Genomic DNA, 71541 nt, shown 5'->3' on the forward strand with positions numbered 1-71541 from the left:
CCTCTGGCCATGATGGTCTCTGACCGGCTCCAATCCAACACTGAACCTGGGAAAGGGCAGGGTCTTGGTTCTGGTCGTGTTGCAGCTGTTGGGGATCCATGGCCTCCAGACTCTCAGTATCCCCTGCGGTGGACTGGGCCTGAAGACTGCTACAATGCCCACCCGGAACAGAGTCATTCTCAGGGCCACCCTGTGGTGACGTGATCACTGAAGTCATGCCCTCCCAGTCCTCCAAGCGTTGGCAGTACCTGCACTGTTTTTCCTCACAAGGGCGTCGGGAGAGAGCATCTGCATTGGTGTGGAGACGTCCCGCCCGGTGATGAACCTTAAAGTGGTAATCTTGCAACGGGCTAGCTGTCCCTCCGGTTCTTTAAAGCTGAACAGCCAAGTGAGGGACGCATGTTCTGTGCGGAGGAGGAACTTCTTCCCATAGAGGTAGGGTCTGAAATGGCGGAGACCCAGGATGATGGCCAGCAGCTCTCGACGGGTGACACAATAGTTCCTCTCCGGTCTGCTGAGGGAATGGCTGTAGTAGGAGATGACCCGCTCCCCCTCAGGGCCTTCCTGCGACAGTACAGCCCCCACCCCTGTGTTGCTGGCATCGGTGTCCACGACAAAAGGGAGCTGGAGGTCTGGGTAGGCTAGCACCGGTGCCTGAACCAGTGCAGATCGGAGCCAATCAAATGCCACGGCACTGTCCTCAGTCCAGTGGAACTCCCGGCCCTTCTGTGTGAGCCAGTGGAGGGGGCTTGCAATGGTAACAAAGTCCTTGACGAAACGCCAGTAGTATGATGCCAGGCCAAGGAAGCTCCGCAACTCAGCAGTGTTGCTCGGAATGGGCCAGTCTTTCACAGCGGCCACCTTCGCAGGGTCAGTGGAAACCCCTGCTCCACTCACAACGTGACCCAAGAAGGTCGTCTCCTTTCGGAAGAGGTGGCACTTTTTGGGGTGGAGGCGAAGGCCAGCCTGGCGGATAGTATGGAAAACAGCAGTCAGGTTAGCCAAGGCTTTCTCGAAGTCTGTCGCATGGACAAGGAGGTCATCCAGGTAGACCACACAGCGGTCACGGGGAATGTCAGCCAGAACCCTCTCCATTAGGCACTCGAATGTGGCTGGGGCATTGCAGAGGCCGAAGGGCATCACCTTAAACTGCCACAGTCCCTGGCCAATGGAGAAAGCAGTCTTTGGGCGGGCCTCTGGCGTCAGCTCCACCTGCCAGTAGCCACTGCTCAAATCGAGGGAACTGAACCAGCAGGACCCAGCAATGGCATCGAGGGCATCGTCTATCTGGGGCAATGGGTAGGAGTCCTTGCGTGTGATGCTGTTGAGTAGACGATAGTCGACACAAAACCGCCAGGTACCATCCTTTTTCCGAACCAGTACAGCCGGGGCTGCCCAGGGGCTGTTTGTGGGTTCGATGATGCCAGCCTCTGCCATTTCCCTGATCTTTTGCTCTGCTGCGGCACGCTTGGCAAGGGGAAGGCAACGAGGGCGGAGGCGGATGGGCCGTGCAACCCCAGTGTCAATGTCGAGTTGTACCAGGCTGATTTGCATGCAGTCCTCATCCTTGGCCGCAAAGATGTCGGCAAACAAGTCAAGTATCTCTCGCAGCTGCCGTCGCTGATCAGCTCGGAGACCCTCGCAGCTCCTCTGGTATAGGTCTTTGACAGCTTGCTTGGTCTCTGTAGACAGTTGCGGTACTGCTGGTGAAGGGGAGGCCCCTTCCCCCACCAGCGGCGACAGGTCCTCAGGCTTTCTGACGCTGGCTGAAAAAGTGGAGGCAGGCAGCGGGACTTCCTTTGTGGTGTGGAGCTTCACAGCCTCCGTGCCCAGGTAATGGATTGCTCGGGACACGTCCACTGTGACCTCCCATTTGGCTAGCAGGTCCAGACCAATGATGCATTGGTCCTGGATGCTGGCTAGCCAGAACTGGTGGTCCAGAGTGCAGTTACCAACAGTCACCGGGAGGGATCTTTCCCCCTTAACTTTGGCACGCTCCCCCGTGACTGTGGTGATGTGGAGCTGAGTAGGCTGCCAACCCTGTGGTCTTGGGCCATCGGTACCAGGGAGGACTCCAGCCTGTACCAAGGAAAGCGTGGATCCAGTGTCTATCAGGGCTCTACAGGTGGTGCCGGCAAGGTCACAGTCCAGATACAGTCCCCGTGTCTGGCCGAGCCGGCCAACCCGCAAGTGTGATTTGGAGGACAGAGTGGTGGCAGGGGGCAGTTCCTCCGTTGTGCCACCCCGCCTTAGTTTAACGGCAGCTGTGGTTGGGGTGCCAGGCTTTGTGGGCTTGGTGCTGGATAGTAGCGTGCGATGTGGCCTGGTTATCCGCACCGATGGCAGTTACCCCTGAATTGGCCTCCTGCTCGTCTATTCCCTCGCCAAGATCGCCAGGGGGGTGTGTTGGTGGTTTGGCGGGGCTCCTCCTCCTGGTCGCTCCTTTCGTAGTCCGTTTGGCGCACTTGATGACTTATGCCAGGGCTGCATGCACCTGGGCTGAGCACATGCTCCACTCTTTCGGCCTCAGTTAGAGCTGCCGCCAGGGTTTCTTGTGCATGCAGACGGATGTGCTCTTGTAGTTGTTTTGACTGGAGACCCCAGACAAATGCCTGGAGAGCAAGCTCTTCTTGTGCTGCAGCATCAAAAGCAGGGTACCTTCTACGTGCATAAAGATGTAGGTCGGCAGCATAGGCACCCAGACTCTCCTCTTGTCTCCGTGGGCGGCTAGCAAGTTTATCTCGGGCATCATCTGCATGTGTACGGAGGCCAAACCTGCTCTGCATTGCTCTGGCAACAGCAGGCCAACTTAAACACTCTTCTGGCTGAAGATCTGTGAGGATCTGCAGGGCCCTGCCTGCCAAGGTGAGGGCGACTTGGACAGCTGTCTCCTCTGTTGACCGTCCGTTTAGCTGAGCTGCCAGCTGTACCTGGATAAGGTAGGTCTCTGGAGGTGCCTCCCCATTATAGCGTGGCAGCTTCATGCTCCCCCGGACAGGAGCCCCTGATGGCAGCGGCGGCTGCACTTGGTCCTGGAGACAGTTGGCCTTGTCCCCCTCAGCTGCCAGCAATGAGGGTGTGCTGCTCCCAGGCATCACCATGAGTGGAGGCTGGCTGGCTGCTCGTTCTCTTGGAGACTGCAGCATGCCTTGGCGGCTCCGACAGCTTCCCAGTGGGCGGGGGTGTGAGGCTCCATCTGGTGAGCCCCACAGATCTTTCCCTAGCTGGCTTGCTGCTGCCCGGGGCTCTTCCCGCTTCTTCGATCATGCTCCATTCACCGCTTCCAGGCGAGTGATAAGCTCCTCAATCTTTCTTAGCTCATTTTCCTCTTTCAGAATAGTGGCCATGCTCTTGGAATCCCACTTCTGACACCAATGTGGCATGCAGAGGAATCTTTACAAAGAAGCTCACAGAGAGCGACTGAGCTTGTTGTATAGGATAAAGGTCTAATCATCTCTTAGTTTACTCAGATTGCACAGAGTGTATATTTGTTAATAATTTGAATCATTTTGGATAAGGATAAGTGTAAGATAATGGGGAATTTCAGTTTTTACTTTATAATTTGTTTAGCGTAAGATTTACAGTTAAATTGTATTTTTTCTTGCCTTATTTAATTTTTACGTACTGTTCCTTTAACACACGGTAACTGTGCACGGGGGGAGCGTTCGCGACGGGCAGTGTGCAGCAACGGGGGCTTTAACTAGCTGTGGAGAAAACCAGTTTCTTACCGTGTTTGCAGTGTACAGGAACATTCAAATGGATCACTGTATTTCAAAACTGTGGAAATAAATGTTTGCCTGTTTGTTTTTCGACTACAAGCGGACTTTGTGGATTATGTTCAACTGCACTAAGACACGTGTACAGCTAGACTACCAGCTAGTGCTTCCGCGGTAATACTTGTTATTCAACCCCAAGCTAGTAGGGGGAGCTCTAAAAACTTGCTGGTGCTACAATGTGCCTCAATGTTCAACAACAGCACAACAGAAGTCACTCATGGTACAGCACTCTCTCTACAAAACAACAACTGTCAGTGATTCTGCACCACAGCGTAAACACAACATTCAAGATAACAGTTAAAAGTAACGTCACCATAAACAATAAAACAAGAACATCTAAACAGCAGCACATGTCCCAAGGCATGATGGGAGAGAACTAGCTGTTCCCCCAACACGCCACAGAAGAAATAAGTGATGAGAATGCTGTTATTTGCATTTACCAGCTCACCTATGTCAGACCTTTTGATAAACAAAATTCTAATGAAAGTGAGAACATGTATACTGTTACATCTTTCAGAAAATGTTTTGAAATTGTGGTGCACAGTTCAGAATAAATGTTTTTCAAAAACCATTGCGTCTTTTTAGTAAATGTTTATTTCCAAAAGAAATGTCTAGAAGTTCAGAACAGTAAAATTCCCGCTTTTTAGAATTAATTAGAAGATAACTCTTACGTAGTTAAACTAAAATACTCTTTGAGAGTTAATATATAAACTCTTAACACCTAGTTAGCATTAGTAAGTGTTAAATTATCAACTCCAGACAGATTTAGTGTTTAACACTAAATCAGAGTTAACGTACCAACTCTCCAAAAAGAGTTAAATTAACACTCTCTGGTGTGGACCCATATAGACACTTTAATAGTGTTGAAATCAAATCTGACAGTGTTAATTTGGACATGCTGGATTTGCTGTGTCGGGCTGCACCTAAGCAAGAAAAATAAATTATGCAAAGCCCCTAAACAGAGCCCAGCAGTTATAATACAGAAATGGTAGCAAACAGAATGGTTTCTCTTTAAAATGAGTAAGCATGCCAGCAATCTAAACTTCTGAAAGAAAATAAGAAACTCTTGCATAGTGCTTTATAAGACGGCTTCAGAGGTTTTGCATTGGAGTAAAATTATAACAAACTCTATGCTATCAGAAACTATGGATGTTTAAAAAAAACTAACTCACATGCAGAGCTATATGTTTTTCTTCTAAACAAATAGAAAGAAGGTTAAATAAAGTCCTGTTTGATTTTCTTAAAGACGTTGGTTTAAGGGCTTTGGACTAGGATTAGGATCATTGCTGATGATAAATTAGATCTCAGAAAGTTATTTTTCTTCTCTCCTGTGTCACTTTAAAAATCTTTTTTTGTTCATTGAATTAATGTCAAGGTAAACTTATCCCCTGTGATCCCCACTCCTGCACCTCCCACCCCCTTGACACCACTGACTGTTTCTTTAGGCCAGCTCTCTGAATGCCTTCAGGGAGTGTTTTTGTCTCTTTTATTGCTGCTGGAGGTAATGATGAGAATGTCAGAAGTGAAGCTGAAGCGAAGTAGGTGGTTTGGGAACTAGACCCTTGAAATTACACCTGGAGTTGAAAGGAAGCTGATAGCAGCCTGCAGATGACCAGGCAGAGATGCTGACACAGAGTCAAGGAAACTGGGCTCTGATGTTGTTGTTGTGTCTCACTAAAAGGGCCAGACACTGGTGCCTCCACGTGGCTCACCCTGTCAGAAAGCCGTGCTTAGCCTTGGGGATTGATAATGATGGCTGCTGAGCTCCATTCTTATCTGCTCACAATTATTATTTAGCGGCTGACATTTAAGGGGAATGAAGTATTTTTGCCAAACTCCAGCAGTGTCCTTGTTGTTGTCACACTCTTGTTTTGGTTTCTCTGACTTTTTGGTATCTTCTTCTTGTGCACTCTGCACAGCCTATGTGAATTTATCAGACAACTCCAAGGGCGATAGATGATGGAGGGATAACTGTAAATCCTTTCTTCAGACTTAGCTCATTTCTGAAAAAATTTGATCTGCTGCATTTGCAGCTTGGCTTAAGACTGTCCTATCGATTGAAGCCCAAAGTCTTCTGTTTAGGCCAGACATCCAGGTCCCTGTGTTTAGATTGGATCAATGAGCAGAAAATTATTCAATCCAATAACTATTCTTTTTAAATGGGAATGCATACACATTAATGCATTAAAGAATTGTATCTTTTAAAATAGGTAGATGGTTCAATCTCTGGCTGCTCCAGTCTCCAGTTTGCATCCCTGAGAGTGTGAATGTGTGTGAATGCTGAACAGAAAACACTCAGGTATAGAAAAAAGTGCTCATATGAACGGGTGAATGACACATGCTTTGAGTGCTTAAGTGGAAAAGCGTCTCTTTCTCTCCCCTTTGGCTTTCTTTCCTCTTGTCTTTGTGCAGATAATCGTCACTCGTCTATCTAAAAATAGATGTAGTGACAGAGGTCTGTCAGCTAAACTTCATGGTAAATCTGTATTTCTGAGCCAGATCACAATCAGGAAATTACGTGGGTTACAATTGCTCCAGGACAGTAACAGTGACAGACTAAACTATTTAAACAATACACTATCCCCACTCAAAACCATCTATTTAAATCTGCATATTCACTGTGAACCTATTGTTTGTTTATTCTATTTTGTGCTTTTGTTTTTATTGTTCTTCATTTTGTCATTGTTCTATTATGTGTTCTATTCTATTGTAAAGTGTCCTTGGGTGTCTTGAAAGGCGTTTTCAAATAAAATGTATTATTATTATAAATATGTTACAGATTTTACAAATGTATGAAATAGCTCTAATGTATACAAATATGATATATACAAATCACTCAATTATCATTATGGTAACGTATGATATAAATTATGATAGAGGGTAAATAGAAAACAATCTCCTGGATCTCTTTCAGTTCTTTTGTAAGGCACAAATGAAAAAGTTAAAAACTCTATTTAAACCACTGAAAGTTGAAGGCACACGTCAACCAGTATGAAATATGTAAAATATTTACTTCTCATTTTCCTGGAACGGGGAACAAAGGTGTGTGCTGTCTGTGGTGTGGCTGAAGATGGGTGGGGCCTCTGCATCGGCAGCTATTTAACAGACGCTGACTCTGAGGAGCATCATAGTCAGTTATGGGTCAACCTGGGATTCTGAGTTGGACATGGGCGTTGTGCGCCTTTGTCAGCTGGGCGCATGTGGGCCAAGCAGGACCTGGACCGTAAGTTTGCCTCTATGATCGATTCTTTTTTTATGTCCTGTGAAATTTGTAACTGGTGCACATGAATTCTGATTTGAGATTTTTTCTTTTTCACATCCATAGAGGTAACTGCTGTATGTGTGTATCTCTGTGTCTGCAGGCAATATCTAGTGGCAGTTCCTGCAGTTCTTGAGTCTGGAGCTGAGACCAAATTCTGTGTCAGCGTTCTGGAGCTCACTGAGCCCGTGGTTGTGAATGTCACCCTGAAATCAACAGCGAAGAGCGCAACCCTAATGTCACTGCACACGTGCATTCAAGATGTTCATACCTGCATTGCTTTTTCGGTGAGCTTCCCAAAAGAAGCATTTTTATATATATATATATATATAGCCCGTTTGTTTTTGAAAGAATTTTTCTCTCTTTTGATCATCCACATGACTTTAATAGAAAAGCTGGAGAGCGAAATGTGTGAGGTCCAAGTTCGTTTCGAAACATGTGCCCACTTAGCAACTGGCTAAAACATATAGCCAAACAAATATCCTGTGCTTCCAGGTTCCTGTTGTGACAAATGAAGAGGTGATGGATTTTCAGGTGAAGGTTGAAGGAAGCGGGTTTCAGTCAGAAGAAGTCAGAAAAGTCCTGATCAGAGCCTACAAACCGCAGACATTCATCCAAACAGATAAACCCATCTATCTCCCCGGACAACAAGGTAAAAATGAGCAATCATGCTATCTGTCCCAACAATGCAGCATAAGCATGATATGGAAGTATAAGTAATGTATCCCCAAACATCAACAGTTTTAAACTCAGAGAAGCCATTAGAAGTTATATAATATAATTAATAATGAATATAATGAGCTTTAGGGTTTGTGACACTGCTAGAGATCATTTTTCACGCAGTCTCTTTGGATGTGTCTTGAAGTGCATTTCAGAGTTGTCACACTGGACTCCAAGCTGAGACCTGCTAGTACACTGGTGAGTGTTTAAACTTTGTTAGGTCCTATTTACGGACAGCTTATGCATTTGAATGAATGCAATGAAAATGAGTTACTTCCATGAATTTTGGATTACTTATCCAGTGAAGTCGTAAGAGGCGGTTTCTACCTCCCAGCTGTCATTATGTAGCTTACATAAATCTTCATCTGAATTCATCTGAAGCCGCTATCATTTTAAAGTGTGGAGCACTCACAAAAAAGCCTAATAACTGTAACACTGCAAGATGACATGAAACCATTGTGCTCTTTGAACCTTTTTCCCTTCCTTTGTTGCAGTATGACATCATCGAACTGGAGGTAAGAACACAGTAGTGCATTTAAAAATAAATAAACAATATGAACACACAAGTCATAGTACTATGTTTATTTTATTCATGTTTTTATTATTATTGTTGTTTTGAACAAATCATGGCATTAATTTAAAGAGTTTAATGTGTGAATACATATAATATACACGCAGTGTTGGGAAGGTTACTTTTAAAATGTATTCCATTACAGATTACAGAATACATGCCCTAAAATGTATTCTGTAACGTATTCCGTTACGTTACTCGATGACAGTAACGTATTCTGAATACTTTGGATTACTTAATATATTATCATGCTTTTTACAACAACGTGAATGTACTATTGCTGTGTGATTTATTACTATTACTGAAGGTCCGCGACTCCGAACTGTAGTAAAGGGACCTCTGACTAATACGGCGGGGTCCCTGTCGGCTCGTAGCCGAAAAATAGCTTTACTTTGTTGTGTGGGTCAACTTTTCTTGCGAGAGACAGAGAGAGGCGTTGAAAGGCTGCTTAATGTTTCGGAGGAAAACACGAACACAGCGTACAGTCGAGTCTTAATAGCTTACTTACAACTGGGCTCGTCAGGCACTCTTCTTGGCTGAAGTGGTTATTATTATATTTACATGCTTCCAGCTCCCGTTTTTCCTCGACGACAACTCATACCTTTCCACTCGCCTTTTTCTCCCTCCTCGTGCTCACAGACACATAACGTGTATGGCAGTCCATTCTCCCAGCAGCACGGACTACACTGCCCATGATGCTACATTCTTTAGAGCTATGCTTGTAGCATTCTGCCTGTTAGCTTAGCACAACAACAACAACGAAAAGGCGCTCTCTCACCCAGGAAACACACAGTCGCAGAGAGAGAGAGAGAGCGTCGCCCTGTAACCATGGCAACCGTAACGCTGCCGCCTGGAACAACAGAACGTAGCTGTCAAACAAAACCCAAACAGTCCTGACCCGCGACAATATGAAACAGGAAAGTACCGCCGTGTAATCCATTTATTTCAACAAAGTAACTGTATTCTAAATACCACCTTTTTAAACGGTAACTGTAACGGAATACAGTTACTCATATTTTGTATTTTAAATACGTAACGGCTCTACATGTATTCCGTTACTCCCCAACACTGTATATACGTATGATTAACACCTTTCAAAGTCAAACTGAGAGAAGTAATAATTCTTTGACCCACGTATTTGGTTATTAATTATATTCTTAATTATATTCTTTCATTTTGCATGTAACAGGATCCAAGCGGGAACAGGATCGGGCAGTGGCTCAAGACAAATTCAGATAACAAAATACTGCAGCTTTCATACTTCTTGAGTTCTGAGGCTCGTGAGGGAATATACAAAATCACTGTGACCATGGGTGAATCCAAAGTATATTACACTTTCACGGTGGAGAAGTATGGTAAGTTGGGCTGATTGTTACACTCTTCCCATTTGCAGTGAAGCTTAAACACTGACACGGACACTTTGTCCCCAGTTTTGCCCAAATTCGATGTAACTATAAAAGTGCCTGACGAAGTGAGTGTTGGAGATCAGAGCTTTAAGGCTCAAATATGTTCAAAGTAAGTAAACTGACAGATGTCTACTAGATTTTATTCTTATTTGTTTTATTTATGTATTTATTTTTAATTTTAACAGGTATACATTTAAGCAGCCGGTGCCAGGAAGGGTCACTGTAGGTGTGTGCCGACCTACTCTGGGACATTTTCACGGTTCAGAGTGGATCAGAGTTGCAGAGCACATTGATGAGAGTAATTCACATGATGACACAAATCCTGTGTGTCACTCAGAGACGAAGCAGGTACAGGTTCAGTTTCATCACTGCAGAAACAAAGTTCGCATAGAGGGTGTTTTCTTCTTTATTACAAATTTCTGCTCAAGTTTGTTTGTGCGATTAAAATAAATTAGGCAGGAATTATAACTGCTCCCTTATTCACAAACATTTCATTTAGTTGAGTGATGTTTTAAAGGCACGAGGCCTTTCCTGGCGCAATCCCAAAGAGATTTATGTCTCCTCCTGGAAGCAAACCAGAAACATTTTTTGTTGGGAATGTGTAAACTCCTGCACTACGCATTCACTATATACATAATTTATACAACCACTACAATGTTACCAAACGTAAACTTGGTGTGGAGTATCCCTGCAAAGCTACAACTCACTCTCAGACTACAAGTATCCGAGTAGTTTGTGCCTTCTTCAGTATTTCCGTGTTTCAGAGGGAACTCTCTTAAATTGTCAGTCACATTTCAAATTAAAATGTTTTAATCTCTAAAATCCTTGTAAAAATATTAATAACATTTTTTGGTTTGACCTTTTTGAATTGTTTGACTTCACGGCAACAGCCCAAAGCAAAACTCAAACTCACTAAAAGAAAAGCAGCAAATTTCAAAGAGTCATTTGTCAAACTAGTCCTTGTAAGTGTGCACAGACCAGTAGTGTTTAGATATTATCAGTCATTACTTTAACGCAAAAGCAAAGAAGATAGTAGTAATAGTAAGTGTAAGGCCGACTAACTTAAGGCCCTTGTATTTAGGGCCTTCAGCACTAGGCTTGTTTTGTCTGAAGACTGTCTGATCCACTGCTTTAAATGTGCATATATGTGATGTTTGTGTCAGATCTGAATGATTTGCTTTGCTAAACTCTTGGAGCAAACTCGGATGACGGGTATCACCATGGCTGTCGTGCTGAGAAACGGCTAATATCAACTTTTATTTTGTTTTCACAATATATTCTAGGCAGATAAGGAAGGCTGTACCACTTTTACCGTCAACATGTCAAACTTCAACAAAGTTGATTCAACAGCACTGAACGATATCCTGGACATCACCGTTAAAATGGAAGAGGAGGGCACAGGCAAGACTATATTCATATTTAGTTTATTGTAACGACGCACTTTGGTGTATTGTAACAATATATCATATCTATTGCTTTTTTTTTCAGGTGTTTTGATATCACAAAAGCAAAGCATAACGATTTCATATGTCCTTGGAAGAGTGTCTTTTGTTGATACTCCCGACATTTATGAACCAGGAACAAATGTGCAAGGAAAAGTAAGTGTTTTTCTCAGTTATCATCATTTTGTAATACAGCTGAAATCCTGTGGATCCACACATCATCGTTTTCCTTTCAACAGGTCAAAGCTGTTTATCATAATGGTGAACCCATTCCTGACCGCATCGTGTACCTCTTTGAGGGAGACATTTCCCTGAGCTCAATACAAAATGTAAAAACTGACGAGAAAGGTGTTGCCGTGTTCTCACTTAGCACAAACGAATTAAAAGGGGACGTCCAACTCCATGTAAGTGAAAAGCTGCACTGACATTTATAATATAAATATATATATATATATTATAATATAAAATAGCTGTGATTTCATGAACAGCTAAAACTTTCTGCCCAAATGTTCCCCTCCTTCGTTCATTTATGTTTTGTTCCACAACCAGGCAAGCCTGGCGCCGACTCTGGATTATGCTGGATATAGAACTGCTTTCTTTGAGGTTGGAACTCACACTTTGTCCATGGTCAAACCGTCTTCTCCTGATGATAAAACGGTTAGCTTCCTGGAGGTAAAGACGAAGGACAAACCTCTTCCGTGTGAGACAGAAGAAGCCATATCTATCTGGTACACGATCGTGGGAGAGGCCCCAGGCTCTGTGGATCTGATGTATCTGGTGAGAAAATACATAGTAGAAAGATGCATGTCAAAGGCCTTAATGTTATTCAATGACAGCGTGGAGTTTGAACGTTCTGTTACACCATGATAAGAACCTGTATGGTAACATTTTGGTATTATTTAGGTGTGATCATTTGTAAGCGCTTGACCAAGAAAGTCAAAGTCACACCATTGGAATAAGTTTGTTTTTTAATGTGTAGGTGCTTTCATTAAAATTTAAGATGAATAGCTTTAACAGTCACGTTAGTTTACTCAATCAAGTCACATGAAAGAACCAAAGCAGAACGGCAAAAAGAAAGGAAGTGAATATTTGCTGCTGACTGTCTCCTTGTGTCATTTTCTCCAAAATTATCAAGGTCTTGTCCAGAGGAGTTATTTCCGTTCACGGACATCAAGAGCTTAAAGTTACATCTCAAACAGGTGTGCTAAACATGGCTTTGATCTTGACTTTCAAATTTTCCCAGTAAAGTAGCTTTTGATGCTCTGTGTTTCAGTGAATGAGGGCGAGGTGTCCTTGAAGTTGACTGTATCTCCTGAGATGACACCAGACATCCAGATTGTGGCTTATGCTGTCCTCCCCAGTGAGAATGTGATCGCTCACAGTGCTGAATTCTCCACTGAGAAGTGCTTCACTAACAAGGTCAGTAAAGATTACTTAGTCGACGCTTTTACAAAATTATCAATATCAAGATAGCCAATAAGGCTAACCTGAAATAACATTTACTCGTAGGTGTACCAGCAAAAATTCTTTCATGTCATGGTTAAAGATTTCTGGAGCCATCACATGCAAATCAGACTTGACTGTAGTACGCCAGTTCATGCGCAAATATGTAATTTGGCCATAAATGTTTAAATAGTTAACTTTCCACAAGCAAGCAACACATTGAGTAAGCATGGTGTTTTCATGTTACCATGGTCACACGGGCCATGAAGTGACACTTTTTATATGGTTTTCTGTACCTATCCATCGGTCACCTGTCCAGCTCAATGTTCAAAGTATTCAAACAGAAAATTACAATGATGAAAAAAATCTATAAATAATTATCTTCTTTTCAACTTAAAATAGATTTTTTGAAATTGAAATGTTGCTAATTTTACTAAAACTAATTTTTAGTACTTTGCAAAGTGAGTAACCTCAACTCAAAAAGATTATTGTTATCATTTTATGCCAAATTGTAATGTTTCCATGTTCATTATTTTAGATTAGATTTTACAAAACATTACAAAACCTGAGGTCATTTCGAATTACAGGTGTTTATTTATACAGAATACAGTCAGATCCATTTGTATCACATGATTTTACTTGCCAAATATTTGTTCAAAGTTCACCTTTGTTCACCACCAGAGTTCACCTCACATATTAACATCTGGATGGTTTCATTTGGGTTTTGTGTGCATCAGGTGTCGGTACATTTTGTACCACCTTCAGCTGTCCCAGGAGATGAGACCAACTTCCAGGTGACGGCCCTGCCGCACTCTCTGTGTGGTGTGAGTGCCATCGACCAGAGTGTCCTCATCAAGGAGCCGGGGAAGACTCTGAATGCTGAAAAGGTAACAGCGTTTTTAACGACCACCAGGTCAGGTGGGATGTTGGATGTTGAAGGCTCAATACCAAATGCACAGCCCCTCCTTTTCTCTTTTGAACAGCTGGCAAGAGTAAGAGTGTACAGTAGAAAGATCATACATACATATTTTCTTTCAGATTTATGACTTGCTTCCTGTCAGGAAAGCAACCTATGTCCCATATGAGGTTCAAGATCCTATAGAGTGCATGGAAGTGAGACCAAAAAGATCAATTCTGCCGTTTCCTGAGAGTGGCAGAAATGATGCCCACACTGTTTTCCAGGTAATCTGCATACGTACCTGTAAGTCATATTTAGTAAAAAGCTTTTTGTTGTTTTTCCTGTAATGAACTATTTGTATGTGCTGGATTATGTAGAGTGTAGGACTGAAGATGGCAACCAACTTGGTTATTCAGTTGCCTTCATGCCTCAAGTACAAAGGAAGAGAATACTATCGAGGTGACTTTGAAGAGTGATGCTGATCATTTGAAAGAAAAATGAAGCAGTTATCTTTATGGTTGTTTCAATCTCTTTTTCTGCTTTCTTTGTAGACCAGTGCTTTTGGAAGGGTCCTTATCAAGTATACAAGTTGGACATATTAGAGAGAATACCAGATGCAGCTGCCTCTAGTGCTCCGGCACTTCCTCCTGACATTTCACCCATAAAAACAGTCCGTACTTTCTTCCCAGAGACTTGGATATGGGATCTGGTAGACGTTAGGTGAGCTTGTGTTGTAAACTGATTTGATAAACATTAAGTGCTTGAGAAAAGTCTTTGAGTGCATAATGAAACCAAAGATTCACCAGTTCTCCCATCAAGATTTGGAGTATTTTTATGTGCATTTTGTTTTTTGATGATGAAGGAAGTTATAATTTAAGGAGTTTTTGCAACTTCAAAACAGGGAAGGTCCGTACTACAAGAAAAAGCTTTTGTGTTTCTGTGCATGGAGTGAAACTGTAGAACAGTCTGAATATGGAATTAAAGCGACGTCCAAACATAAAACTGTTCAAAAAGAGTTATAAAAATATGATCTTCTCAAACTATAAAGAAAAGGAAAATATTGAAATTAAGTGAATGTCTCTATTTAAAAAAAAAAAATCATGATGTGATATTATAGTGTATAGTATATCAGAAATCTGTTCACTATTGTTGTTACAGGTTATATCAGTAAGGAAGCAACTAAATATTAACTGATCATTTATGGCAAAGGGGTGGGATTAAATAAGTGTTTCCTTCTTCCCTCTCGACATGTAACTGAATCAGAACAGTAGCAATATTGAAATGTGCTGACTTTTGTTTAGTATTTTTTTCTCTCTTATTTTCTTTTCTAAATGTACCTGTATATTGTTTACCTGTTTGAAATAAATTAACAATCACTGATTTGGAATTGTAGCTTCAGTTAACCTCTCAAGCCTAACTGATCTCCTGCCTTTTGCCCCCATATCAGGGGACGTTGGGGCTTAAGAGGTTAAACATTTGTGCTGCTATTGTTAGAAGTTCTTCAGCAAAAATGTGTCCAATACTGCATCATTTAAAACACACTGCAAAAACGTTTTGTTGAGTATATTTTAGCCCCTGACAGAATGTTCTTGTGTGTTTGGGCTGATTCAGAGAATCGGGCACAGAGGAAATGACCCTCACCGTCCCAGACACCATCACCACCTGGGAGACGGAGGCTTTCTGCTTGTCTTCTGAGGGTTTTGGTTTGGCTCCTCGTGAAGATTTGAAAGTCTTCCAGCCCTTCTTCCTCGAGCTCACCATGCCCTACTCTATCATCCGGGGGGAGTTCTTTGAACTGAAGGCAACTGTCTTCAGCTACCTGACCAGCTGCATGATGGTAATCTGTCCTGCTACTTAAACTCTGACGAGCAGCAAAGAATCACAGAATTACTAAAGAAAAACTTCAGTATTTCTGAGATGAATGAAAATACTGAGCACATTTAAACCTGTTCCTCAAAAGAGTCTATATTTAAAATGTATTGTTTGTCCCTGGAACAGATCACTGTAACACCAGCATCTTCCTCACTTTACACCCTCACCTCCCTGTTTGGTGACCAAACCACATCTTGTTTGTGTGCCAGCAAGCGCAAGACCTTCAGCTGGAGCTTGACCCCATCGGCCTTAGGTGAGGGTCAAGCTTTGGAGCAAATGCTAGAGGGTCTCAGTGTGAAGGAGCCATGTGCCCCTTTTCCCACCACTTCTCCTTTGAATCATTAGACACTGAGATCCCTTGAATAACGAGGGTTTGATCGTTTGCAGGATTTTGAAAGTCATTTTCGCTGATGTGTTTTAGGGGTTGTGGAAGTGACTGTGTCTGCTGAGGCAGTGGCTTCAGTGGATTTATGTGGTTCTGGGGCCGTAACTGTTCCAGACAGAGGTCGCATCGACGTGGTGACAAAACCCCTCATAGTGAAGGTTGGTGCCATAAACACAAGATGCTAATGTGTTCACCACCTTAGTTTTTGGGGGGGAGAAAGTCAATCCATCTTGGTATAAATGTTAATGCTATATCTTCATGTCCCTCAGCCAGAGGGAGTTGAGGTGACAAAGACCTTCAACTTGCTACTACTCCCAGAAGGTCAGCATGGTTTTCTAAGGCTATCGCCTAGTAGAGCAGTTTTCTTTTAATACCACTATTTCAATAAATGTTAACTTAATTTCACTAAACTAATAGAAGAAATGACCACACTTGTACTCTTCCCCATGTAACGTGGCTGTTTTTGTCTGTGTGCAGGAAAAACTGTGAGGGAAGAAGTTCTGGTTGAACTTCCGTACAATGTGATTGAAGATTCTGCCCATGCTTTTATATCAGTCCTGGGTAAACCTACTACATGAAAAATTACATATGATATATAAATAATGTTTCAATTAATATTAAAAGACTATGCTGTGAGGCTGTTTTTTCCTACCTATTGCTCTATTAGAAGTTCATGAGTTGATTTTAAGCTTAGCAAGCATACTCAAAGTACCATCGGATTACAACAAAGTACTGCATTTGATGTATTTGGTATTTTTCTAGGTTGTTGGCATGTTTTCACTCATTTGAAATTAGATGATGGGTTAGTTACATGTTCAGCTTTAGTGAGACTTTTTTCCATCAGGTGACATTCTCGGTCGGGCTCTGAAGAACCTCGACAGTCTGCTGCAGCTGCCAAGTGGATGTGGAGAGCAGAACATGGCTCTCCTCGCCCCCAACATCTTCATCCTCGAGTACCTGAAAGACACACAGCAGCTCACCTCAACCATCGAGGAAAAGGCTACCAGTTATCTAATCACTGGTGAGTGCAGCACTTCTCTAAAGCTAAAGCAAGGAAAGCAAAAGTCATGCCTAGGTTAGGACATTTCAAAGCCAGATCTACCAGCTGAGTTAAACATACTTTAAGTAGAAAATGTTGAAAATAAAATCTTGAAGTTTTGTGAACCAAACTAAAAGCTAAAGATATTGCAATCAATTTAATTCAATTCAATTTTATTTATATAGTGCCAAATCACAACATAAGTTGCCTCAAGGCGCTTCATAGATACAGAGAAAAACCCAACAATCATATGACCCCCTATGAGCAGCACTTTGGCAACAGTGGGAAGGAAAAACTCCCTTTTAACAGGAAGAAACCTCCGGCAGAACCAGGCTCAGGGAGGGGCGGGGCCATCTGCTGTGATTGGTTGGGGTGAAAGAAGGAAGACAGGATAAAGACATGCTGTGGAAGAGAGACAGAGATTAATAACAGATATGATTCAATGCAGAGAGGTCTGTTAACACATAGTGAGTGAGAAAGGTGACTGGAAAGGAAAAACTCAATGCATCATGGGAATCCCCCGGCAGCCTACGTCTATTGCAGCATAACTAAGGGAGGATTCAGGGTCACCTGGTCCAGCCCTAACTATATGCTTTAGCAAAAAGGAAAGTTTGAAGCCTAATCTTGAAAGTAGAGATAGTGTCTGTCTCCTGAATCCAAACTGGAAGCTGGTTCCACAGAAGAGGGGCCTGAAAACTGAAGGCTCTGAAGGATTTTCTATATACAAATCACACACATGCTCATAACTAGATGAAGAGGAACACATATACACAAAGTAGAAAAAGGCAAATGAATTACATTTCTTATTTTATTTTAAAATGTATATTAATAAAATATGAGCAGAATTTTGAGCAATTTGGACATTTCATAGGTTTTATGTTAAAATAGCAAACCAAAACACCTTTTTAATGTTGTGAGAAAAACACTAGCTCTTATCATTATGCATGATGCTGCAGTTCTACTTATGCTGTAAAGCAAACAGCCAATAAAGCGTGTTCTAATGACAAACACATCAGCTAAAATGAAGGAGAACTTCATTACTTTAAGCCAGTGCTTGCCAGGTGAAAACTACTGTGTGTATATGAAATTGAATCTGTTCAAAATTAAAAGCCAACTCTAAATTGCAACACAAAACAAACAACAAACAAAAACCACACACACAAACATTGGTAAGTAGATAACATCTAATGCCAGCCATACAATCAATCAAAAATTCCCCTTGAGTTGGGGAACAGGCTGACAAAAAACAAGCATGTTCTCAGAGAAACATCATCATCATCATTTAAATCTGTTATCTCAGGTTAAAATGAACTGTGTCTATTTACTGTTAAGTATGTTCATACATAAGTTTCTGGTAAGAAACTCAACTGTCAAATTTATTCAGATAGAATCGATACATACAGACTTTTATCTTTTTTTCCTCAAGCCGCACTCCGAAATATTCTTTTAGGAGCCATTGTGCAACATCAAGATGTGTCTGATTGTGTGAACTCCTCTGTAACAGATCCTCATTTATATGTAAAAGTACCACAACCACAGTGTGCAGAGCACAGAAAGCCATGCAGCTTTCAGCTTATGATGACATATCCTCAGTGTAGTGCTTCAGACATGTTTGCTAGTCTCTCCCTGTCCTATTTTACACCATGGAGCGCTACTCTGCGATATATTTACTCTGAATAGGAACCTGGATTCAAGAAATAAGTGCTTAAAGTTCTGGTTCTGGTTTTGTAGCGTCATCTTGTGACAGTACAGTGGTTGGTTGCAGCTTGCATTGGTTTATGTTAGCTAATTAATCACGTCATCCTTTAAAAAACTTACGTTCATCACCCTGGGGACCATTTTCTGCCACGCCCGAAAAATGCTATAAAAAGATTATATATTCATATTTTTTTCCACTTTAAATTAGCCAGTCTTTTAAAACTACTTCTCCCTGAACTATCCATGTAAAGTTTTAATTATATTTCGGGGGTTTTAACCCTTTTAATCGCAGTTTAATTACATGAGCGCACCGTTTTTTTTAGCCCCCCAAAACAAAACGAAATATTTTAAAAAAAAAACATTTGAAGTAATATTTGATTGTTATTATAATTAGGCCTTTAGATGGACTAAAGATTGGCACCAACCTTCATTTCGATCACCTTTTTTTTTTTTTTTCAGGACCAGAAAATGGTCTCCAGGCGGCAAATGCTCCTCCTCTAGGCCGAAATCAGTGCATCCTCCCGGGTTAACTCCCGACGATGACCGGGGCATGTTGCGTCGGACCCCTTTTTCCAACACACACGTCCGGTACCACGTCACAACAAATACGTCATTTCCTGTTGATTAAAAAAAAAAAGCACCCTCAAACGGTCCTAGGGGCCGAAAATGGTCCCGCCCGATCAGCGGGCGAAGCCGCTGCTGCACGCCGGAAATGAGGCTTCGTTTCCCGCAGGTCTGTTTAAGCAGTCCGCTGTTTTCCAGCCCGGGGTCAAATGTGGAGCAAGGGCGCCACCCGGTGGACAAATAAAAAAATTACAACTCTAAGGCCAGTACTGCAAACGGAAACGAAAACATAACCGATCACGATCGATTTGACCGTAATTTTTTTGCCGTGAAAAATAGCATTTATAATGGGTTTCAATGGGGCACAAAACGGTCCCTAGGGTGATGAGTGTGAGTATTTTTGCTGCTAAGCCGTGTTAGGCTGATGTAAGAAAATCAGACTGAAAATTTGAATTTTTTACAAAAACGAAACCGGGTGGCAAGTTTGGCTATGTTACACCCAACACAGCGGAAATGGCGTTCATACGAATGAAAAAAGTGGCACAAAAAGAGCCCAGTATGACGTGAGGGATAATTATTAATCTCAGAACTGACGACTCACTGGGAAAAAAAGAGACTAAAACTAAAAAATTGGTCACTTTTGTACTGCCGCTGACTGCATTCAGTAGTTTTATGTTAGAAACCAATGTACCATTCACTTTCATTCGGTTTTTTTAAGCAGTAAGTTGTTCTTTATTGATAGCTAGCGATATTGAAATGGGAGAATTCACCTACTTGCTGTCAGGGTTTGTAGATCACTTGTGCACTGGTGGTTCACCAGAATAACGAGATGGAGTCTGATGTTGTTCACTCTGCACAGACCAGCGCAATCAGCCATGCTTTTTTCTCAAGCCCATCCAAACAGCTTACAACCTGATATCTGTTAGCATGTCTGCAGGGAAATCTCCATGTTACACCCTCCTTCACTTACATTTGGGCTTTGCTTTTCCTCACTTCTAGTATGAAGTAATCACTCAGTGAGATAAGAATTTCTAAACCAAAATAAGAAAATAAGTTTTCCAAAGAGTGTGGTATCTCTTTCTCAGAGGCTCATGTTTTTGTTTTTCTGTCACGTACATCAGTTTTCTTTTCTTTTACAGGCTACCAAAATCAGCTGACATACAAGCATACTGATGGTTCTTACAGTGCATTTGGAACAGGGGAGGGAAGCACTTGGTGAGAACATCACTCGTTATTCACACAGTTATATGGTGTCCCACATTTAAGACACAAGAGAAATTGCTGTGAGGTTGTTGCCTCTTCATGAAATGTGATTCATCCTGTTATCATTCTCACTCGCATTTCCAAAAATATTTAAATTACATTTAAACGGTAATAAAACTGTAGTTTTTTGTGTGTTTTTACTTGTTTTCAGGCTGACTGCTTTTGTGGTGAAATGTTTTGCACGAGCTGAGAAATTCATTCACATCGATCCCAGAAACATTGAAGAGTCTAACACATGGCTGGAAAATCAACAACGAGAAAATGGCTGTTTTAAAATGTCAGGGAGACTCATTCACATTGGCATGAAGGTACACTTGTATAGCATGAAACTGCCTGTCAGAACTTAGAAAACTGTTACTCATAGAATAATCCATAAATAATACCAGCCTAGATCACATTACAATATGTAAACAATGACTGGATCTGGAGGTAGAAGTTACATTTATTAGCAGTGGCTGTCCTAGCCTGTTTGGCGCCCTGGGCGAACACTCCCTCTGGCACCCCCCCCCCCCCCCCCCCCCCCCCCCCCCCCCACACACACACACACACACACACACACACATGAAGTATGCATTGTATGCAAACAGCTACCAAACAGCCATCATAATTCGTCACACAATGAGAACTGGACAAATCAACAACTGACAATTAATATTAAAATCTGTAACATGATGTATTGTTTGGAGTTTAGTCTGTTACTGTTGCTATTTTTACCATTTCTTCTTGGAGCAACTGTAATGCACATAATTTCCTTAGGGATTAATAAAGTATTCTGACTCTGATTGGTTCAGGATGAGCTGCCATTATCCAATCACACATCTGCTTACCTGCATCTGTTGCTCGTTTCTCCTCCTCTTCTTTTCTCTTTTTTTCTAAACTGAGCACCTGATGGCTTTGAACTTTTCTTGTCCATCTTCCATTGGTTTTAATTTTGCACTCCAGTATGAACACAACTCCTCGAGGACTCGAGGATCACCACAACATAACCTAACAGACCTACACCTTAGTTCACAGATTCACTTTGTCTAAGGTTGATTTCTGGGATTTCACACAACCCAGGATTCAGATCATGAACACATAGTGGGCTTGGATTTACATCATTATGAATGAAATGTGCTCTATCTGGAAGCAGCTGGCCCCTCCCCTTTCGATGGCTTGTGTGAGACTTTAAATCATCAAACTGTAAATTTTAAATTGTTATTGATCCTTTACCCCGAGTCCTAAAGTGTATATTTATTTTCTTACTCTTCTTATATTTATTGTTTGTTTACTTGCACAGCTGCAACTGGAGCCTCGTCGTCTCGTCTCTATATGCTGGACTGTCTGTAGCGGAGATGACAATAAAGTTTACTTTGACTTCAGCAGCGAGCAGGCGCACCGAGGGCTCTCGCTTTTTTTTTTGAATATAGAATTTCGAAAAAACATCGGTGCAAATTATAAGTCTGTATCATGAAGTCTGGTGTTTTCGTGTTTGTTGGTTTGTTTTTATTTTGTTTTATTTTGCGAGTTGGTTATTAGATGCCCCTCCAGCCGATCAGAGACTCCCCCGCAGCCCCGCCCTCTCCTCTCTGAGCCGCAAGCAGCAGGCGCACCTCGCAAACGGAGGGCGCCCTTACTCCCAGCAAATGGGCGATAGGAAACCGATCGGTGCCTATGCTATTCCCAGTATGCGCTGGTTGACGTCGGGGGAGCATGAGTACGAGCATTTTCTTCTTTTTTTTTCCCAATGCCCGTGATGCCGCCCCCAACCACGATGCTGCCCCGGGCAACCGCCCATGTCGCCCATATCTAAAACCTCTACTGTTTATTAGAATATGTAGGACACATTTTTGAAACACGACACTCACACTGTCTACAGTATGCGCAGGTTAGAAATTCACATCCCTGCACGTTGGAGGCACATTGCTGATAAAGTTTCTTTGATGGTTTTCTATCCACAGGGTGGCGTGTCGGACGAAGTCACTCTCACTGCGTACATCACTGCGACGTTTCTGGAGAATAAGAAATATGCAAAAGTAGGTAGATGCCCCTGTGGCTGAAAGAATTCACATGTGTGTGCTCTTCCTTTGGAGATGATGACGTATCCTGCTGAACTGAAAAGCTCACTAGGTCACACCACGGGTTTATAATGCTGACATCTGTGGACAGAGAGCCGTGGCGTGTTTGCCTTTGTCTTTTGGGGGCTTTTCCCCCCTGTTTGACTTTAGTCTTTTGATGTGTAATTTGAATTTATTTTTCTATTCATTTGTGGTTATTATTTTATAGCAGTATGACAGAAGAAGTTTTAAGGGGTTCACAACAGAAAGTATAAGATCAAGGCCAATTGCAACGTAACTAAGGGCTCACCTGATCCAGCCTCAACTATCAGCTTTATTTAAAAACAAATCTCATAACAAAAACATTTTCATTCTTCACTGTGATAATTAAAAAGTCTTTCACTCACTGACTGCTATTATGCACATAAAAGACATCAACATCTGTTCTGTTTTGCTGCAGGGAGATAAGACCATGTTCACTGACATACTGCTGACATGTAACTCTGAAACTTGTTCCTGTTGTTTTGATCAGTATACTGAATTTTGTTCTGACACATTAATTGTGAAAATTGTTAAAGAACTCTGTGGTGAAGAAGAGCCTGGCTTGCCTCAAAGACTCCATGAATGACCTCAGCAACACCTACACTACAGCTCTGCTGGCGTACGTCTTCACCCTGGCAGGAGACGTGGAGACCCGCGCTCACCTTCTAGAGTACCTCGACAAGGTTGCAGAAAAGCAAGGTGAAGGTGCCTCATGCAGGAACCCATCAATCCCTCGTCATCAGAAATGCAGCTTACGTCGTGTCTCTGTGTCTGTTTGTGTGCGGCTCTCAGGCAGTTTCATCTACTGGACTCAGAAATCAACAGAAACGTCCGCCTCCCTGTCAGTGGAGATCAGCTCCTACGTGCTGTTGGCCCAAATCAGTGCTTCCCCGACCAGTGAAGAACTGGCTTATGCCTTCAGCATCGTGAGGTGGCTGACTGAGCAGCAGACCTATTATGGAGGCTTCTCCTCAACACAGGTAGTGAACTCCCATAGAGTGTATATAAAAGCCTCAGTTAGGTCAGCCATTGACCCATGATTGCAACAATGTTCAGTCCAGTGTTTACTGTGTGTGAGTGAGAGAATGTTCGTATTAATATGAATATACCGTATTCAAAGTAGTTTCTGTTTTGTATTTGCATCTTATATAGGACACAGTGGTGGCTCTTCAGGCTCTGGCATTCTACTCCTCTGAGGTGTTCGGTTTTAAGGGCTCAAGCAAAGAGGGCTCAGAAAAAGGAGGCTCAAGCAAAGTGGCAGTTGCTACTCCTGGTGGCCAGGTTACGTTCCACGTCAACCGAAACAACAGACTGCTCTACCAGGAGGAGATAATAGTGGAAAACATAGCAGGGAAGTACATCGTGGAGATGAAAGGCAGCACAAGTGTTTCTGTGCAGGTCAGTGCCCATATCAACCTGGTTGTTCCAAATAAAGATGAAGTCACTGTTCACTTGTCATTTAAATTAAAAAAATAAATGTTAGCATAGTCAAAACTGTAGCCAATGGCGATTTTTTTTCTTTTAAGCCAAGTTTACTCTGTGTTACTGTAATTATTCTCATATAGCGCTTTTCTACTAGTACCCAAAGCATTGTATACAACATGCCACATTCACACCTATTCTCACAAGCACTGTCTCTAAACTGAGTGCGCTTCTAACGCCATTCACACCCATTCACACTCCGATGGATGCATCGGAGAGCAACTTGGGGTTAGTATCTTGCCCAAGGATATTTGACATGCAGACTGCAGGAGCCAGGGATTGAACCACCAACCTTCCGATCAGTAGGTGACCTGTACCTCCTGTGCAGGAGCCACCTAATCTATGCTACATACTACATCTGTTTCTTCTAACATATTTTATAGGAAAATAGAGCAGAAATCCTAATATAAAATCTTTCTTGGCTAACTTTGTTTCAGATTGCTGTTCGGTACAACATCCCAAATCCTTATGGTTCCTCAACTCTGAGCGTGGAGGTTAACGTGCAGTATAACCACAACAGTCAGTCTTCCCGACCCAAACTCACTCTGCTGATAAAGTCCCAGTAAGTACTCAGTAAGCACATTACTGCTACAGTAGAGGAATGTAAGGCCCTGCTGGATGTGCATCTGAGAAATGTAGTAGTTTCTACTCCAAACCCCAACAACAACCTTCCTTTCCAATCACAAACATAGTGATTGGTCTGGAGGGCGAGGCTAGTCTCAGTTATGCTAACCGATCACACAGCAGGCTGCAGATACTGTAAAATTGATGGACATTAAAGTGCAAGTATAACTGACTGCTGTGGCGTAGTTGTTGGAAACCTATCCAGGAAGTAGGGTTAGGTATTGTTTTAGCAGCATGCTAAATCAGCAGATAGCCTATGCTTAGCACCAGTCAGTAACATGAGTGATTCTTTGCAGATACACTGGAACGCAGAGCACTACAAACATGGTGATCCTGGATATCAAATTGCTCTCTGGACACGTCCCAGACCCGGAGTCTTATGACAAGGTCAGTTATGACGTTTTACTCACAGGAATTTTGTAAGAATTCCCACAGTGAGAGTGAAGATAACTGAACTAAACATTGTCTTTTCACAGCTCAAAGGTGCCCAGCTGGTGGATCGTGTTGAACAAAGGGAAGATCATGTTGTGGTGTACTTACGAGAGGTGAGAGGACATCACAGTGAGAAATACCAGATGATGATCTTTGTACTTGTTAACGAGTGCGTTGTGTCTTTTCCTGTGCAGTTAGTGAAGGACACACCTGTAGAACACAGCTTGGACCTCATAGAGGAGTTCCCAGTGGACAACCTGAAGCCTGCTGTGGTCCTGCTCTATGACTACTATGAGCCAAGTAAAACTCGAGCACAGCACACCAACACATGTTGCTCCTTAGTGGAGCTGTACAACAAACTGAGCAGTTAACAGGACTTGAAGCACTGAAGTTTTAAGTGTGTTGGACATGTAAAGAGAGTCACCCTCAGTCTTTTTACCGGCTCTTTTTCTCTCTCAGGTAACCGGGCTGAAGATGAATACCTCTATCCACACTGAGAAGGTCAGCTGTCTGAGAGGGAATTCCTCTACCCGTGAGGTAATACTTTAGAACTACAAACAGGAACACCTACAGGAAGCCTTTTTTTTTTTGCCTGTCCAACAAATGTGCACCAATTTGACAATAACCTGATATTTTAATACAGTTTTTCAGGTAAATGAAAAAGCAACAAAAAATTACTGTAGCTTCACTAAATTATTGCTTCTTTTGCAGCTTGAAGAGAGAAACCCTGACGTCATCATCAATTTCAGAATAATTTCACATCCTTTCGCTTTTACCATATTTTTTTGTGTTTATACAAATAGCATATTGTTGGTATTGTGCCACACTTAACATACAGCTGTGTATGTATTGCACATATTCAGCATGAAATGAATGCATGATGGAAATATAATAAATTGATCTGAATTCTGCTCTTAAAAGTGGTCTCTGTTCTTCCATGCTTCACATCATGTATTTAATCCATACGCCAATAAACTCAATGGTGCAAGTTGGTGGATTGGGGAAAGTACAAATGCAGATATTTCCTGAGTTTTCATCAAGAGGAATAAGGTGCTAACTTTTTTTATGTTGCAGTCAACTTGCAGTGTTTGTACAAACATGCTGCTAACCTGTACCATTATGGACTGATTCTTACATAGTGCTTTTCTACTCTCCTGGAATACTCAAAGCACTATCCAACACACCCATGCAGACTGGGGGAGCCAGGAATTGAACCATAAACCTTCCAATCAGCAGATGATCTGCTCTACCTTCTGAGCTACAGCCACCTAGTTTTTCACTTCTGGTACAGGGTTTTCATACCTGCAACTTTGGTATCAGGTGCCTTTTATGCCTATGCCCAGTGGATCCACGCGGTTTGACATAACACTATAAACATTAAAACAATGAGTGGATTTCCTTTTTTAGTTTGTTGTCAAATGTAAAACCAATACAAAAAATTTCACAAAACTAAACACAAATCAGGAGACTCAACTCTGCAAACCTCCAGCTTCCAAGTCAAAACCAAATCCCTATCTTCAAATCGTTCAGTTTTTGCGATGTTACACCTCAAAATTCTATTTTATTTATATAGCGCCAAATCAACAAACATCGCCTCAAGGCGCTTTATATTGTACAGTAGATACAGAGAAAAACCCAACAATCATATGACCCCCTATGAGCAAGCACTTTGGCAACAGTGGGAAGGAAAAACTCCCTTTTAACAGGAAGAAACCTCCGGCAGAACCAGGCTCAGGGAGGGGCGGGGCCATCTGCTGTGATTGGTTGGGGTGAGAGAATGAAGACAGGATAAAAGACATGCTGTGGAAGAGAGACAGAGGTTAAGAACAGGGATGATTCAATGCAGAGAGGTCTGTTAACACATAGTGAGTGAGAAAGGTGACTGGAAAGGAAAAACTCAATGCATCATGGGAACCCCCGGCAGCCTACGTCTATTGCAGCATAACTAAGGGAGGATTCAGGGTCACCTGGTCCAGCCCTAACTATATGCTTTAGCAAAAAGGAAAGTTTGAAGCCTAATCTTAAAAGTAGAGTTGTTTTTTTTTTTACATTTATTTATTGGTATTAACCAGTTTTACATGGTGCACCGTGAACATAAAAAAAATACCACAACAACAACAACAACAACATAGTAGTAGAAACAAAAACAAAGCAAACCATAACAGAAGGGAAGAGCAGATATACAAATCAAGTTAGAGTTTCAGGCCGTTAAGTCCACAGTGTGCACGCTGCAGTTCTCCAGAAAGTTGTAGAATTTTTACCACAAAGCCCCAAACAGTTTATTTCTTAATGCATAAGTTATTTTCTCCATAGATAGTATAGATGTCAGTCCATTAAGCCACTGAGATAGTCCACATATTTTTTGATTTTTCCAGCACATAGCAACACAGCGCTTGGCTTCTAAAAGTCCAGTCGTTAACAGAGCTCTGTTGTTTGCAGCAGGTACAAAATTATTCGGGTATATATTTAAAATACATATTTTAGGATGAAGTGGAATCACGTCACCAGTGATTTGACTTAACAGATTTATTACCTTTTCCCAAAAGATTTTCACATGTGGACACTCCCATGTACTGTGAAATGAAGTGCCCCTGTCCACTCCACACTTAATACAGGAGTCTGGGATGTTTGAGTTAAAATGATGCATTTTTGACGGAGTCTTGTTAACCATTTATATTGAAGTAGTTTAGATTGCACATTAAATGTCTGACTCTGGGCCAAGGAGCATGATTTATACCACTCATCATCAGATATATCCATTTGCAAATCCTTCCTCCAAGCCTCTAAAATAGACTCTGTTGATTCTTTGGAATTTTCCATAAATAATTTATACAATGCAGAAACTCGGCCTCTCCCATTTAGATGCTTTATAACTGTGCTCTCTAGAGAGGAGGAGGTGGGGATTTCTAAGCTGTCACCTTGTGTGGTTAGAATAAAATGTCTTAGACGCCACCTCTCTGGGGACATCTCGGGCCCTCCAAGGTTTGGAGGCCTATCTCCACCCACCACCACTTCCCCTGCCGGTGGCGGACTCCCTCAGGTATCGGTGCGTTGGTGGTTCTTTGTATCTGGGGGTGGGCGTCCGGGTACACACCGGCTCACTCCTTGGCGGCCGCTTATTGGGGCTCGCTCGGGCCACTTTGGAGGTGGGGTGCCCCCGGCCTCTCGGCCTGGGGCTCGGTCACTCAGGCACAGCTGGCTGCCGGCGGAGCTCACGGGCGCGTCACTGCAACTCCCCCTGGCTTCTGCTCCGCGGCTGCTGAATGAGCTCTCATCTGGGACTCTCCTTAGCTCTTACTGGGACAGTGGCGCGGCTGCCCCTCTGTGGGTCTTCCTTGGTCTCTTGTGTTCTGGGGGCCTCTGGATGTCTGGAGTTTTGATCTCCTCCATACCTGCTTGATACCATAGAGGACAGGGCTGTGGCTCCCCACACTCTCTAGCAGATCATTACACGGAGAAACCTTTGGAATGCAAGCATGCTGATCCACACAGGTATGCACACAGGTGTACACATGGGTATTCACAGATGCGGACTACAGCTTTCTTGGCTGCTGCCTCAAAGCACACTGTGCGCTGTCTATCTTGCGTGCTGCACAATATCGTTTACTATTTAGTAACTATTGATATCTATGACTAGCTAGTTTATTGTGATGGTGCTTTTTTTTTTTTTATTATTATTATGTTGCTCTTTGTTGTTTGCTGTCTCCCCTGTTTTTTTTTGTTTTTCTTTCTCTCCATACAGGTGACCCAGGAGTTGTTTTTTTTTTGTTTTTTTTTCTCTCTTCCCCCCCTTCTCACTGTCTCTTCTCCCCTTTGGTTTTCTTTCTTCCTCTCCCCCTCTTTCTTTCATTCTTTCCCCCTGTCCTATTAAAAAAAAAAAAAAAAAAAAAAAAAAAGGATGACAAAGGATGAACTGAAGCTCCGCCATCACGTGATGTCACATGCTGCTGTTTCTGATGTCACTTCCAAAAAAGAGAAAAAAAAAAAAAAAAAAAAAAAGAATAAAATGTCTTAATTGAAGAAATCTAAAAAAAATGTTTGACAGGAATAGAAAAAGTACTTCTAAGTTGTTCAAAAGACATAAAAGTATTATTCCTAAATTTATCAGACGGCATGAAGGTCGGCATGAAGCTGGACACTCTGGTGACAGTGGCAGAGAAAAGGACATTAAAGAAACTGATGGACATTATGAACAATGCTGGGCATCCTCTGCACACGGCCATAAACAATCAGAAGAGTCTGTTCAGTGACAGGTTGCTTCTCCCCAAGACAAGAACTAACAGACTTAAAAACTCCTTTGTCCCACACGCCATCAAACTGTTTAACTCCTCTCTGGAGGGGAGAGGGAGGGGAAACAGGAGGACAAAGGAGGGAACAACTAAGCTGTAGTGCCTCTTCACCTCACTGTAAGATACCTTGTGCAATACTTTTTGTAAATAGTCAACAGTGCAATAGACTCAATACTTGAAATGTGCAATTCACTTGTATTTTTATTTTTTATTCGTATTTATTCTATTTATCCCCTTTGTATATTTTATTTATATTTGTCTCTGTATTTATATGTGTGTGTGTGTGTGTATATATATATATATATATATATATAACAATTCTGTAACTGTAACTTCGGTCGTTGCTGTGCTTTTTGGAAGTCGAATTTCCCAGAGGAACCCACCCGAGGGATTAATAAAGTTCTATCTTATCTTATCTTATCTTAGACACTTTTCTTATACCTTGATCGAACCAAAATTTAAATCCTGCATCCGCCCTACCAGGAAGAAAGCTGTTATTTCCAAATATCAGAGTAAACCAAGACAGTTGGATCATTTCTCCCAAGTAGTTATGTGTTTCTAACCAGATCATTATAGTGTTTTTTAAAAAGGGGTTCTTAGTTTGCATATTTAGTGTCTTCCTGTCGGCTGAGTAAAGATATAAGTTAGGGGGAATTTTGATTTCTATAGACTCCATAGAAACCCACACTGGAGTTTGCTCATTAACAAAATAAAACATTGCCGCTTTGATTTGAGCAGCCCAGAAGTACTGTGGAGGTAAGCATCAACGACACAGAGCTCTCAGTTCTCACTCCTTCTTTATTCGTCTCCCACATCAACTGGGGCCTGGGCCGGGACCACCTGATCCTCTTGCATAACATGTGCAGGCTTAAGTCTGTCAACAGAGACAACTTCCTGCCGACCGCCAAAGTCCAAAATGAAATGTTTGTTGCCTGGTTTAAGAACCCTGTATGGTCCGTCATATGGTGGACGCAGCGGAGTCCTATGGGCATCGTGCCTGATGAAAACGAAACGAGCAGAGTTCGAACTCGGAACAAAAGTGTCAGGCAGGCAGTGGTGCACAGGACCAGGAACAGGAAATGAGTTTCTTGGGGGGCGAAAAGGCAACAAAGAGGTATCGAAACATGGGGGAGGACTCTCAGGTAAGAATTCCCCAGGGACCCGGAGAGGCTGGCCGAGGACCAGTTCAGCCAGGGAAACCCCGAGGTCTTCTTTAACCGCGCTACGCAATCCCAGCAAAACCCACGGAAGACGGTTGACCCAGTCGCCACTTGTTAAGGAAGCCCGGAGCGCGGCCTTAAGTGACCGGTGAAACCGTTCGCACATCCCATTAGCTTGCGGGTGGTATGCTGTGGTGCGGTGGACCTTGACTCCCAGGCCGTCAGCCATAGCAGACCAAAGCTCAGAAACAAACTGGGGGCCCCTGTCCGAGGTAATGTCATCAATTAAACGTCTGTTAGCAACATCGACAACCAGTCCATGAGCACACAGGAAATCAGCACCCAAAATAGGTACAGAGCTAACGGCAACAACAAAGTTCCACTGGAAATCCCGGCCATGAAAACAAACAGTCACCAACCTTTCCCCAAACGTTTTGATGGGAGAGCCATTAGCTGCAATGAGCTGCGGCCCACGGTTCGCTGCTAGTCCGTCGGCAGCAGTAGGGGGAAGGAGGCTCTTCTGGGAGCCGGAGTCCATGAGAAAACGTCTCCCGGAGCGCGAGTCCTCTATGAAGAGCAGCCTTTCTGTATTGCCAGCGGTCGCGGCTGCTACGGCGCGCTGGCGGGTCCGTTTCCCTGGGCCGTGAAAGCGCAAGGCGGCAGGCAGCGACGCGCTCTGTCGCCAAAACGCTGATGGTAGAAACAGATGCTCTTTCCGCGGTGCCGGCGTGTAGCAATCCCTGCCGTCAGCAAGGGGGCGGATGCTCCGGGGGAGGCAGGTGGAGGCGTGGAAGGTGCCGCCGGCGTGTCCGTAGCCAGGGCGTGAACGTCAAAAGTGCGGCTAGCCAGGAGAATGCGATCCGCTTCTTCAGCCAGGGAGCAATGATCCTTCGCAGGCAGGAGCGGAGAGTTCGCGAGGACAGCTCTCACGGCGGCCGGTAGTTGGCGGAGGAAGAGGTGGGCGAAGAGGAAACCACCGTCATCCGGCCCGAACAACGATAGCATGTTCTCCATGAGCTCGAGCGTGGTACCGCCACCCAAGCCTGAAAGGTTGAGGAGCTTTTCGGCTCGTTCAGCGTCGGAGAGGGCATAGCGCCGAAGAAGCAGCTCTTTGAGGGCAGCGTATTTCCCTTGGGCGGGTGGGTCCCGGAGAAGCGCCATCGTGCGACGGGTGGCCAGCGGGTCGAGCGAGGCCACCACATGGTGATACTTCGTGTCGTCAGCCGAGATGCCGCGAAGGGCGAACTGAGCCTCCACATGTACAAACCATGACGGGCGGGTCATGGAGCCAAAAGTCCGGCAGTTTCAGCGCCACAGCGAACGTAACTGTAACAGGAGGCGGAGGTCCGGCGGCTGCTGATGCATCCATAGCGGAGTCTGTGTTATCTGTGGCCCGTTGCATGCTCGAGTCAGGGGTCACCAATGTGGAGGTAAGCATCAATGACACAGAGCTCTCAGTTCTCACTCCTTTATTCGTCTCCCACATCAACTGCGCATATCGCGCCACAAAACACAGGAACACACTTCCTATACACTGGGTGTGAGTGGAGCCCTCTAGTGGTCCACCACAGTACCACTTTAAATTTGGAAGTTGTAAACCCCCTCTTTCATAAGGAAGGTATAGTAATGAGACTCTGAGTTTTGGTCTTGTTATTCCAAATAAAGTTTCGGAATAGTTTTTGCAAAGCTAAAAAGAAAGAGTTTGATGGTTGTCAAGCTCTTAAAGTTTGTGCGGCTTCCCCGCTTGAAAGGGATTGATATACAGTGGGGCAAAAAAGTATTTAGTCAGCCACCGATTGTGCAAGTTCCCCCACTTAAAATGATGACAGAGGTCAGTAATTTGCACCAGAGGTACACTTCAACTGTGAGAGACAGAATGTGAAAAAAAATCCATGAATCCACATGGTAGGATGAACCAATGAACATGCTCCATGCACCACTCAGCAGGCCATTTGTAAATATGTGTACAAATGGTTGGTTTTTTGTACTGTTTTTATCAATAAATGTCAGCAACAAAGGACATACAAAGGACATGTGTTGATTTCTCCCTAAGATGGCAAACTGAAACACTGAAACACTCCACTCCCCCACCCCCTCAATCACTCACTGAGTGATTGAGGGGGTGGGGGAGCTGCTAAAAGCAGTGAGCTTCCTTTTGTGTTTCATCTTGATGCATTCTCAATCATCCAGGGAAACAAATCTCCAAAAGTCACCAACTTGGAGTGTTTCAGTTTGCCATCTTAGGGAGAAATCAACACACATGGGTGTATGTCCTTTGTTGCTGACATTTATTGATAAAAACAGTACAAAAAACCAACCATTTGTACACATATTTACAAATGGCCTGCTGAGTGGTGCATGGAGCAAGTTTTGGGTGGCTTGCGACCTAAAATCCAAGTACACAGATGCAAAAAAAATCAGGCCACTGTGCGATGTGTTCACTGCTACAGGTACACATGTGGTAAATGCAGACGACAGATACCGTGGCAGTGCCAGGATTGTGAGTGATTGCTGAAAATGTTGAAATGTACTCACTCACTTTTTATCATTATTTGTAAATATGTGTACAAATGGTTGGTTTTTTGTACTGTTTTCATCAATAAATGTCAGCAACAAAGGACATACAAAGGACATGTGTTGATTTCTCCCTAAGATGGCAAACTGAAACACTCCACTCCCCCACCCCCTCAATCACTCACCCCCACTCCCCTCCCTCCAGAATTCCTAGGTAACGACCTAATATACATATGAACGACTCCAGCATTTGACTGACTGCTCTCCGGCTTTTAAAGGTAGAAACGCAAAATGATGACTCCGCGGTCAATTTAGCCAATTTAGCTTCCACTTCCACCATTTGACTGCTCTCGGGTTTTATAGGTAGAAAGGTAGAAGCCTGGGGATGCTAGTGTTAAGCATGCACTTCTAGAAGGGAAGACGAGGCCGGTGTCCCTCTGCAAAATCTTCACCCCTTTGTTAGTTACAGCCAGCTTTATAGAAGCAACCCCATCATAAAACCCCCTACGGTGTGCTGCAAACTCTGTCTGTGTCTATGTGCACGAGCACATGAATGCCTACATGTGCGCGTTCCCACGTGTCTATGTGAGTGCTCGTGTGTGACTGTGTATGCATACCTGTGTGTATGTGTGAGTGCACATGAGTGAATGTGCGTGTGTGTGACAGTTAAAACACTGTGGGTGTAGGTAACTCCCTAGAGGTCATAAAACCCATCTCCCTTCCAGACCACAGTTATCCAGTTACAAATGTTGAGACCCCCACCCAAACATCCTCTGGGGAAATTCCACTCAGTGGGGAAGAGATCTCCTACAATCTACTCCTAAGTTCACAACACAGTCAGCCTTTATTATATTGAGGGCGGTGTCAATGTCTCTACAATAGTTCTACATTCTATGTTAACACATTTCTAAACTCTAAAATAAGCTAAACACTGTTACAATGGAGAGAGAGATACTGATTGAAAAAGGTCAAGATATTTTGGCAAAATTGACATTTTTAGTATATTAATACGACCAATTAAAGATATAGGTAGTTTCATCCATCTGTTTAGAAGTGTAGTAACTGACGTCGTCAAGGAATTATAATGAGATAATTTCACACCCAGATAAGTAAACCCATGTTCAGATAGCAGAAAGGGAATATTGATTGGTGTCACGGCTGGCGGAGTGAGCCGTGTGGTGTGGAGGAAAGGGAGGACCCAAAATGCAGCAGTGACTGATGATACGAGTGATGTTTATTTACAAAGTGACAATGGCAGAAACAGGCAGTGAGGCATGACAAAACAACTGAAGAAACCTAAACTGGGAGAACTAAATGACAAACCTGAGACCATACAAAAGGGGTGCGGGGCAGAGAGACGCAGAGACAGGAACACCATAGAACGCAGACGAGCCGACAATGAACACAGACCGACACCCACTAAATATACACACACAAGGTAATCAGGTAATCACACACAGGAGGGAAGAACAGCTGAACCTAATACACATGAGGACCGGAGGACACAAGCTGAACACAATGACAACAGACACAGACCTTCAAAATAGAATAGGAAATCCAGAACATGAGCCTTCAAAGTAAAGCAGGAACACACAGACTGATTTACAACACAACACGGGGACATGAACAGAGCACCAAGGACAGACACAGGTAGGGCTGAATACACACACCAAACTACAGGTTCAAATTCAAATTCAAATTCAAATTTTATTTGTCACGTACACAGTCATACACAGTACGATATGTAGTGAAATGCTTGGACAACTGCTCGTGACCTAAAGAGAACAAAAAAGGAAAAGGCTATGAATAAGATAGGAAATAAATATGAAAAATTAAAAAGGGTAAATTTAACTAGGAAGGAATAAAATATAAATTAAGGTTAAAAATGAAATAACTGTACAACACAAATTAGAATGAAGGGTAAATTTAACTGGGAAGAGTAAGATAAAGATAAATATATAAATTAAAGTTGAAAATAAAATAACTGTACAACAAAATACACAATATAGAACTATATAAGAATGTATGAAGAAATTTAAATATAAATAAATATATACACAATAACAGCAGCTGTACAAGTATTAACCGGAAATGAAGAATATAGTGACCAGTGTTGTGCAAAACCAAAGTCCAGAAAGTCCAGTGTGTGTGTAAGAACCATATGTGTGGGTCAGTACTGTGTGGTGGTGTGATTGAGAGACCGTATCGCCTGCGGGAAGAAGCTCCTCCTCAGTCTCTCTGTGTTGGTCTTCAGGGAGCGGAATCGCTTTCCTGACCTCAACAGAGAGAACAGTCTGTTGTTGGGATGGCTGAGGTCCTTCACGATCTTCCTGGCCTTGGTCCGGCACCGCCTGCTGTAGATTGAGTGCAGGTCAGGGAGCTCGGAGCGGATGGTGCGCTCAGCTGACCGCACAACCCTCTGTAGAGCTCGTCTGTCCTGCATGGTGCTGTTCCCGAACCAGGTTAAGATGTTTCCCGTCAGGATGCTCTCTATGGTGCACGAGTAAAAGTTCCTGAGCACCTTGGAGGGCAGTTGGAAGTCTCTCAAGCGTCTGAGGTGGTAGAGACGCTGACGGGCCTTTTTCACCACGGTGTTGATGTGACAGGACCATGACAGGTCCTGCGTGATGTGAACTCCGAGGTATTTGAAGCTGTCCACTCTCTCCACTGGGCACTCGTTGATGACGGGGGTCTGGTAGTTCCTCTCCTGCTTAGTGCTGAAGTCCACTATCAGCTCCTTTGTCTTACTGACGTTTAGAAGGAGGTTGTTCCTCTGGCACCAGTTCTCCAGATTCCTAATCTCCTTCAGGTAGGCCGTCTCGTTGTTATCAGAGATCAGGCCCACCACGACGGTGTCGTCAGCAAACTTGATGATGGTGGTGGAGCTGGTAGTGGCCACACAGTCATATGTGTACAAAGAGTACAGCAGGGGGCTCAGAACACACCCCTGGGGGGCTCCAGTGCTGAGAGTGGTGGAGGCTGAGACATGTCCGCCCATCCTTACTGCCTGTGGTCTGCCAGTTAGGAAGTTGGAGATCCACTGACACATAGATGAGCTGAGTCCCAGATGCTCCAGCTTGGTGGTGAGTGTGGAGGGAATTATGGTGTTAAAAAGGTTCAACCCTAAACCAATACAAAATCAGAATAAACACAAAGCACAAAAATGAACTTCAAGGAAACACAAAACGCTGGGCCAAAATGACCCAGGACCATGACAATTGGAGGATTTTGTCGTTCGTTTTTATTCAAAAATAATATTTCAGATTTATCAAATAACCCAAAAATATACTAAATGTATTAATGAGACTCAATATGGATGGTATTGATTTATTTAAATGAGTGCAGAACAAGATCACATCATCTGCATACAGTGTTGGGGAGTAACGGAATACATGTACCGCCGTTATGTAACCCTGAGTAATTTCCTGCACTTATTTCCTGCCATTGAACGCATCACAAATACATGACTCCAACCACATGACTTTGCTCAGCCAATCGGATGGCATGTAGGTCATAGTAAGCCTGTCCCGGCTTCCTCCCGTCAGATGCGTGGAGGCAAGCCAGGTGACAGAGCTGTTGCAGGTGTGTATTGGCAAACATTTGCTTTTCCCATTTTAATGCATTTTTTTAACACCAACTAACTTATGCAACTTAGATGCTGATTACTGTGAGCCAGAGCCATAGTGTTGTTGTGCACTGAACAGAACGGAATTGGCCAGGTGAACCTTTTTGGGGTATGAAAGAGGATGGCGAGCCAATGAACGGCTAGGAGCAGGACACATTCTGCAATTGACGCTTCCACCGGTTGGGTAGGAAGCTATCAAAGACAACGCTCTTTCCCCATTTTCCAAATACACTGACTTCCGCAATCATACACACCATTCCCTTCATTTATGGACAATAGCGCTTGGACATCTCTCATGGACATTCAAATAAAACTCATGGACTTCAGTGTGGATCAGTGGATTTGATATTAACATGTGTTGTTTATGGGGGAACTGGTTTTTTTTTTGAGACCCTGTATTGCTTGGTATAAGCCAGACAAATCTGCTTAGTTGTCTTTGTGCACCCTCACTGTGTTTTTGATTAATTGGATAGCTGCAGCAGGAGTGATTATTTAAGTTTTCCTTTTCTTGTTATTCATTTTTTTGGGGGTTTGGTTAAATACATGGTACCTGCAAAACCATTTTTTGTGTTGTGTGTATTTATTAATTACTGCCCATCAGCTCCAGTAGCGTCCCTAAATCTTCTGATTAATAATAACCATAAAATTACACTCAATCCCTAGCCTGTATTAATTCATTAGCGCTACGTCAGTGTTACAGTTACGTATTTAAAATACAAAATATGAGTAACTGTATTCCGTTACAGTTACCGTTTAAAAAGGTGGTATTCAGAATACAGTTACTTTGTTGAAATAAATGGATTACACTGCGGTACTTTCCTGTTTCATTTTGTCGCGGGTCAGGACTGTTTGGGTTTTGTTTGACAGCTACGTGCTGTTGTTCCAGGCGGCAGCGTTACGGTTGCCATGGTTACAGGGCAACGCTCTCTCTCTGCGTGTTTCCTGGGTGAGAGAGCGCCTTTTCGTTGTTGTTGTTGTGCTAAGCTAACAGGCAGAATGCTACAAGCATAGCTCTAAAGAATGTAGCATCATGGGCAGTGTAGTCCGTGCTGCAGGGAGAATGGACTGCCATACACGTTATGGGTCTGTGAGCGCGAGGAGGGAGAAAAAGGGGAGTGGAAAGGTACGAGTTGTCATCGAGGAAAAACGGGAGCTGGAAGCATGTAAATATAATAATAACCACTTCAGCCAAGAAGAGTGCCTGACGAGCCCAGTTGTAAGTAAGCTATTAAGACTCGACTGTACACAGTGTTCGTGTTTTCCTCCGAAACAATAAGTTCCGTTGGAGCAGCCTTTCAACGACTCTCTCTGTCTCTCGCAAGAAAAGTTGACCCACACAACAAAGTAAAGCTATTTTTCGGCTACGAGCCGACAGGGACCCCGCCGTATTAGTCAGAGGTCCCTTTACTACAGTTCGGAGTCGCGGACCTTCAGTAATAGTAATAAATCACACAGCAATAGTACATTCACGTTGTTGTAAAAAGCATGATAATATATTAAGTAATCCAAAGTATTCAGAATACGTTACTGTCATTGAGTAACGTAACGGAATACGTTACAGAATACATTTTGGGGCATGTATTCTGTATTCTGTAATGGAATACATTTTAAAAGTAACCTTCCCAACACTGTCTGCATATGGGGCAATACGGTGGCTACTTTAATTCCTGATATGTTTTTATGATTCCAAATTGCCATTGCAAGAGGCTCAATTGCCAAGGTGAACAAGAGAGGTGACAAGGGGCACCCTTGTCTAGTTCCACAATATAATCTGAATGGTGCGGAAAAAAGACCATTAGTTAAAATCTCTTCTTGAGGATTGGAGTATATCAACTGAATCCATTTAAAAAATCTGTTTCCAATACCAAACTTTTCCAAAACTTCAAATAAGAATGCCATCATAGCTGGACTGGCCAGCGGCCCACCGGGAAAATGGCGATTTTTTGTTTTTATGGGCTGATGGATTTTTTTTTTTTTTTGTTTTGTTTTTTTTTTAGGAAGGGTATGTATAATGAAAGGTGTTGGATTGGCCAATTGGTCATGATCGACTCTGGGCTGGACCAATTACAGCCCTCCCCCTTGTTTAGCAATCATGTGATTTTCGCGCATTGCAAGCCGGGAACTCGTGGCAAAACAATCCAAGTACCTGCATCAAATGCAAGCATTTGCAGCACCGCAAAACGTTCATTCTTCGGTTCCAATACCTTCTTGTTTTTCTTTGCCGCACAAAAAAGGTATGTACAAAACAAAAGGAGAACAATGCCGGTCCGTACAAAGACAGACTCGACAAAAAGACAAAGAAAAGATACGAGGAAAAAATCAAAGGAGTGAAAGGGTCAGACCCTTACGAGCACACAGAGGGACAAAAGACATCAGCATGCTGCCCAACTTTCACCACGCTCATATTTATAATCATACGGTTCTTGGAGTGAGTGCATGCACTCATGAAGTTTAGTAACTTCAGGTCACTGCAACAAGCCCAGGTACAGTTTACCGACGGATGGGTGCAGGACCTTGAAATGCACCGTGTAGAAAGTAAAGACTATTGTACGTATCATAAGTTTACCAGTCTCACAAATCGTCTTCATAAATACACATTCGTTAACCGTTTATTAATAGGACCTTTGAGCTCAACGGTAATTAATTAGTAGTGGAAATAATTTCTGGTAGCATCACAGAAATGTAGCAGTGACAATAATATTGTATGCTGTAATCGTACTGGACAATTAGTGATACAAAAAACTGTTTTATCCTGTGAATAAAAGTATATGTTTTTGTCAATGTACCATAATAACAGAAGTGAAACGCAATATTGTGTCAGGACAATTCACTATTCATGCACAATAAACAAAGGAGCATAGCGCGACAATTTCTGTTCAGCGCCAGACTTGCTTGTAACCTATATCACCAATTATGTTAAGAAAAATGACGCATTAACTACAACAGCAGACTGACCTTTGTGTAAATGCTTGGAGCAGACTAACCTGTGAGCTGGAGTGTTCTGGGACGTTATATTTGGTCTTTGAATGGCTGCAATCCAGTCGCCTCTTTGTTACTTCGGAAACATGGCTCGAACAATTTCTCTTCAACGATGTAATCCGATAAAAAAAACGATCTCTTTACCCGTCGGCTTCCCGTGGCTGTCATGCGACCGGCTATTGCAGTTAATAATACAACAGCTTCTTGCCATTTTTTGGGTTTCTTTTTATCGCTGTGTAACTGAGTTCAATTGAAAGCCTGCGTGCGCTAGTACCTCTTGCCACAAGTTCCCAGAATCCTTTGCGGTTTTACCCCTGAGTGACGTCACATTTTCAATCTTTATCCTGGTGGGCCGGTCTCTAGTCAAAGTGCCCGGGCCGATTTTTTGTCCCAGTCCAGCCTTGATGGCCATTCAATCCTGTTGACGGCTTTTTCTGCATCCATTGAGATTAACACATTGTCTCTGGTCTCTTTTTTCTCATAAATGATATTCATGACCCTCCGTATATTGTGAAACCCCTGCCTCCCATCAATAAAGCCGTTCTGGTCTATATTAAACAAATATGTAAGACTGCGTTCTTCCATTTGTGCAACATCTCTAAAGTTAGAAATATCCTGTCTCAGAGTGACGCTGAAAAACTAGTTCATGCATTTATTACTTCCAGGCTGGACGACTGTAATTCATTATTATCAGGATGTCCAAAAAACTCACTGAAAAGCCTTCAGCTAATCCAAAATGCTGCAGCAAGAGTCCTGACAGGGACTAGAAAGAGAGAGCATATTTCTCCTGTTTTGGCTTCCCTTCATTGGCTTCCTGTTAAGTCCAGAATTGAATTCAAAATCCTGCTCCTCACATACAAGGTCTTAAATAATCAGGCCCCATCTGATCTTAATGACCTTGTAGTACCATATCACCCTATTAGAGCACTTCGCTCTCGCTCTGCAGGCCTACTTGTTGTTCCTAGAGTATTTAAAAGTAGAATGGGAGGGAGAGCCTTCAGTTTTCAGGCCCCTCTTCTGTGGAACCAGCTTCCAGTTTGGATTCAGGAGACAGACACTATCTCTACTTTCAAGATTAGGCTTCAAACTTGCCTTTTTGCTAAAGCATATAGTTAGGGCTGGACCAGGTGACCCTGAATCCTCCCTTAGTTATGCTGCAATAGACGTAGGCTGCCGGGGATTCCCGTGATGCACTGGGTGTTTCTTCTTCACTCACTATGTGTTAACAGACCTCTCTGCATTGAATCATATCTGTTATTAACCTCTGTCTCTCTTCCACAGCATGTCTTTATCCTGTCTTCCTTCTTTCACCCCAACCGGTCGCAGCAGATGGCCCCGCCCCTCCCTGAGCCTGGTTCTGCCGGAGGTTTCTTCCTGTTAAAAGGGAGTTTTTCCTTCCCACTGTTGCCAAAGTGCTTGCTCATAGGGGGTCATATGATTGTTGGGGTTTTCTCTGTATCTATGAAGCGCCTTGAGGCGACTTTTGTTGTGATTTGGCGCTATATAAATAAAATTGAATTGAATTGAACTGAACTGTAAAAAATGTCTGAGCCTTTCTGTGTTGACTGCGACATCACTCACGGCACATTTAAACAACAGAAACTAAAGTGCTTTAGAGACTTTCACACTGCAGGTTTCCAGAAAACACAGTTTCAAAATACATGAAAGCTGAAATCTGTGTTAACTCATTTTTGCTGCCTTTAAAGGCTAACAGTATCAGTACTGGTTTTGGTAATACTGTGTATGGCACAGCACTACTCCCACTCCTGTGGAAGCTGGTGTGAGTGCGTCTGCTGCTCCATGCAGGCAAAAAGAGAACATGGAGTCGAGTGGGGGTGTTTCTGTTAGTGAAGCATCACAAAGAGCTGCTCTTTTTACTTCTTACCTAGCTGATGTTGAGAGCAGGCTGCAGTCGCATTACATTTTGGACAAAATTAGTGAGAAGCCTCATTTTCAGCCATCCACTGTTGTAGACGGGTTAGCCACACACTTAGATCTGTTAGATGCTTGGGTGTAGTCTCCACATAAAACCAGAGACTCTGCTGCTGGTATTGATCTGTTGAAGAGTAAAGACATAAAAGTCAGACTGTCTGTCTGTACTTTAAACTGCATTTAGAAATTTAAAGCGTTTTCATCTTCAAATTTTCACATAAATCGAAGATCCAATGGTTCCAAACATTTTCCATCTAATTTGAACAAATGATTGATCATTCATCCATGTGTCCTGTATCTAAAGCTTTCCATGGGTAAGTTTGACTGCTACGCTAATATCTTCCCTTTGCCCGTACATTACTGTTGTCTTCTTACTGGGGAAGAAGTGTTTTCATTGCATATGTTGCACTTATGTTCACTTGTAAAGTTATACAGTATCCTACAAATGTGGCACACTACTGGCAGACAACCAAATCAACATTTAAAGTTGAGTCACACAAAACTACATAACTGACAGCAAAACCTAGAATCGAATGATAATAATCACCAGATTGTGACCGTGTAAGTCCTGAGACAGACTTGGATGGTGTAACATTCACTTGGTGTCTTGGTGTTCACAGCTCATTGGCCGTGTTTATCAAACAAACTGTGACTGACTTCTGCTCATTCTAGCAAATGTTGGTGTTGTGCAGTCACTTTAATATAAATATTACAAAACTCCGATTGTACATGGGTCACTCAATCCCCACAATTTAAAAAAACAACAACCATGGTACAGTCTAAACTGCAAATGGATTGAGTTAAAAACTATTCAAACCTGTGCTTTATCAAAAATGTAAACAAAACCTCAGAAAGCTCCTCCTTCTTCTTCTTCTTTAAAAAAATAGCTTCCTACATCATCACACTTCACAAAAAGATTCTAACGCGTCCTCGCACCACAGAAGACGCTGGCGTGTGTGGATCTTGTTGTTTGGGTTTTCTCGTTGCATGGTAGAGTGTGATCTTTCACTATGTGCAGTAGATAATGAAACGTTACCCTGAGCCATGACTCTTAAACTGTGGAACTACTTGTTGTGCCACAGAGGCTCTTTTTCCACTTTTTTTAATAATCATGCAGACAAAGAACTTCAATGAATATGAAACATTTGTTTTTAAGCACTGCACAACCTCCTCTCTCTCTTTTTACCACTTAATTTCTGTCAAACATGTTGCTGACATGAAAATGAGCATGTAGACTTTTCAAAGATGTTGTGTTTGTAACCTTTTCAGTTGGATAGCACTGCATTGTTTTCAATAACATTTCATAATGCTACCCTGGGGAAGGAGATCCAGGAAATGAAGACATAAGTTCATATCCATTAGTCCTGATGCATTAATGTAATGACTGCAACAGGCATTGTTTCCGTTTCCAAGGCTGAGAGAACATGCAGCTGCACAACATGAGGCAAACCTGAGAGTGTGAAATATCTGAATTTTGTCTTTTCATTAATTCAGCATTATTTAATGTCATTAATTTTTGGATTATGATATGGGGTATGCCAGTCTCATCCTTGATCACACAGTCTGGATACATATCATTTACAGGGTTTATTGCAATGTGTGATGCACAACATCAACATAAACTGTTGATGGTTACACTGTACCTGCAGATATGTCTATATCCTTTTGTGTGGCTACTTGTGTTATCGTGCATTACATACAGTCCCTGTGTAAGCACCTCTTAAACTTATTTTATCTTTATTTTTCTTATTCTCTTATCTGAAGAATCTGAACGTAAATATCTACAAGCTGCCAACAAGTGATGCCCAACTGGGTTTCAAGATCTATCTTAGCGTATATTATAAACATGTCAGAAATAAAGTCAGCAAATAATGTGTATGAACAATATTTCAATAGTTTGTATTAAGGGCTGTTTGGATCTGCTGTAAATGTCCATCCAGACACCACAGAACACAGAAGTGCCTCGCCAGGTCAAAGCTGTTTTTGAAACATAAAGGAAGAATATGCAGGTGTTTATTTTTCACATTGTCTTTTGATGAATGTAGACCAGAGTCTGTCCCTTCATGGTGTGTCAAAATGATTTTAACCACCCAACTTTTCCTTAGGGAAATCAAGTGAGACCAAAAAAGACCTTAAAAATAAATAAATAAAATGTGCAGCAGTAAATGTAGAGATAATGTTCAACTGTGGTACTATCAACACCTATGGATGCGCATGTGCTTGCTTAGTGCATGGAGAGCTTTATCTGTCACACACAACAAACTCTGGTGAAAGTGTCATCTGAGTTTGTGCCTCTTTGGTAGATTAAAAAAGTAAATAAAGTGCCGCCCTTCGCTTTATAGTTGAGGCATATAAGTGGATGCTATAGGGTGCAAAAGTGGAAACATTAGAAAGAAAGTTTAAATAAATCTAGAAATCTAATAGGAATAAATGAATAAATAACTGACTACAAGAAAAATTAGATAAGTGTGGATAGATGAACTTTTTTGGCATTTTATAAATTGCCTGTATTTTATGCATTTTGCTCAAAACCTTTAAGTCTCCATATAAAACACAAGCAAAAAAACTTCTTTTTTTAACAAGCGATTTCAATATCAATCCTCTAAATGCCGAGTGGGGGACAATGTGTGCACTGCAGCAGCACTTAAACTCCACCCCAGCTGCTGCTTCCATCATGCCCAATCCTGCCCATTACACGGATGTTTTTCTTTCCCTTTTCATTTCTGCCATCCAACTCTTGCAAATCACTCAAGGCAACCAAGGAAGACCAAGGGTAAGACACACTACACTTACACTCACATAGATCACCCACTAATTCAGGCAGAGCTGTCCTGTGCGCCTGTTCAGCCGACACGTGTGATCATGTGCACATTTCAGCTGTGACCACATCCAGCAAACATTTCTGCCTTGAGTTACCATAACGGGTCGGTCCTCACGGCTTGATTTAAAAATAAATCAATAAAATATCACAATGAAATTTTGAGACGTAACTTCCCCCGGCTCGACGCATCCCTCTTCTTGAACGTCACTTGTTCCTTGTTAGAAGTTTTTTTTGCGCATTTGTGCGGCACAAAGGCGTCGTGTTATTGTTCTTATACTGCAGCCGAAACTGTTCTTATAGAATGAATCAGACAGACTATACGCCGCAGCAGATTCGCATTAGTTTCAAAGAGCCAAAGTTGTTCTGTCCTGGCAGCGCTTGCACATTACCATCGCACTCTTGTCTTTTTGTACAATAAAAATTAAAAGTTCATATCTCCAATTCTCACATCTGCAGATTCCCAGTTTTCTCCTCCTGTCAGTTAAACTAAAATCAGCTGGTTGAAGCACAAGTGCGCAGAAAAAAGCGCGTTTGTTTGCGGTTTTCTTTTTATGCTCTTTACGTGTCGTGCAGATACTGAAGACGCTTTGTGACGCAAGTATTGACAAACCCAGTACTGAATGTGGATTTGTGTTCTCCTTGGGTTCTAAGGAGAACACAACATTTCAACATTTATGTTTAGGTCCTGATCGTACCTGCGCTGAAGTTACTGGGCCCTGTTTTCTCTGCATACTATGTGATTATGTGGTTGTATTAATGAGGAGACCCTGAACCCCCAAGCTAACCCATGAGCTACGATAAATGAAGGTGGCTGTAATAACCAGTCCCTCTCCATTCTGTTCGGGTTTAGTTTAGTCCATTCTGTCTCATTAAAATTCTACATTCTAGCCATTTATCTGCACCAATAGTTGGGTTGCGGTCACGTGGTTCTGTTGACGTGCGGAGGCAGCGCGATTTTTGAGTGGAGGGCGGAAGTAAACATGGAGGACACTGTGGAGAGTCAGGAGAGCAGCTATTGTGCAACTTTAGACCCCGTTTCTCGGGAGAGATATAGACAGATAGTTTAAAAAATATATCGGACGTGATCCGTATTCTTTGAAAATGTCCGAATACACCACAGAAGTAAAGGATTTGCCTACTATCGAGGCTGTGGATATCACCAACTACTTGGTCCTCCAGACTTCTTACTACACTAGGCAGCAAATGAAAGCTTTCAAGAGTCTGGAGGCGTACAATTTTTTTGTCAGCGGGTGGGTCCACAACCTTGGAACAAAACGTCTCCGTGATGGATACAGTTTGGTGTTTGCAAGGGTGAGTGTTTGTTCTTATATTGCTTTATCTTAAACACGCTAACAGTTAGCGGTAGCGGCTTTAACGTCAACAAACATGCCACATCCTTAGGACTTCGTTAGAGTGACAGTTGTTTGTTTCAAGGTAAACCATTCTCAGCCGTCTGTTGCATATCCAAAATCGCCTCTGCACATCGATGCTGTTCTGCCTTAAGCTTCATTCTTTTCTCTCGTTTGAGAACTGATTCCGATCTGGGTTTTCGTTCGTAGCCGAGATTGACCGTCGGAGCCCAGTCCTCCGACTCTTCGTCATCCAAAGCACTTGGGCAGCCTATAGTCCCAATCAAGTCAATATTAGACTACTAAGTAAACGAGAATTTAACGACAACCTAATGCTAATAAGTTCGTTTGCAAACATAACATTACCTCTGACGAAGTGGTCGCTGCAGACACGGGCATTGGCAGACTCTGCTCCTCCCGACTGTAAACGTAAATTTAAAATCCATTTTTTCCTACGTTTTTCGGTTAGAATTTTCCATTTTTCTCCTCTTCGTTGGGCTATTTTTGGTACCCTAAAATACCGTTTATCAGTTTCTCTGGTCGACCTACTGGAGCATCCGTAAACACAACAGGACATAGGCATTTTGCGTACTGTCTGTCTGTGATTTTGCGCTTATCTTTTTCACTTCCGACCGCCAGTCAAATTTCGCGCTTTACGTCGACGTCACGTCTACGTCAAATGAAACCTAGCTATTACACACTGATGTTACGCGGTGCTCTGCTGACCAAAGCACATTATACAGTATGTCTCAAGCAATTTTTTCCATGCAATTTTTAAGTCTATCTAGCTAACATTCAGAGATAACTTGAGGATTAGTAAGCTGCCCAAGATTGGGCTCAGAGATTGAACCATCAATCTTCCAGTTTACTGGGGTGGCTGTACCTCAGGTGGCAGAGCAGGTCAGCCACTAACCAGAAGGTCAGTGGTTCGATCCCGTGCCAAATATCCTTAGGCCCATCCTAACCCCATGTTGCTCTCCAATGCATCCATCGGAGTGTGAATGTGTATAAATGGTAGACTACTTAGCACTTAAAAGCTCAGAGAAAAGTGCTTGGGTGAATGAATTAGTTGTGTAAAGTGCTTTGAGTGCTCAGACAGAGTAGAAAAGCGCTGTATTTTTTTTAGATGACCTGCTTTGAATTCCAAACACTCGTAACGGCATTTAGCACAACCGCATCAGGCACGATTTTTAAACGTTTTTCCACGTTAAATTCAGCACAAGTTGCAATAAATTGCTTGGGGAGGTTACTTAGGAAATCCCTTTTTTAATTCTGCAAAGTACTAAAGAACATGTGTAGTAAGTTCTAAATGTCAGTTTTACAGCTTGAATTATTCCTTTTTGTTTATTGGCTCTCCTTCATGAAATAACCTTTGGTGTCATTTAAACTTTACCCAGATTATCTGAACATTGTAGTTCTTCACTTGGAGAAAAGCAGAGCATTGCTGCACTACCCCTACGACAATAGCACCATCCCTGCCCTCCTCCATTATTGGAGGGCAGGGATACCTACTGAGCTATCCCTGCCCTCCACCATTATTGGAGGGCAGAGTGGTGGCCCCATGATCGGAAGGTCGGGGGTTCAACTCCACTGAATGGCTACCTTGAGGTACCGTCCCTACACAATGCTCCCCGGGCGCTGCATTGGTGGCTGCCCATTGCTTCACTGGGTGAATGGGTTAAATGCAGAGGAACTATTTCCCTATGGGGACTAACACATATACATTATTATTTGTATATTGTGTTTTATGAATTATGGTAAATGGTCTGCATTTGTATAGCGCTTTTCTAGTCCATAGGACCCCAAAGTGCTTTACACTACATTCAGTCATTCACACACTGGTGTAGCCACAGCCACCCTGGGGCGCACTGACAGAGGCGAGGCTGCCGGACACTGGCGCCACCGGGCCCTCTGACCACCACCAGTAGGCAAACATGGGGTTAGTATCTTGCCCAAGGATATTTGGCATGCAGCCAGGAGGCAGCCTGGGATCGAACCACCAACCTTCTGATTAGTGGCTGACCTGCTCTGCCACCTGAGCTACAGCCACCCCACAGCCACAGAATTAGTTGTCACCAGTTAGTTACCACCTTCAAATAATGTACCGATTCTGTTTTTGGGCTGTGCCACGTCATATCGTCAGCATAATATCAATATATATTTGTCATATCAGTGGGATGGAGTGCCCTTGTGCACAAAACAACAAAACAAGGCCAGAAGTGTCTGAGAGTGAGAGCCACTGCACCGTCACCGTCTTCCACATGTAGTTTTTTGTGATAGTGCTTCTACATCTTCTTCTTCAGCATGTAAGGATAGACTAGAGCACTTGTAGCCATATACGTCCGTTCTCAGAAGACGTGCAACCTTGTACTCATGTAGAAAGTACAGTAAACCTTAGCTGAGCACGCCTTGTAGCACAATCCTACTTAACCACACTTGATAATGCTGATATTGGGTGTCAAATTAGATGTGGATTAGATGTCACTGGGCTAAAGAAACAAAAGCACATGCATTTATGTTTTCCATGGCAAACATTGGATGGTCACAGTTTAAAAAATGTTTGCTGGGTTCACTCTTATTTGATGGTTTTTATATTCCTATAAACTACCAAAGATGTGTTGTGACTGACTAAATTCCTTTCATAATTCAAACTGTAAAAAAGAAATGTTTTAACCCTAGAACACCATCACTAACGCTGGGTGATTTTTACCAAATATAATATACCCAACAAAAAGTACTTGTCATCAAAATATATAAAATATATGACAACACATGACAAATTAGAGTGGTTTTCTTGTATTTTCAGCTGTGCCATATCTAAGAAAATGGAAAAAAAAGTTTCATGGGGGGACCCTAAAAAATGCTCCAAAATTTCTGGAAAATTAGCAGTTGGAGAACAAAACAAATCCTAAACAAAAATATAATGATGCTGGAAACTTGGTCTTTGGTCCACCCATTCATGGGATATTTGAGTCTTCCCTGGTGAAGGCACAGTCTCCTTGACACGTGAACAGCTGCAGGAGAGAGAAACAAAAAATGGCATTTTTTGAGTGGGTAAAAATGACCAGTTGACTAAATTTTTTTTTTTTACCATATGAATTCACTTGGAAATCACCACTTGTTGATATTTATTTATAACCACTGCACTAAATAAGGATAACGTGCAAATTCCAGGACCACTCTTACTTACCTATTCCTTACATGCAGTCAGTACACACAGGGTAGTAATGGCGTGGACACACCGGCAGACATGGCACCTGTATCGCGTCTTCCTGTCCAAGCCTGTGGGGCAGTCAGCACACCTCACTAAGGGACCACTGCTGCCACTGGTCCTGCCTCACCTTCAAGAGTGCCAGGGGTAGGGATGTCGAGCACGCTACAGATCAGGACTCTGAGTTGACGTGACAGATTTGAAGAGGGGAGCCTCTGCTCTGCCCATGGTTTGATGAGTGCCAATGCCAAAGCCTGCATATAAGGCCTCTTCTGCATTTGGTTTTCACCTCTCTTCATTGCATTCTCATTGTGAATGATCCATTAGTTTATCACACCAGCATTGATCATGCCATAGAACACGCAAAGGGGCCATCTCTTGGTTTTTCTTCCACAACCATAGTGAGCGCACATCTGGTCAAAAGTATCGACACCTCCCTTTGTTTTGTTGTAAAATTCAATCACTTCGGGCTTACGAGTGGGTCCTATGCTTGGTTGTGTATGCATGGATGACAGGAGCAGTACAACCTTCTTTTTTGAAGCTTTGTCAGGGAGGAAGTACACCAAGGTTAGTTCTTTGGTAAAGAGAAATGCACTGGAGCTAACAATTGCCAAGTTAAACAAACCTTACCTATGTGTTACTCACTAGCTGGGATGCCAAAGACACTAAACCTGCAACAGGGTGACAGCTGTAGTTGAAGAGGGACAGTAAATATGGTGAGCCTGAATATTGTCACCCTTGAAATGCGGCAAGATCACCTGATTTTATACACTAACACTATCACCGGGTGAAATCCACCCAAAACCTACTTTACCCTCTATCACTATTGCCGGGTGAAATTCACCCAAACACATGCCTGTAGGAAAAAGCGGGATTTGGGGTAGGGAAACACCCACGCCTTCAAAGACGTCAAAGACAATGCTGAAGCTACCCAGGGACCCACCACACTCAGACAAACGCAACATATTGAAAATTATGTAAATACATTTGCTCGGGTGAAAATCTCCCGGCGATAGTGTTCTAGGGTTAAGGTAAAGACTGGATAAAATATCACTGATATGTTAAAATAATAAATAATATTACAGATACTTTTTTTCTCAAGGCAACAGCATCACGCTTTCTTTCTGTTTTCTGTCAAACACTAGATCTGGAAAATGCAAGTCCCAGGGGCTCTTCTCTTCCTCGTCATGGGTAAGCTTACTTCACTGACATCTGAATATGTTAGACTATTTGAAGGATCTGTTTAGACATATAAATTAATACATAGTACGTGTAAATCTAGGTACTAGTGAATGAATGTCTAGTTGTAACACATTGCTTCAGTTTTAAAGGTAATTTGAAAAGAATTTCACATATTTTAACTCTTGGGCTCAACAACCCATAAGAACCATTATCAGCTGAAAACATTGTTTCCAGTCATAAGGGGCGATCGTGGTTCAGGGGATTGGGAAGCTCATCTTGTAACCGGAACACTGCCAGTTGATCCCCAGCTCTGTCTGTCAATTTTATATAAATGCAATCCATCATTATAACATTGAAGCAGACAACAGCCAATTCCAGGTCTCAGGCCCGCTGTACTGCAGGTTTTAGATGTGTCCAGCTGATTTCAACGGCTAAATGACCTCATCAACATGCCTTGAAGTTCTCCAGAGGCCTGGTGATGAACTCCTCATTTGATTCAGGTGTGTTGACCCAGGGTGAGATCTAAAACCTGCAGGACACCGGCCCATAGATATTCAGCAACAGATCTGCTGTAGTGTTCGAAGTCATTTTGCTAATCATAAGAATATGCAACATTATTTAGAAGCAGGCTTTTACTAGCAGTTTGTAAGGAGGCCCACAAGAAAATCTGAATATTTAATCAGAAATAAAATCAGAGTGAAAACTGGTGTTAGAAAACACTGGATGTGATTTTCAGCCCTGTGTCCTATCACAGATGACAAGGCAAAGACATAATTTAAACGTAATATTGTGCTGGATAAATATTTTGCAAATTGGAAGAAAAAAACTTTTTATCTTAAGTAAAAGTAATAATCTTACGGAAGTAGCTTCATATTCATACATCTGCTCACCAGATACTTCACGTTAATTACACCTCGCTAGTACTACAGGCAACAGGTCGAGCTAGTGCTCATGGTGAAATAGAATAGAATAGAATGGCTCTTTATTGTCACTGTTACAAGAAAGGCAGTTTGTGTATTTCACACACATGGAAAGATGCCAATAGCTTATGTATTTACAAAATAACACAGACAAATTTACATTTACACAAGAACGATATGTACAAGTTATATATACACCTGCAAACATACGGATACACTCATGCATACATGCACACATATATTTACATATATGTTCCAACGTTCCATTGATCGTCTGTCAGATGTTCCTACAACTTGATCTGAGTCCACCTGTGGAAAAAACTCAGTTAATTGGACATGCTTTTGAAAGGCACAGGCCTGTGTATATAAGGTCTCACAGTGGAAAGTGTCAGAGGTGTGAGGTGCTTGACTGGCAGGTCTGGAGAGCTGTGTGCCTTCAGTGCAGTGTTGCCAACTCCTCAGTAAGGAAAATCGCTTTTGGCTGTCCTAAAAGTCGCTAGAAGTCACTAAATGACATCATTGCCTAATTTGCATAATTGGTCATGCTAATGTAATTGTAACCTACGTTTTTGGAGACAGAAATAAAATCATGGAAGAGACATAAAGTGAGTTAAATGCATTTAGAATTTAATTGTCACCACAAATTAAATTTCTTTTAGCAATTATTGTTGTTTTTAATGTCACCATTCCAACCCTGCTCCTTTACCCGGGCCTGGACCAGCAAAAGTGACTCAAAGTAGGCATTCTGGGGGAGTTACTTTGTGTGTGTGTGTTTATAAGTAGTTTTAAACCTTGTGATCCACAAAACAACAAGAAAAGATTGCGTTACAGTCAGTGTGGGAGCAGCGGCTTCGCTCATGCGCGTTTCATTTGCGGTTTGGACGCAGGTGTGAACGTCTCCTGCCCTGATAGCAGCTGCGTGAGGACTATCTTCTGCCCATGAGTGGCACAGGCGAGGTGCCCACGGCAGCACCCGCTGCTTGTTGAGAGTAAGAGCGATACGCGCTTTCATGTCAAAAAGTTGTCATAAATAAGTCTCCAATAACAGTAGAAAAAGTCACCAGATTTGTGGCTAGTCACTTTTTAGGGAAAAAGAATAGTCGCTAAGTGGGTCTGAAAACTCGCTAAATATAGCGACAAAGTCGCTAAGTTGGCAACACTGCTTCAGTGTCAACAGTGTGGATTTTGGAGTTGATTGGGGTTTTTTTAAGGAGTGAGCGAGGTTTCACAGGAGAGTTGGCTGAGGGTAACAATCACCTGCAGGCTTCCTCTCATAATCCAGGGTATGGCCTTGATGGAAGGAGAAAAAATGAAAGGAATAGTATGGATGGTAGGTGAGAGGAAGTGATTGGTGGTCCAAGTGAAGAGAATGAGTGGGCAAAGGTGGGGAAGGGTGGAAACATGCGCAGAGCAAGTGAAAGGAAGAGGAAAAAGAGAGACGTGAGGGTAGTACAGAAGAAACCGATTTGTCAGAAGTAGAGCAGGGCGATATGACCAAAAATATTTATCACGATATACATTTGAAAATTTGCGATAACGATATAACTGACGATATAATTGACACTAGACAAAATGCTTTACAACTCCACAACTTTATTAGTGCAAAAAAACCCATCAGTGTATTTGCACTTAAACAAGCAGCTGTTTTTTATGTGCATTAAAGTTATATAAAAATGTAACAGTGCAAATTCCTCGCTGACAGTTTGACCAAAAGGCATTTCAGTGTAAACTGGCCGACATATCCTCAGCATAACCATGTATAATATCCACAAAACTTAAAAAGAGGTTATACACACACAATACGGTAACATTATGTTGAAGCACAGAACGTATCACTCCGCGAGGCTCCGCCTACGATAGCCGCAATGCTCCAACAATCTATCAAGCGGTGCGGCTTCGTAGCTTAGCAAAGTCGTACTGAAACATCTGACAGATTTTCGAGCGCCGTGCACATAAAATCGTTTCGAGGTCAGTAAACACAACCAGAGTTCAAACATAAGGCACACGGGATTATAAGGGGCTCTGTCGACTTTCAGAGAAATCAAAGGATTGATTTTAAGTGCCCCGTATTTTCCAAACAACACAGTAATAACGACGGCCCGCTAGCATGCTCCACCAAAAATAGTGCTTTGTTGTGTATCTGACGGACGAAAGCTAAACCAGTAGTGATGTGCAATACCACTGTTTTCCTTTCCGATCCGATACCAAGTAATATTCAGGGTGGTATCGACGATACTGATCCGATACCGATACTTTGTACAAAAACTTATTTTATTTATTGTATCTCAAATTATAGCGTCATAATGATTACAGGACATCAGATTATTTGTTCTTATCACTTAATAACGCAGAGTTCATCATATAGAAATAAAAAAAAAATGAAGTTGTGCCTATTTGAACACGTTGCCTGCCTGCAGCACTAAAGGACTCTGTGAGAGACGTCTGTCTCGCCCTAGCAGCACCTGTCCCTGTCCTCCTCTTCAGTTCGCCTCAACATACGTTCGTCATATTCTGTGATATGATTTACTCTGAGGTGTTTGACAAGGTTAGTGATGTTGCCACAACCATACATGCCAACCCTCCCGATTTTTCCGGGAGAATCCCGAATTTCAATGGCCCTCCTGAAAATCTCCCGGAGCCACCATTCTCCCGAATTTCTCCCAATTTTCCACCCGGGCAACAAAATTGGAAAACCATATTGCATATTCATAGCGCGGCCCAGCCAATTCCAGTTTACAACAATGGCGGCAGCTACTCAGTTTTAATATTACTCTTATTTGTCTTTCTGGGTCGCATTTTCAGGTGAGAATGTAGCTGTGTAAACTTCAAACATCTGAGCCGACCGACACATCGTCTTCAACCCCCCGCGGTCTTTCACTGCTCGCGTTAAACATGATATATAAGTCACTTTGCTAACTTAAAAATGTTCTTGTTTGGCTTTTTCAGTGTTTTATTTGTTCGTGAGTAAATCATTTTGGCTGAGATTAAAGTTATTAGATTAGATTAAATTAAATTTAGCTTTATTAATCCCTCGGGAGGGTTCTTCCGGGTTTTCACACAGCTGAATAAATGACAAACAGAAAACTGATTAAACAAAGTGTGAGACGGTCGAGAGTTTATGCCAGCGCCCGGTTATATTTTAGATAGCAAGGAGCAGACGGCAGAGTTTCACTCCACTGAGGGAGCTCGTGACGTACTACCCGGCTTTCTTTAGACCGCGAAGGGCGGGTCCTCAGGTGGAAGCAGCCTCTGAATTTGGACACCCCCGGTGTTTCCAGGCCGGCCAATAATAACGGTGACATTTAACGTATTTTATCCGATAAATAAACACTGTAAAATTATCCCCCCCCCAAAACAGCCCTTTTGAATGTCTCCCTAATTCTGAGGTCTCAAGGTTGGCAATTATGGCCACAACACCTCACTTTTTTGCCACATGTATCGCAAACTGTCATGGTCCTGTGTCTGAGGACTCAGTGTTTTGTGTTTCCTTATGCTTTTGTTCATTCCGAGTGTGCATTCTGTTGTGATTTTGCCATTTGTTAGGTTTCTGTTCTTTGCCTGCCTGCTCCCACTTCTCTGTGTTCCCTCTGTCTGTCCATGGTGTCATTGTGTCTGCTCATGAGTCTGCCTGTCAAGTTCAGTGTCCTGCCTGGTTCTCTGTGTCTGTTAGTTTCCTGTTTTACTCTGAAAGTTCATGTCTCATGTCAGTGTGTTCAGTTTTACCTCTCCCCTGTTTCGTTAGCCTAATTGCTCCCAGCTGTGTCTCCCCTCTGTGCTCTGTTCAGGTCCCTGCGTTTTTGTTGCAAAACAGTCTGTGTGTTTCCGGTTTTACTTTGTAGGTCTGCCTCTCATCATGTCCATTAGTGTCAGCTGTGTCCACCCCTGCATGTCATCTCCTCATTACCTAGTGTGTATTTATAGTGTGTGTTGGCTTCTGTTCATCGTCGGATCGTCTGTGTTTCTCGGTGTAACGACGTCGCTCTGCATTCTCTGCTCCCCGTTTCATGCTTAGGTTTGTTATTTAGTTTTCCCAGTCTAGGTTTTTTCAGTCATTCGTCTTTTCTCACTACCTGTTCAGTCGCTCCACTTCTGCAAATAAAACTTCACTCTCATCACCAGTCAACTGCCTGCATTTTGGGTCCTTTTCCTCCTACACCACACGGCTCACCCCACCAGCCGTGACACAAACCACGTCTCAGCTGTTTGTGGAGATAAAATACGTCCGCACAATTACACTCAGCCATTGTTATACAGCCGTATTTCGCACATGACTATGAAAGGCGGAAGAGGAAGTAGTTCCTTTGAATGTAGACAATCCGAATGTTATAGTTTCTTTCCACTGTGTTCCTGTTAGTGATAAACTACAAATTTACCCTAAATTACTAAAATATCGATATTTTAATATGAGAATCGATTCTAGAACATAAATGTTTGATATCGGAGGAATCGATATTTCAGGATCGATCTGCACATCACTATAAACCAGTTCCACACCACTGAAGCTGCAGCATTTTTACAAACCAGTTCTGGTTCATCTGTTTCATTCAACGATTTGCTTTCGCCGCCATGCTTTTTCCGACGTGTGCGTATGAAAACAAAGGCACTGCGCATGCGCGTTTTACTAATATTCTATCGCGATATTTCATTTTTCTATTGTTGCCCAAAATTATACCAGTATTACCATGAACGGTATGATATGGCCCAGCCCTAGTCAGAAGACAAATCTGTAAATGTCAGTGCAAGCTTTGAAGAAGAGGGCGTAAAGAAAATCAATCCTCTTAAGTTGAGAAAAACACTTACAGCACAAGTTGGACAAATCAAAAATGCTAAGATTCTTGAAGATTGGAATCTGCTGATTGGTTGTAACACAGAAGCTGAGGTGGTAAAAGTGAAGAAACCTGTGGGGGTTTGTGTTAAAACAACTGTAAGAGTAGTAGAAAGAGAAATAATGGAAATAAAGGAGCCATTGTAGTAGTGCTGTTAAATGTAAATATGAAAGAAATGGGTGAGAATTTATAACTCAGAAACAGGGAAGTTAAAGGAGTAAGACTAATGACAAGAGGTCCACAGAGAGGAGAAACAGAACCTGTGGAGGTGGAATTTGAAACAGAAGAGGTACCACAGGTGATCTTCATTGGATTGATGCGTTTCAGTGTGATGGAGTTTGTACCCAAACCAATGAGGTGTTAGCAGCAATTTGGACATATTGCTAAGATGTGTAAAGGAAAGAGGAGATGTGTCCGATGTTCTGGAGATCATCAGCAAGGAAAATGTGGAGTTGGAGTAAAACCAAAATGTTGTAGTTGCGGAGGAGAACAGTGTTGCTTTTTGGGGATGTGAAGTGCCGAGGCAGCAGACAGTTGCTCAACAAACGAGGAAGTGACAGGTGCAGAGGCGTGTTGTTGAGCAAGAGAGACCGAGTGAAAAACCCATGATAGGGAAGAAACGAGTAATGAAAAAGGCTGTGGACACGGTTGAAAGAAAAATGGAGGAAGACAAGAAGAAGATGGTGACATTTATTGTAATAAATGCAACATGAGTCCAAGACGGAGACGATTCAGATTATTGTGAAGGCGGCATGTCATAGTTCACCTGATATTCTTCATATCTAAACTGTAGTTGGGCAAGTCAAGAAGGGGAATGTAATGGTTCAGTTTATACCCATATTAATCCTACAGTGGAATGCAAGTCGTCTTTTGTCAAACGGTCAAGATTATAAACAGTTTATATACAATCAGACAGAAAAACATGGCATAATTTGTATACAGGAAACATGGTTGAAGACTTTTTTGGACTTTATTTGGATATACTGCAGTTAGATGTGATAGGAAAGAAGGGAATGGAGGCGGGTGTCACGGCGAGTGAAAAGAGCCGTGTAGAAAAGGAAAAGGAGGATCCAAACGCAGGCAGTCGTGAAGGTGTAAAGGTGATTTATTGAACACAAAAAGAGAGGCAAACGGCAAAACGGAGAACTAAACTATACTGGGACAACTAGACTACTGAGCACGAACACGAACCTGAACATAAAGGAAGGAAGACGATGGTACATGATGATGACGGCAGGGAACACACGGATGAAACATGGCGGATATGCAGACGGACCAGCAACTACAATGACAGAGGACACGACTTAAAATACACCCAGAGAAACACAGGGGAATTACACACAGGTGGTGGACACAGCTGGGAATAATCAACAAGATGAGACAGAGGTAAAACTGAACACACTCACATGAGACGCAGACCTTCACAATAAAACAGGAACAAGAAACCATCACACTAAGACGCAGACTCGACAGAGAGAGACAGACAGAAAATGACACATGAAACTAAACCCACACAAAACATGAGAGCACAAATCTTAAACCCAAATAAACAGAAACATGGAACTCTAACAATAATAATAATCATCACACCCAAAACCACAACAATCATTCAAAAAATAAACTAACAATCAAAACTCAAAATACTGGTTCGAAACTGACCCAGAACCGTGACAGCGGGTGTGTTTCATTGAGTGTAGTATTCCATATAAAATAAGAGAAAGGGGATTTGGAGTATGTAGGAATGGAGGTATGGATTGGAGGGAAGGTATTTTATGATCGGTGCACTGATAATTTGTTTAGGGACGATTAAGACAACACCAATATGTGCTTTACAAGTACAATCCGAAGAATTGTTACAAGGCAAGTGTTAAAGGTTAATTATTGTATAAATTTGAAAGGTCATAATAAAAGTCATCGTATTAGAGAAATGTTAGAAAATTGTTGGGAAAGAGGAAAGGATAAAAAAGTAGTTTTGGGTGGGTTGGTGATAATGAAGCTGGAGCATTTAAAGTTTTAAAGCATTTAAAGAATTCAGTCAGACAGTACAGTGGCTTTCAGGCCTACGTGGACATGGCAATACATTAATGTAGGCAAATCATTATTGGATATAAAGAAGAGAAAAATTACAACAGATATTTGTCAAGAATGTTAGAATAGAATAGAAACCTGCAGTCAGTTTGGACTGAAGAAGTCACTTGGATGAGCGACGAAACGTTTCTTCCACTGAAAACGTCCAGATGAACAGAATCAACTGTTTTTACTTACCTGGATGACTGAGGATTATCTACAGACATCAGATTGTAACGAGGCACAGGTCTAAGGAAGGTTACAGAACAATGTCTATAGCCTTGAAGGTTTCAGTGAGCACAATTTGGAACCACCAGGACTCACTAGAGCTGGCTGCATGGCTAGCAGGAGGGACCAGGGTAGAAGGGTCTTACCCAGGGAGGTGACCACGAATCTAATGGTCACTCTCACAGAGCTCCATTGTTACTCTGACAAGAGAGGTGAACATTCCCGAAGGACGTCTATCTCTTTTTTTTGGAAGCAGAAACTGGGAGAGGCTGGAGGGAAAGACGTACACAGCAATGGACGGAGACATCCTTGATGATAACCTGCTCCAGAACGCTCTGGACCTCAGGCTCAAAGTTTGATCTTCCGACTGAACACTTTTTGGAATAAAGCTGTAACGTGACAAAATGTGGAGCAAATGAAGTGCTGTGAATACTTTCTGGATGCACTGTAGACTGTGGAGTTTAAATGATTCTCAGTTGGTACTAAGGGACCCAAAGTGTGTGCAAAGATTAACCCATCCCTACACAATTACACCATGAACCCCAGCCTGAACTGTTAATGTAATGATACATGATATATGTGGTTTACACTGAGCTCTGAGCCTACCATCCAAATCCCACAGAAGAAATCGAGACTGCGTATTGTTTGCGTAACAATGCAGTTCAACGCCCACTCACATCTTGCATCAGGTGATCTCAATAGGTCCCGTGATAGATTAAGGCAAGGTCTCACAATGGTTTCACCCGAAACTCTGCTGATAAGGACCCATATCCCTTTTCACACCTTGGCTCATGTGATGAGACACAACTCCCACTAGGGCTTAACTACCTGGGACTCTCCACCATCCAGTGTTAGAACTGAAGAACCTCTTCGAATGAGAGGCGAAACATCTTCAGGAAACTTAAAGAAGTCCAGTCGCTTTTCTTTCCAAGCTTCTTAGACTACCATGACCTTGATAACTGAGACCCTTCACACACACTACTTCTGCCTGCAAAGCAAAATTGTCACGTCCAAATTTCCATTTGTGTTAATGTGAGATCTGTAGTGATTATGGATGTATTCATTCATTTTCTCACTTAAGAGATTGTCAGGTTTGCTGGTAACTTTCAGTCTACGAACAAGAGCAGCTTGAACCCTCTATAACAGCGGTCTCCAACCTTTTTTGCGCCACGGACCGGTTTATGCCTGACAATATTTTCACGGACCGGCCTTTAAGGTGTCGCGGATAAATACAACAAAATAAAACTAGTACCGAAAAAAGAAGATTTATTCATAACACACGTGAAAAGACCCAGGAAAACCGAGTTAACGATAAAAATGACAACAAAATAACGCTGAAAACTGATAAAAATCCTGAAAACTATACATTTCACACCTGAGCCTCAACTCTCGCGGTCAGGTACGAAACGACTCACGGACCGGTACCGGTCCGAGGCCCGGGGGTTGGGCACCGCTGCTCTATAAGAATGGAAACTATTGAAAATAAAGTTCCTGAACAGCTGAATGTCCTGCTTTTTTTTTTCAAAAATCAAAGTGAGTTTTTTTGAACACTGAAGCAGGACTGGGCAGGACACCGGCCCTGAGGCCTGGAGTTCCCCACCCCTGCACTAAAGTGTGTGAGCTAAATGATAGTTCATCAGCACTAGAAGTTCTAAAGTTTAGTTTGGGGGAACTATTAGAACTGGAGTTTTGTATATACATCTGAAGAACGCCTTGACTGTGACTGTGTATGACATGATGTATCCAAACATCTGATTACAGGCTCTATCTCTGCCAAAAAGATGGGGGATTTTGGTGTGTTTACTGCTTGCATCGACACAAAGGAAAATAACAGTCTCAGGTTCGAGCTTTCAGTGTTAATGCCACTATCACATCGAATGCATATGCTGTACTGAACCCTAACATTAAATGGAGTGTGCCTTATATTAACCATACCATTTGATCTTTTCAAAGATTGCAGTGCTACTATCAAGACTGTTCACAACCTCCCTATAAGCCCTTCAGCTGTAAATTCAAGACATCGAATGGAGGTATACTGGCTACAATGGAAAACACGATGTGCAAGAATTACACTGTCCCATTAACAGAACACAGTCCTAGCGAGTTGGAAGAGACTGGTAATGTGACAAACTTCACATGCACACTGACAAGAAACAAGAGGACTGAAACGAAGAATATCACCATAGACTACAAGACACACAAAGAAAAACGTAAGTATTCATTACACAGCAGCCCAACTCTGCCCCCAGATTTCTTAGCAAGATGTTCTTGTCCCGGTGTGCCAACATTTTATTCACCAGATAACCCAGAATGGGTTCCATGGTTAGGAGAGAAATGTAATACTTTTGCAAAGGAGATCAACTAATCAATAATCATTACTTTAAAGATGCAACGCAGTTGTAAAAAGCCTAGTTGGAACTACCACAAAGGTCATTTTGAGCACCTTGGGAAGTGTTGAATGCCCGTTTATAGACAGACATTGTCCACTTTGGGATTGCATGTGTGCAAAATTTCACAAGCATATAGCCACCTTTAAACTGATGAGCAAATTTCACAGGTGGGTAGAGACAGAGACTCATAGCGAGGATTTAGTTCAGCAGGTGATCATTTAAAGGTCAGTGGCCCAGCCAGTCTTAAATCTTCACTGTAATCAAAATACAAGAGAAAGTGATTTATTTCCTGATTTCCTGTTGCTATAAATTGCTAATACTACCCAGTCATATGCAAAATGTTAACAAATAGTTTTTCATCCATTGTGGGTTTTTTGTTTTGCTTTTGTTGATTTGTTTATTTCCATTGTAAAAACTTACAATAGCTAAAACTGGAAAATGAAATCAATATTTTGTGCCAGTATTGAGCCCCAACTGTGCTTGTCAGTGTAATAATTTTGCTTAATTGACACAAATATCAAAGTAAGTTGATGCTTGCCGGTGTCCTAGTATTTAAAATGGATTTATCAATAATTATTATGTAAAAATTTTTGAAAAGTGCTCTAATCCAGCGGTCCCCAACCTTTTTTGCACCACGGACCGGTTTATGCCCGACAATATTTTCACGGACCGGCCTTTAAGGTGTCGCGGATAAATACAACAAAATAAAACTAGCACCGAAAAAAGAAGATTTATTCATAACACACTGAAAAGACCCAGGAAAACCGAGTAAACCATAAAAACGATAACAAAGTAACGCTGAAAACCAATAAAACCCTGAAAACCATACATTTCACACCTGAGCCTCAACTCTCGTGGCCCGGTATCAAACGACTCACGGACCGGTACCGGTCCGAGGCCCGGGGGTTGGGGACCGCTGCTCTAATGCATCCAAAGCATTTTGAATATGTTCTAGGCTTTAGGGGACGATGGTTAGCATACAGTTGACAATTTCCTGGCAAACCAGCTTCCAGTTTGGATTCAGGAGACATACACTATCTCTACTTTTAAAATTCAAACTTTCCTTTTTGCTAAAGCATATAGTTAGGGCTGGACCAGGTGACCCTGAATCCTCCCTTAGTTATGCTGCAATAGACGTAGGCTGCCGGGGGATTCCCATGATGCACTGGGTGTTTCTTCTTCACTCACTATGTGTTAATAGACTTCTCTGCTGAATCGTACTTGTTATTAATCTCTGTCTCTCTTCCACAGCATGTCTTTATCCTGTCTTCCTTCTCAGATGGCGCCGCCCCTCCAGGTTTCTTCCTGTTAAAAGGGAGTTTTTCCTTCCCACTGTCACCAAAGTGCTTGGTCATAGGGGGTCATATGATTGTTGGGTTTTCTCTGTATGTATTATTGTAGGGTCGACCTTACAATATAAAGCTCCTTGAGGCGACTGTTGTTGCAATTTGGCGCTGTATAAATAAAATAAAATTGAAAAATAGCACACTCGATAATTAATCAGATATCAAAGAAAATAACTGCCAGGTTTAACAATTCTGAATAACTAGTGCTTGCAATGTTACTGATTTATTTATTTTTATTACATCTTTACAGTAGAATAGATCTGCAGGTGAGAGACAGAATTTGTGGTTAAAATAATCTAAAATAAATGAGCTCATGTCTTTTTCTAATCACGTTTCCTCGATCCTAAAGCTTGCCAGATACAACACTGAAATGAATATGAGTGTTGTCCACTCATGCATGGTGTGGAGTGCCGCAGTTGAATCCATGCAACTTGATGTGTCAAGAGAACAGATCAAAGAAGTTAAAAGAACTCGAGCTCAATAAAAGTGCAGTTAATTCATTCAAACTGCAGCAGAAAGTGTTAACTGTGTAGCAGACGCATCACTGTCAGGCTCCATCAAACAGGATGAGATAAGCTGTGCTCTTCTTATCCTTACAGAACGAGTCCCAAAGTGCTGTGCTGCAAGCCCAACCTCCCTGTGGCCTGTGGTGCTCCTCACTCTGTGGAGAGTCGTTGACTCCTGATGAAGCAAGCATGAAGGAGGGTCTCTGAACGCTTTGACTAACACAGATGTATCTGTTCCATTTAGGCATTTTGAAATTTAAGAAACTTTCTTAAATACATTTCTATGCAGGCTTCCATTACTGGCCTGATCCCCAAGTACATGCAATAATGCAGTATGTTAACATATAAACTGAATTCCAACTATGATATATGATAATATGATATATTAAAGACTTATGAATTAAAAGCATTAACTCACTTCCGCTGTATCATTATTGCTTTGTTTTTTAATAGGACGTTTGGGCGTCATTGAAACCAGCTCCTGCTGCACATCGCAACACAGTATTCAAAAGCACCTTAGTTTTCCAGCATTAAGAGTTTGTGGGAAAACATAGATGTGAGGATAGGGAAGCTCAGCGTCATAAAGATCTGATAGGAAGGAAAATGAGTTCACTGAGTGGGCGAAGCTGTATTTTTGTCCTTCTGTGAGCTCCAAAGATATTGGGACACTGTGCAAAATGGAAATAAAAACAATGCAATGATCAGCAAATCTTAGAAACCCATATTTTATTTACAGTACAGCATAAAATATACACCAGATGTTTAAACTGAGACATCATACTATAGCAGGAAATTTGCATATTTTAAATTTGATGCCAGCAATACGTCATAAATAAACTTCCAGAAGTCTCTTATGGACTGTTGTTAAAAGACGAGAGGATAATTGCTGCACTGAATATAATATGGCTATGTGGGATTCTGTTTTATTACACAGTGTTCCAGCTTTCACTGTGGGTCATGATATTCACTGTTCTCTGGGCTTCTTGCAACCTTTCATGAAAGCACTGAGTCTAATTCTTACCTTTGTGTAGTACAGAAACTGACGTTTGATTTTTCTTGGTAAATTCCTCTAAGCCAGATTGTTGATTGTTAGTAGGTAATTACTCTTAGCCTTTGCCTTTACAGCATGACTGCCATGCAGAAGTGTTTCTCTGTGTAACCCTGAATTGACTTAAAAAATAAATCTAGAAAAGAAAGGCATGTTCTGCAAAACACTGGGGGGAGGGGGCTGGAAACATAAGTAACTACTGGATTGTGACTGTAGATTTAAGTATGTCCTGTGGAAGGCAGGATGGGACCTGCTGGTTCTGTCACACAGTCAAAATGATCCGGCTCTTGCTCTCCAGCTTCACAGGGCTAAAGTGTAGCGATGTAAAGCGCTATACAAATACAGGCCATTTACCATGTCTGTGGTCAACAGAGTTGTGAGCTTTCACAGACATTTACCACAGACATTTACCATGTCTGTGGTCAACAGAGTTGTGAGCTTTCTTGTGTTTGTCTGTGTTCGAGCAGGAGATAAGACGCTACCCAAGGTCAGTGCTCATACTTATCTGAAACCTGTGAGGAGCAGCACGGCTTGTGCTTTGATTTTAGCATAAATGCACATTTTATATCGTGAGCCAAACAGGAACCACAAAAAAAAGGGCCTTGTTTCATCTGCAGTGACCTAAGATGACTGCCATGAGTAGATTTATTACATATCAAATAAATCTGTGGAAAATTGAACAGATGTCTTTAAAAAAAAAGAAAAAGAAAAAGGTCATGTTGTAATATCATAATTTGACCACTAGGTGATGACAATAACCACGTGAAGTATCAAGGTCTATGAGACGTGGACGTTACGTTTTTTTAATATTATTATTATTTGAAGCCAACGGGAGAAAACGTTTTTATTTGTGTAGGTTTTTTTCATCAAAAGAGCAAGTATCCTGTTTACTACCCGCTCCATCTACAAAAAGGCTTTTGGAGGGTTAGGGATGTAACAGTGACGTGTCCGGTGCTTCTTTCCTTTTCTTTATTTCTTTCGCCAGTCCTCGAGACCTACTGACCTGCAGCGTTTAGATGCATCCTTGTTCCAACACACCTGAATCAAATGAATAGCCGGTTACGAGGCCTTTGATGGCATGCTGAAGATGTGATTCAGCTGTGTGGGAGTAGGGATGCGTCTGAAAGCTGCAGGGCAGTAGCTGGCGATCCCTTCTTTAATGGAGTGGAGTGCTGAGAACAGCTTCTTCTGTTCCAAAAGGCGCTTTTTCGAATCTCTGGGGTTTTGTTGGGATTTCTTTTCTGTTCGTTGTTCCTCCACGCCGACATTAAACACCACAACTTTCACTGAAAGCAGTGTGGCGCTGTAAGCTGGCGACTTCGCCACGGAGGCAGAAGCCTTTAGAAGGCACTTTACCTGCAGGCACACCCGCGCTGGTTTAGCTCAGTGGTTACTTCTCAGCACCTTTGAACCGCTTTACTCTCGTCAGAGGGATCGAACCACGGGCGCTGTCCAGTGTTTTACATCTATTTTTCTTCCACTCACAGTGGAGGAGGAAGTGATTCCTTAAGCTTGACTAGTGTTCCCGGTCACAATTGACCGGTCTGTTTTAGCAGCTCTTAAGTTAGCATAACAAACATTTTTCACCGGGAACACCACAGATTGATTGAACACAAGGTTGATTAAAACACTCAATAAAAGAGGTGATCATCGCCTTTTCAAGTGCATAGTGTGGAAGATGTCATAAGGCCTTCAGGCAATCGGATATTTATGAGTGTTTTAAGTTGTAAGTCGGTCAGATATGACACGACAGGACAGACGGCTTTAAAGGGCTCTTTCCCCGCTGCTGCCTCCGCGTTAGTTTAGCTCAGTGGTTACTTCTCAGCATCAGAAAGCTCTTCCAGCCTTCGTCAGAGGGTTCGAACCACGGGCGCTGTCTAGCGCTTTTACCTCGCCTGGCCCGAGCACTCATATTTTTTTTCGTTTGAACACGTTCATAATGCATCACGCTTAGTATTACATCGAGTAATAACTACAAGAATAATAATAATAATAATGCATTTTTATTGCAACTAAAACGGCATTTCCGCCAGAATACTGGAGACCCATGTTGATTTCTGTCATTGTTTATTTTGAATGTTGACCCTCTGCGGATGTAGTGAAGTCATTGAAAGATAAAGGCAACACTGAAGTGACCGAGGGACACCCCACAGACGCCTCCACACGCTCTGGACATCCGAGCTGAACAGTGAACCCTCCTGGCCGCAGAGCACACACTTTCAGGTTACCTGTGTCAAGCTGGTACGCGTTAGGGCTTCCGTGAGGTCCTCTTTCGTGAATGCAGTCAAATGTACCAATTTACTCTGAATAGTGACGCAAGTATATATTTGGAAGTTGTGTAACATAGACTCATTTTTAACGGAAGTGTAGTTATTTGTATATTGTTGCTGTTACTGATCTGGAAGCAGCCGACTTGATCTCCTGTGGCGCATGCGTAAAGCTGAAACAGCTCTGTTGACAAATATCGGAGGAGGGACCACTGTGTAAGTAGATCTTTGTTCAGTCTGGAATATCTTGGCCATCATTTAGAACTAAGCGCATAATTTGGACATTAGAATGTTTTTTATAAAAACGTCGTCTTTATTAGCGAGGGCAGACACTGTTTTCACCGAGGCAGCAGGAAGAGGAGTGCTTTGTTAAACATCTGCAAAAACCGCTGGGGCCGTACGGTAATGTAACAGAAAAGACAGGATCCTCGTCGAGTCGCAACGAGACATTAGATTTCCGCCAGAACTGTCAAATTAAAAGCGCTGATTTGGCGCACACGTCGAAACTTCGCTCAGTCATAGCAGTAAAATACAAATATAAGCTAGATATAACGTGCTATAGTGTTAAAGGTAACACTGACTACAACAGACACCGACGTTGAACACTTCAGTGACTTGCCTTGTTTGCTGCCACCAGTGTTGATGCTTTAACTTTGAAGGCGACATCTGCTCGTTTCCTGCGCACAGACCGTGACGTTCGCACGGTTTCTGCTCCTTCGGCATTAACTGCTAGCTACCGCCAACGTTTTTCTAATGTCGTTTTAGCTGCAATCTCCCGCTTTAAGCGTGTGTTCGCTCAAACGACACCATATCGACACACGATATTTTATAGTCGTGAGCAAAGTTTGTCCCACGTCTTTGTCAAACTCATGAACTTGTTTCAGTCTGGCTGTGGGAGCGAGTGAAGGCGGTCTCCTCGTCCAAGAGCTTCCCGAGCAATGAAGAGGTGAGTGGGGCGTTTAAATGCGCCATTGTTGCAGTTACGACAAAGTCAAGGACTTGTATTTAACAGGGGAATGAGCTAATTTATGTATCCTCTGTTTCCAACGTGCGAAGTCAGCAGAAAAGCCCTGAACAAGACGGCACTGTTACCGTCAACGAGGAAGGTAAAGAAAAAAAGCTGTGTGTGTGTGTGTGTGTGTCACTGCCTTTAAAGTTTCCTATTAACACTGTACTAACGGACTGCCGTGGTACTTCTATGTACTTTAAACAGTCCGATGCAGACTCGGCCGGTTCTGCCTGAGAGTACAGTTGAGTTGATGGGACTTGGAGTCTCCTTTGTCTTGCTGCTGACAAAGATACAGTCAGTATCTCCCAACTGAAAGCAGACCGAGCTTTCATTTTGACAGTTATGATGAGTTACACAGCTATGTGGCCAGCTGGCTAGATATCTCGTCCTCACCAGCAGTTATTAAGTGAAACTGCTTCATTATTCATTAAGAGCCGATCAAACAGGCAGGCACATACGTATTTTCACTGCTGGCACATGGCTATGGATACAAGGAGCTTTTAGGTTGGAGGAGGTGAAGGAATTGAGTTTCCTTTTTTACACACAGATTTGTGGAGAAGCTTAATATTTAGCTAGCTGGTTAACCTGAATTCCATGTGATTGTAGCTGTGTAGTTTATCTTAAATAAGGGTGATTCCAGGATACACTGAAAGACAAAGAGGGATGACATTAATAATGGATTAATAAAGGAGTGACTTCAGCTGACCTGGAGCGACATGATTGTGTTGTTGCTATAACATTTCCTTTAAGTCTTTGCAGTTTTGTAATCTTCCAGAGCATATCTGGTTGTGTGGGACAGCCAAATCATAAGTAACACAGTTTCAGTCTTTTTAAACTGCTGCTGTGTCCTCAGACTTATTTCTGATGGTTCTAGGGCTGTCTTACATTTTATACGTTTGCTTCTTCAGGGTCCGTAGCTACCGCTGAGGATCCAGCAGCTATTGCTACTATTCAGTCTGCTGCCACCTTTACTGACCAACCCATCAAATATCTGTTCAAGACAGAAGGAGCGGGTGGACAGGTAGGACAGAGTGCTGAGAAGAAGGACTTTCTTTCATTCTGTCACTGTTTGCCTGTTTGTTTTCTGACACTTCTAATTTGAATGTAGTTCACCTAAGCACAAATGCACAGGTTCCAGCTTAGAAGTTCAGGTAGATTGGAGTGTTCTCCTGAGGTTTACCTGTCATCTCAGAGGTAATGAGACATCAAGCACTCAGTGTAATGTGTTGTGTTGCAGGTGACCTACAGAGTGATCCAGGTGGCAGATGGCCAGTTGGAGGGTCAGACAGACGGAGCTGCAGCGGTCAGCCTGGTCGCCGGTTTCCCCGCGACCACTCAGACTGTCACACAGGTGCCAACAATAACTGACAGCTAACTGTAATCTTAGGAGGTTGGAAGAAAAAGGTGTCGTAAACCATTGCCTCTGTTCAAGGATGGTCCTTCACACTGCACATGGATGGCTTCTTACAGTTCTCTTTCAAACCATCTGTCTTCTCTGTCCAAAATGTGAACGCTGGCATCCTCAACAGAGTGACCTTTGACCTTTAGATGCAGATGTACTGCTGAGTCTCGTCCGGTCGAGGTGGCTCTTCTGTGTTGTGCCATGTGTTTTTGGAGTGGGTGTTTATGATGAGTTACACAGCCATGTGGCCAGCTGGCTCGATATCTAGCCAGTGTAGAGTATTGAGCATTAGAGCAGGGCGATATGACCAAAAATATTTATCACGATATACATTTGAAAATTTGCGATAACGATATAATTGACACTAGACAAAATACTTTACAACTCCTCAACTTTATTAGTGCAAAAAAAAATCAATGTATTTTCACTTAAACAAGCAGCTGTTTTTTATGTGCATTAAAGTTATATAAAAATGTAACAGTGCAAATTCCTCGCTGACAGTTTAACCAAAAGGCATTTCAGTGGAAACTGGCCGACATATCCTCAGCATAACCATGTATAATATGCACAAAACTTAAAAAGAGGTTAAACACACACAGTACGGTAACATTATGTTGAAGCACAGTACGTATCACTCCGCGAGGCTCCGCCTACGATAGCCGCAATGCTCCGACAATCTATCAAGCGGTGCGGCTTCGTAGCTTAGCAAAGTCGTACTGAAACATTTGACAGATTTTCGAGCGCAACCAGAGGTCATACATAAGGCACACGGGATTATAAGGGGCTCTGTCGACTTTCAGAGAAATCAAAGGATTGATTTTAAGTGCGCCGTATTTTCCAAAAAAAACACGGTAATAACGACGGCCCGCTAGCATGCTCCACCAAAAATAGTGCTTTGTTGTGTATCTGACGGACGAAGCTAAACACCTCACCCCTGGCGTCGTTGCCCACCTCTCAAGGTTAAATACACGTAGACATTGAGGGCTAGCAGGAGGGACTATGCGCTTACCTGCTGCTCTCTGGCAGGTAGCTCCATGCCCTCCTGGGTTTTAAATGCACCTTAGAACACACATGCATCAACACTACAATGAGCGGGTGGAGGGAGGTTTGGAGTCTTCTCCCACCCCCATTCTCTGCGACCTGCTGGAGCGGGGGGGCCAGGAGGAGGAGTTGGCCCTCCGACTGGGGTCTGGAATGTGGGGTCTCCCTGCTGCTGCGGAGTTGGGGCGGTCTGCTTCTCTCCACCCCAGGGAAAAGGGTCACACCACCTGGGTCTGGGTGCAGTTCCCCCCTCCAGGGGCAAGGGTACCTAGACCCGGTTCGTAGAGTACGCTTGGGGAGTGTGATCGTGTGTACAGCGTCTCTTTATGTCTGTCTCCACGTTGGTTGAGTGTGGAGTAAGTGTATATGAGAGCATGAGGGAGGGATGGATGTTTGTATCTGTGTGTGCCTGTATGTCTGTGTCTATATGTCAGGTTGGGTATCATACGTCACCTCTCTGGGGACATCTCAGGCCCTCCAAGGTTTGGAGGCCTATCTCCCCCTACCACCACTTCCCCTGCCGGTGGCGGACTCCCTCAGACATCGGTGCGTTGGTGGTTCTTTGTGTCCGGGGATGGGCGTCCAGGTACCCACCGGCTCACTCCTTGGTGGCCGCTTATCGGGGCCTGGAGCCTGGGGCTCGCTCGGGCCACTTCGGAAGTGGGGTGCCCCCGGCCTCTCGGCCTGGGGCTCGGTCACTCAGGCACGGCTGGCTGCCGGCGGAGCTCACGGGCGCGTCACTGCAACTCCCCCTGGCTTCTGCTCCGTGGCTGCTGAGTGAGCCCTCATCTGGGACTCTCCTCAGCTCTTTCTGGGACAGTGGCGCGGCTGCCCCTCTGTTGGTCTTCCTTGGTCTCTTGTGTTCTGGGGGCCTCTGGATGTCTGGAGTTTTGATCTCCTCCATACCTGCTTCATGCCCTGGAGGACGGGGCTGTGGCCCCCCCACACCCTCTAGCAGATTATTACATGAAGGAACCTTTTAAAAACAAGCGCGTCCATGCTCACAGGTGTACACACGGGTGATCACACCCACAAACTACACCCTTTTTGGCTCCTACCTCAAAGCACACTGTGCGCTGTCGATCTTACGTGCTGCACAATAATGTTCAATTTTTAGTATTTACTGTCATATTCCCATAGATCATCGTGATGTTGTTCATTGTATTGCTCTCGTTTTCTTCTGCTTGTTTTCTTTTTTCTTTCTTAACAGGTGATCCAGGTGATTGATAGATGGATTTTTTTTTTTGTGCCTCTTCCCCGCTGTTTTTCTTTCCCTCTTCCTTTCTCCCTTTTCTTTTCCTCATTCAAGTCTGTCCCATATCTAGCAAGTGAAAATAAAAAATTTATAAAATAAACAATAAAAGGTGAATCAAATAGACCATTACGGCAAGGCTGGGATGGTCAATTTGGTAAAGTAAATCCGTTGGGCATCTTTCTTTGCCTTTAGACAACAATTCTGATGGCAAAAGAGCCAAACGGGACAGGCAAAAAACAAAACAAAACACACTGACAGCCAACTGAATAAGAATACCGTTCTAGTAGAGCTGGGCGATATAAGATTTCTTCATGTCACGATATGTTTTTTTCATTTCAGGTGATAACGATATCTATCACGATATCAGCCAAATAACTATATTTGTAAGATTTAAATGTGCCGTTGCTCACAAGTAAAATGTGAAATAATCAGCAGCTTGTTTTTATTTAAATATTTATTTCCCATAATAAGTTCAACAGGGTAGATGTACTTAAGGAACATGAGACTTTTTCAGATAAATAAAGGCAAATATTGCAAACTACACAAAAGGCAGCCGCTAAAGCGTTTAAGACTAAATTGTCAATTCCACTTAGAAACAAAATATTAATTCTAAACATAAATATTAGTTTGTTTTACAGAAGAACAGACAAAACTGACTAACTTTTGTCAATATCAAATAAACTGAGAACTAAAAGGAAATTCTCAATCTCTCCTTGTTGTATAGCTGAGCTTTTCAAACAGTTTTAACAGTTACTTTAGTCTGACAAAAGCCGAATGACGAATCAGCGCTTCCAGTCAGAGACTGAGCTGCACCGCTTTATTGTATTTCCAGACTTGCTTTCGGCACAATTACAGTGCAGCTACTCTGTTTTTTGTCAGACTTGAAATAGCAGAAATACCTTCACACTACAGAACTTCTATGGCTCTTCCATTCGACAATCTCTCCGGCGTTGGAACCATCATCTGTTTTCTCTTCGGTAACCTTCGGTCACGCTCTCGGTTGATGTTTCTCTAGTCGACGCACTCATTTCTTCCATTACCCGGGCGGCACGGCGGCTGGCTGCTTCCCAAACAAAGACACATGTGCGGCTTGGCACGTGTGCTGTACGTAACAAGTCACGTTACGTGACGTGCCGCTGCGGCTGTGATTGGTTCGGCTCTCATCCATCCATCCATCCATCCATCCATCTTCATCCGCTTTGTCCGGGGCCGGGTCGCGGGG

The 71541-nt window shown here is 42.7% G+C and overlaps 3 protein-coding genes across 5 annotated transcripts in view; all 3 read left to right on the forward strand.

Moving 5' to 3' along the window:
• The first annotated feature begins 6922 nt into the window (after positions 1 to 6922).
• Positions 6923 to 25858, forward strand: LOC101463668 (alpha-2-macroglobulin-like protein 1). The gene is made up of 36 exons (XM_012919531.4): positions 6923 to 6999; positions 7139 to 7322; positions 7531 to 7687; positions 7901 to 7953; positions 8250 to 8270; positions 9516 to 9681; positions 9757 to 9841; positions 9918 to 10080; positions 11016 to 11133; positions 11221 to 11330; positions 11414 to 11578; positions 11724 to 11951; positions 12310 to 12373; positions 12448 to 12593; positions 13355 to 13504; positions 13656 to 13799; positions 13893 to 13974; positions 14067 to 14235; positions 15127 to 15352; positions 15514 to 15640; positions 15809 to 15930; positions 16042 to 16093; positions 16250 to 16333; positions 16617 to 16793; positions 20213 to 20288; positions 20488 to 20644; positions 22277 to 22351; positions 22951 to 23113; positions 23207 to 23394; positions 23567 to 23812; positions 24334 to 24458; positions 24817 to 24907; positions 24997 to 25065; positions 25147 to 25252; positions 25412 to 25489; positions 25664 to 25858. The coding sequence occupies exons 2-35, from the start codon at positions 7272 to 7274 to the stop codon at positions 25447 to 25449; spliced, it is 4194 nt and encodes a 1397-aa protein (XP_012774985.2). The 5' UTR covers positions 6923 to 6999; positions 7139 to 7271; the 3' UTR covers positions 25450 to 25489; positions 25664 to 25858.
• Positions 25859 to 45212: 19354 nt separating this feature from the next.
• On the forward strand, positions 45213 to 62715 carry LOC106674691 (uncharacterized). Its single transcript, XM_014407716.3, has 5 exons — positions 45213 to 45583; positions 49978 to 50023; positions 59817 to 59895; positions 60009 to 60265; positions 62391 to 62715. The coding sequence occupies exons 1-5, from the start codon at positions 45374 to 45376 to the stop codon at positions 62474 to 62476; spliced, it is 678 nt and encodes a 225-aa protein (XP_014263202.1). The 5' UTR covers positions 45213 to 45373; the 3' UTR covers positions 62477 to 62715.
• Positions 62716 to 65635: 2920 nt separating this feature from the next.
• The window catches only part of usf1 (upstream transcription factor 1), a 15597-nt gene continuing 9691 nt past the window's right edge, over positions 65636 to 71541 (forward strand). The window contains exons 1-5 of one of the 3 annotated variants that reach the window (XM_012916220.3): positions 65636 to 65828; positions 66497 to 66558; positions 66669 to 66718; positions 67530 to 67642; positions 67859 to 67972. In XM_012916220.3, coding sequence (XP_012771674.1) covers positions 66551 to 66558; positions 66669 to 66718; positions 67530 to 67642; positions 67859 to 67972 — 285 coding nt within the window. In that variant the 5' untranslated portion in view covers positions 65636 to 65828; positions 66497 to 66550. Of the gene's footprint in view, positions 65829 to 65859; positions 66559 to 66668; positions 66719 to 67529; positions 67643 to 67858; positions 67973 to 71541 lie in introns of those variants that run through there. The other 2 variants (XM_004537922.6, XM_004537921.6) reach the window with 2 other exon arrangements.

Source organism: Maylandia zebra, linkage group LG14, assembly GCF_041146795.1.
Source record: "Maylandia zebra isolate NMK-2024a linkage group LG14, Mzebra_GT3a, whole genome shotgun sequence".
NCBI classification, from domain to species: domain Eukaryota; kingdom Metazoa; phylum Chordata; class Actinopteri; order Cichliformes; family Cichlidae; genus Maylandia; species Maylandia zebra.

Coding starts and splice junctions, on each gene's coding strand:
- LOC101463668 (XM_012919531.4), top strand. CDS start 7,272: ATGTCACTGCACACGTGCATTCAAGATGTTCATACCTGCATTGCTTTT. Junction 7,323..7,530: donor ATACCTGCATTGCTTTTTCG/GTGAGCTTCCCA, acceptor CTGTGCTTCCAG/GTTCCTGTTGTGACAAATGA. Junction 9,682..9,756: donor TTTCACGGTGGAGAAGTATG/GTAAGTTGGGCT, acceptor CTTTGTCCCCAG/TTTTGCCCAAATTCGATGTA.
- LOC106674691 (XM_014407716.3), top strand. CDS start 45,374: ATGTCCGAATACACCACAGAAGTAAAGGATTTGCCTACTATCGAGGCT. Junction 59,896..60,008: donor AAGGAAAATAACAGTCTCAG/GTTCGAGCTTTC, acceptor ATCTTTTCAAAG/ATTGCAGTGCTACTATCAAG. Junction 60,266..62,390: donor CAAGACACACAAAGAAAAAC/GTAAGTATTCAT, acceptor TTATCCTTACAG/AACGAGTCCCAAAGTGCTGT.